At 35.3% G+C, this 51,067-nt stretch overlaps 3 protein-coding genes across 8 annotated transcripts; 2 read left to right on the plus strand and 1 right to left on the minus strand.

Moving 5' to 3' along the window:
• The first annotated feature begins 21,060 nt into the window (after positions 1-21,060).
• LOC141723797 (pyruvate dehydrogenase E1 component subunit beta-1, mitochondrial) lies at positions 21,061-26,588 on the plus strand. Of its 2 annotated transcripts, none has more exons than XM_074525688.1 (15): positions 21,061-21,211; positions 21,339-21,393; positions 21,491-21,550; positions 22,302-22,382; positions 22,484-22,510; positions 22,621-22,683; positions 22,839-22,925; positions 23,709-23,834; positions 24,262-24,395; positions 24,474-24,546; positions 25,029-25,094; positions 25,543-25,581; positions 25,655-25,779; positions 25,872-25,986; positions 26,154-26,588. In XM_074525688.1, exons 2-15 carry the CDS (start codon positions 21,343-21,345, stop codon positions 26,220-26,222), a joined length of 1,116 nt encoding a protein of 371 aa, XP_074381789.1. In that variant the 5' UTR covers positions 21,061-21,211; positions 21,339-21,342; the 3' UTR covers positions 26,223-26,588. The 2 variants fall into 2 exon arrangements, with proteins under 2 accessions (XP_074381789.1, XP_074381790.1); XM_074525689.1 differs by having other exon boundaries at positions 21,112-21,220.
• Positions 26,589-27,361: 773 nt separating this feature from the next.
• Positions 27,362-30,777, plus strand: LOC141723798 (uncharacterized). 4 transcript variants are annotated; one of them, XM_074525692.1, is made up of 7 exons: positions 27,726-27,858; positions 28,060-28,145; positions 28,614-28,748; positions 28,834-29,049; positions 29,811-29,916; positions 30,223-30,285; positions 30,389-30,777. In XM_074525692.1, the coding sequence occupies exons 3-7, from the start codon at positions 28,656-28,658 to the stop codon at positions 30,580-30,582; spliced, it is 672 nt and encodes a 223-aa protein (XP_074381793.1). In that variant the 5' UTR covers positions 27,726-27,858; positions 28,060-28,145; positions 28,614-28,655; the 3' UTR covers positions 30,583-30,777. The 4 variants fall into 4 exon arrangements, with proteins under 4 accessions (XP_074381791.1, XP_074381792.1, XP_074381793.1 ...); XM_074525690.1 differs by lacking the exon at positions 28,060-28,145 and having other exon boundaries at positions 27,362-27,858; positions 28,653-28,748; XM_074525691.1 differs by lacking the exon at positions 28,060-28,145 and having other exon boundaries at positions 27,371-27,858; positions 28,653-28,748; positions 29,820-29,916.
• A 533-nt stretch (positions 30,778-31,310) lies between these two features.
• On the minus strand, positions 31,311-35,981 carry LOC141723800 (putative serine/threonine-protein kinase At1g54610). 2 transcript variants are annotated; one of them, XM_074525696.1, is made up of 8 exons: positions 35,411-35,981; positions 35,008-35,292; positions 33,602-33,919; positions 32,985-33,212; positions 32,277-32,377; positions 32,066-32,186; positions 31,605-31,931; positions 31,311-31,510 (listed from the first exon to the last, which is right to left on the minus strand). In XM_074525696.1, the coding sequence occupies exons 1-7, from the start codon at positions 35,690-35,692 to the stop codon at positions 31,620-31,622; spliced, it is 1,647 nt and encodes a 548-aa protein (XP_074381797.1). In that variant the 5' UTR covers positions 35,693-35,981; the 3' UTR covers positions 31,311-31,510; positions 31,605-31,619. The 2 variants fall into 2 exon arrangements, with proteins under 2 accessions (XP_074381797.1, XP_074381796.1); XM_074525695.1 differs by having other exon boundaries at positions 31,311-31,931; positions 35,411-35,980.
• Positions 35,982-51,067: the final 15,086 nt, after the last annotated feature.

Consider the following 51,067-nt stretch of genomic DNA (forward strand, 5'->3'; position numbering starts at 1 on the left):
TACAGACTGATTTTTTTATCAGAAGTTAAAGACTGGTAAAGCTTTAAGGACTGTAAGTTGTAGTTATCTAGTCTAATTCTCATGCATTTGTACTTAATGTTTTTGACATCATCAAATATCTGTTAAACTTGTATATTATGCTAATTTACAAGTTGGAGGAGATTGTTAGATATATTTGATAATGTCATGGCTAATATGATTTATGTTTAGTTTTCAGATTTTACTTAAACAGGATAAATCAGTACTTACTGGAAGTCAGGACTTAAGGATATCAGTACTTATATTATCAGGAGATAATCATCAGAAGATGGATATCAGAACTTAAGTACTGAAGGACGTTTAGATAAGGAAATCAGTTGTTTAAAGGATAGAAGATCGAGACAAACATAAGAAGAGATATGCATAAGAAGGAATTCTATGAAGAATAGAATACTTGGAAGAAAAGATATCTGATTGATATATTTTAGGAAGCAGAATTATATTCCATATCAATTAGCGATTATCTTGTAACTGTGTAGTATATAAACACAAACATAGGGTTTACACTATAAGTGTTATCATATTTGAGAAGTTTATTCATTGTAACCCTAGCAGCTATCGTGATATTTGTTCATCACTGAGAGGTAACAGTTCCATATTGTAACAGAGTTTATTGTTTCAATAAAGTTTGTTTTCTGTTACTTGAGTTATTAAAGTTCGATTTGATTGTACTATACATTGTATTCACCCCCTCTACAGTGTGTGTGTGACCTAACAGACTTGAAGTCCCAAAAAATAACTCAACTCTCCCATCATACTTATTTGACATCTTAACTGCATTAATTTAGAAAATCTTTCATAAAGTTTTGTATTTGTAGAGCCAAAGATGATATCATCAACATATATCTGTACCAAAAGTAAGTCATTTCCAAGGTTGAGGTAGAATAAATTTTTATCAATTGTGCCTCTGTGAAATCCGCTTTCCAAAAGAAATTGAGTCAGAGTCTCATACCATGCTCTTGGAGCTTGCTTTAGGCCATAGAGTGCTTTATCAAGTCTGTAGACATGATTTGGAAATTTTGGATCTACAAAGCCTGGAGGTTGTTCAACATATACCTCTTCTTCCAATTTTCCATTGAGAAAAGCACTTTTCACATCCATTTGAAAGACTTTAAACTTCTTGTGAGCAGCATAAGCCAAAAAGATTTTTATGGCTTCCAATCTAGCAACTGGAGCAAATGTTTCATCATAGTCAATACCCTCCTATTGAGAGTAACCTTTAGCAACCAGCCTTGCTTTGTTTCTTATAATTATGCCATCACCGTCAGTTTTGTTTCTGACTACCCATTTTGTGCCAATAATGGATATGTTCTTTGGTTTTGGCACTAGGGTCCAAACTTTATTTCTTTCAAATTTATTTAACTCTTCATGCATTGCTTGCACCCAATCAGCATCTGGAAGAGCTTCTTCCACTTTCTTTGGTTCAGTCTAAGATAGAAAGGAATGATAGAGACATTCATTTGTTGTTGATGTTCTAGTTCTGACACCTGCTTCACGATCTCCAATTATTAAATCAGGTGTGTGTGATTTATTCCACTTCCTTGCAGATGGAAGTTGATCTCTAGTACTGGATCCTCCCCCATGATCCATGTTGTCTCCATCAGTATTATCTAATACTCCCCCTGAAGTTATGCTCTCTGAGATTCCAGAAATTTGAGTTGGATCCTTCAGAAATTGAAGAATTAGAGTTTTTAGAATTGTCAGAATTTGGCTCATCAGAACTTGATGAATCAGAACTTGAAGAGCCAGTGACTGGTTCTGATGTTTCTTGAGAGTCTTGAGGTGTGGTTTGATCATCAGCTTGCTCCCCCTGAACGGGTGCATTTTCCCTTGGAGCAGTTACCACAGTTTCAATTACATCAGAATTTAACACGTCAGAACTTACAGGATTAGGATTTAGGTCATCAAAATTTACAGAATCAGAATTTACATCTTCATTTTCAAATCTCAGCTGATCATGATCATTGAAATCTTCAAGTCCGGTAATCTTTTTATCATCAAAAGATACACTGATAGATTCTATGACAACCCTTGTTCTTAAATTGTAGACTCTGAAGGCTTTTGTGGAAAGTGGATATCCAACAAAAATTGTTTCATCAGCTTTAGATCATATTTTGACAGCTGTTCAGGATGAGTCTTAAGAACAAAACACTTGCATCCAAATACATGAAAGTATTTCAGATTTGGATTCTTTTTCTTCACCATCTCATATGATGTTTTTCCATGCGTGTTTATGAGTGTAGCATTCTGTGTACAATAAGCAGTTTGTACAGCTTCAGCCCAAAAATAGGTTGATAGCTTTTCTTCAACAAGCATAGTTCGTGCATCTTCAATAAGAGTCTTGTTCTTTCTTTCTACAACTCCATTCTTCTGTGGAGTTCCAGGTGCAGAAAATTCCTGCTTTATTCCTCGCTCTTTGCAGGACTTTTCCATGATTGAATTCTTGAACTCAGTGCCATTATCACTTCTTATTATTTTAACAGAATCTTTGACTAACTTATCCAGCTGTCTGACATGACATTGTCAAGTGCACTATGAAGCAAGTGTCTTACTTTTGCATCCTTGCCTAGTGAAGAGATGTCTTCAGTGGTGTATTCTCTCTTTTCTTTGGGAATCATCCTATGTGGCTCATTCCCAACTGTAAAAAAAAGCTTTGTGGGCTTGTGTGGACCATCATAAATTCTGTCTAAATATTCTGGATCTGTAGCTTCCATAAACATGGCCATCTTCACACTCCATACAGGGTACTCAGACACCCTGAGCAAAGGAACCCTGATGGTTTCATATCTACTGGTGTTTTGAATGGGTTGAACCTTTGCAGGTTCATGAGGGTCTGGTATTTTTGCTTATTCAGACATGATTGATTGTTTTTTTGGATCTTAACTGTTTGTAAGCTTAACAGATTAGCTCTGATACCACTTGTTAGGCCTCAACCAATTAAAATGTGACACATAAGCATCAGAGTTTGTATCAGAACTTGACTATTATCAGAATTTAACGGTCATCAGAACATGGCGTCTGTACTCAAAAAGTGAATGGTTGTTTCTGTGATTCTTCACACAAATACTGACTGGTTTCTTCAGAGTTTAATCATCAGAACATAATCAGAACTTGTCCTCAGAATTTATGCAAATAATACTTAACTGTTTATCAGAAACAACTTAATCACCACAGTAATTTTCATCATTCATATGGAGTGATAGTGTGTGTTTGTGCAAATGATCAGATAAAGATTAAAGTCTGATAAACTTCAGTATATCTTAGAAATAAAGCATAACTAAGAAAAATGCTTAAAATCAGTCTTTAATTTTGAAGTCTACTATAGAATAAATTTATGCAAGAATCCACCTCAACTGTTTGTGCTCATTTTATGCATCTTTTAAATTCTTTTGACAATGGCTTCTCAGTGCAAGTGAGTTACAACTGCCATCAAAATTTATGATGTTATCAGAATATTTCTCCAGTAATCAGAGAATGTGAAAAGTCACCAAGATAAATTTATTTGCTTTTCCAATGCATATAACTTAATACCAGCAATGCACTTGGATCTTCCCTTTCACATATTTACTCTAGATTTCAAAAGAGTACCTGATTTCAATTTTTCTTTTCTTTTATTTTCTTCAGATAAGTGAGGTTTATCAAGCATGTAGTTCATCCTTAAGATTTACTGACATCAAAATTTGACAGATAAGAAGCAATAATCTAGTTTGTGACTTAGTAAAAAGATACAGAATGTAAATTTGACTAAGATTAAAATCAGAATTTGCTTGTGTTATGGATTTCCATATAAATAACTAATTCAAACATGGGATACATAGTTTGTTAAAGACTACTAAGTCAACATCTAACAAGATAATCCTCATTGGATTGAATAGTCACTGAACATTCAAAACACTTTCAGAGTTTATAGAATCAGATCAGATAATAAGTAGTGTTTAATGTGTTACAATTTAGGCACAGATTACATTGAGATAAGAAAATCTTTAAACACTGATCATAAAGTCTGATGCATAAGAACAAAAACTAAACAGATTTTGATGAGAAAGAACCTGAAACCATTCCAAGTTCATTTACCAGTCTTATAAAAGTAGCTTCACATAGTGGTTTTGTGAAGATATCTGCTAGTTGTTGATATGTTGGAACAAAATGTAATTCCACAGTACCTTCCATCACATGTTCCCTTATGAAATGGTACCTAATGCTGATGTGCTTTGTCATTGAGTGTTGAACTGGATTTCCTGTCATAGCAATAACATTTTGATTATCACAGTAAATAGGTATTTTAGAAAATTCTAACCCATAGTCCAGTAACTGATTCTTCATCCAAAGAATCTGTACATAACAGCTTCCTGTAGCAATATATTCTGCTTCTGTAGTTGATGTGGAAATTGATTTCTGTTTCTTGCTAAACCAAGAAACCAATCTGCCTCCAAGAAATTGGCAGCTTCCACTAATGCTTTTCCTGTCTATTTTGCATCCTGCAAAATCTGCATCTGAGTAACCTATTAGCTTAAAATCTGATTTCTTAGGATACCACAATCCTAGATCAGCTGTACCCTTGAGGTACTTGAAAATTCTTTTCACATCTATTAGATGAGGTTCTCTTGGATCAGCCTGAAATCTTGCACAAAGACAGGTAGCATACATGATATCTGGTCTACTTGCAGTTAAATAGAGTAAAGAGCCAATCATACCTCTGTAGTTAGTAATATCTACTGATGCTCTAGTATCTTTATTTAACTTGGTGGCAGTGGCCATGGGAGTTGATGCAGTTGAACTGTCTTGCATTCCAAATTTCTTGAGTAGATTTATGTTGTACTTGGATTGACTGATAAAAGTACCTTCTTCAGTTTGTTTGATTTGAAGTCCCAGAAAATAACTCAACTCTCCCATCATACTCATTTGATATCTTGACTGCATTAATTTGGAAAATCTTTCACAAAGTTTTATATTTGTAGAGCCAAAGATGATATCATCAACATATATCTGTACCAAAAGTAAGTCCTTTCCATGGTTGAGGTAGAATAAAGTTTTATCAATTGTGTCTCTGTGCAATCCACATTCTAAAATGAATTGAGTTAGAGTCTCATACCATGCTCTTGGAGCTTGCTCTAGGCCATAGAGTGCTTTATCAAGTCTGTAGACATGATTTGGAAATTTTGGATCTACAAAGCCTGTAGGTTCTTCAACATATACCTCTTCTTCCAATTCTCCATTGAGAAGAGCACTTTTCACATCCATTTGAAAGACTTTAAACTTCTTGTGAGCAGCATAAGCCAAAAAGATTCTTATGGCTTCCAATCTAGCAACTGGAACAAATGTTTCATCATAGTCAATACCCTCCTGTTGAGAGTAACCTTTAGCAACCAGCCTTGCTTTGTTTCTTGTAATTATGCCATCATTGTCAGTTTTGTTTCTAAATACCCATTTTGTGCCAACAATGGATCTGTTCTTCGGTCTTGGCACTAGGGTCCAGACTTTATTTCTTTCAAATTCATTTAATTCTTCCTGCATTGCTTGCATCCAATCAGCATCTTGAAGAGCTTCTTCCACTTCCTTTGGTTCAGTCTGAGATAGAAAGGAATGATAGAGACATTCTGTTAGGTCACACTATCACTGTAGAGGGGGTGAATACAGTGTTTATTACAATCAAATCGAACTTCAAGAACTTAAGTAACAGAAAACAAACTTTATTGAAACAATAAACTCTGTTACAATCTGGAACTGTTATCTCTCAGTGATGAACAAAATATCACGAGAGCTGCTAGGGTTAAGTTAATAATATTCTCGATTATGATAACACTTATAGTGTAAACCCTATGTCTGTGTTTATATATTACACAGTTACAAGATAATCGCTAATTGATATGGAATATAATTCTGCTTCCTAATATATATCAATCAGATATCTTTTCTTCCAAGTATTCCATTCTTTATGGAATTCCTTCTTCATGCATATCTCTTCTTATGTTTATCTTGATCTTCTTAACTTTAATCAGCTGCTGTCCTTATCTGATCGTCCTTCAGCACTTAAGTTCTGATATCTATCTCCTGATGCTTATCTCCTGATAACATAAGTACTGATATCCCTTAAGTCCTGATGTCCGGTATAAGTACTGATCAGTTAAGTACTGATTTGTCCTGTTCAAATAAGATCTGAAATCTAAACATAAAACATATTAGCCATGACATTATCAAATATATCTAACAATCTCCCCCAACTTGTAAATTAGCAAAATATACAAGTTTAACAGATATTTGATGATGTCAAAAACATTAAGTACAAATGCATGAGAATTAGACAAGATAACTACAACTTACAGTCCTTAAAGCTTTTACCAATTCAACTTCTGATAACAACTTTAGTCTGTATACACATCAGAATTTAAGCAGTTGTAGATCTTCGACTTGGCTTCATCATTTTCTGATCTCTCTGATGTCAGGAGTTGTTCTGAGATAATTCTTCAACAAACATTTCTCAGCATATCTGAGTTCATCAATCATTCTCCGTTTGACATCTTTAAGCTCTGCAGTATCTTCACCAGTTTGAAATATTGCAGCTCTGAGATCATTAATCTTTGCTTTTCTCAACTCCTGATCTAGTCTTATGACATAGGCTTTGTCAGACTCTAGATTAAACTCAAGCCCCTTAATACCAAGATATGTTCTGATCTGTGCAGTATTAGGCTTCATATCAACAATATCACCATTGTGATTTCTGTACTTTGGAACATATATGCTGTCAGACTTAACAGAATAAAGTCTTTTCTGTCTCTGAATCTGTTCTTTCAAATAGTTTGCAGCAGTCCCTGTCAATCTGTCATCCACTTGAAGTAAGAATAATACATGCTCCAATTCTTCAAAATACTTCAATGGAATGGCATTTTGTCTTATATGATATACCCTACCATCTGTCATGAAATACAACAAGATGTGTTCCTTCAAGTAGGTATGGTAAACCATTTGTATAGATTCCAGTTGATTCAATCTTTCAGGAGTTGCTCCAATACCTGGTTCACTCAAGGAAGTTGGATCATTGGTAGTGTTGTGTACTCTTCTTTCATCAGCACTTCCCAATCCAGTTTTATCTCTTGCTTCCTTTCCAGTAACTACTCTAGCTTCAAAACGACTTGCAGTAGTCTTCAAAGGTTGAGTTTGTTTTGCTTTAGTGAATCCTGGTAGGAGTGTTTTTGATCTTCCTTCTGATATCAAGTTAACTTGAGATGTGTCAGAGGTTACTTGCTTCTTTTGAATATCAGAACTTTTAATTTCTTGACTCTGAACAACTTGAGCCATGTCAGAGGTTGTTTTAAGAACTTTTCTTGAAGTCAGAGCAAGATTATCTTTGTCATCAGTAATTTCTTCATCTTCAGGAGGTACATAAACTTTAACAGGTTCACCAACCTTTTCTTTACCCTTGGATCTTGGATCTATCTTTGGTTGTGATTTAGCAAATGTTGCTTCAGTTTGTGCCTTTTCTTTAATCACAATACCTTTCAGTTTTGGAAGTGACTTTTTACCAGAAGCTTCAGATTTAGATGTGGCTTTCTTTGATTTAAGTCTAGCTTCTTCTTCCTTTAAACTTTCCAAGTCCATTCCTGGATTTTCTTGAAGAAATAACTGTCTTGACATTTCTTCATCAAGATCTAGAAGTTCATCAGAATTTATTCTTTTACCAGTATCAGAACTTAATTTCTTCCCAGTATCAGAACTTATCCTGTGACTTGCAATTTCAGCATTTCTTGATGAGAATCTTTTACCTTGACTATGACCTCCACCCATTCCAGAGTTTCTTTGGTCATCTTTTTCATCATCCTTTCCTTGCAGTGTCTTGTCATCCTTGCATTTGGACTTAATTACTTTCTCCCCCTTTTTGGCATCAGCAGGAAGTAGAAGAGAGATAAGCAATTCCACTGAAGATTGGATTTCAGTCAATTGTGATTGCTAAGAAGCTTGATTTTGCAGAATTTGATCAATCTGTGCTTGTTGACGATCTTGAGTCTTCTCAATATAAGCAATCCTGTCAATAGAAGGTTGAAAGAACTTTTTCTTATCAAGTTTCCAAACTTGTTCCTGCTTGATTAAGTTCTCCTGAATCTGGTGTATTTCTGCATGAGTGGTTGAATGAAGACCTTGTAGATGTTTAGTACTCAATGCAGTGACACGAAGCTGGGTTTTGAAATCATCAGAATTTAACATTTCATCAGCTTTAGTCAAGTGCTCAGTAAGATGTAACGCAGATGGAATACATGAAACTGAGTTCCATTCCTTAGTCCACTCCTAACCTGCAGGAGTTTCACTCCAAGGCACTGGTGGTTCCTCTGTAACAAACTTCTTTACTTGTTCAGACTTAGAAAGAGGAATATGTCCTGAAGGACCTGCTGCATCAGTATCTGCAGTTGGAGCAGCATCACCAGTATCTCCAGCATGTGCAGCATCAGAACTTATAGAATCAGTATCATCTGATATAATAGCAGTGTGAGTAACAATGGAGACTTCAGCATCCTCTAATTGCTGATCTGATGCTAAGTTCTGATCAACAGCCATATCCTGATGCTCACCTAAAGTCTGATCATCAGTGTCTAGATGCAGAGAAGGTGACTTAGATAATTCCGGAGTTTGAATAGCATCAGTAACAGGTGTTGGCAAAAGATTTGTTGCTGTTGGAGCTTCTAAGAGAATTACTCCAGGCACACCTAAGTGTTGATCAGCATTATCAGCACTTGTGCCTTGATTACCAAGAGACACAGAAGGGGAATTAGCCTTGTCAGATACTGTTCAAGGACGAGTGCCATTAGTCCTAACCATAGACTATTAATCTTCCATTTCAACATATTCTAAAGTAATCTGAGACTGGTACCAAATTTTACTCACAGATAAGTCAAGTAAAGGGTTAGACTGAAAAATCAGAACTTAGACCTATACCAGAACTTAACAGTCATCAGAACATAATGTCTTAACTCGAACAAGGAATATCTATCTTAGTAAGTTTTCATACAAGTTCTGAGTTATAGTCTTCAGAACTTAATCATCAGAACATATAACTAGAACGTGTCCTCAAAATTTGTGCAAGGTGACACAGTGACTGTTTGTCTAAAAGAACATAGACCACCACAAAAATTTCATCATTCATATGGAGTGATTTGTGTGTGCATTAAGCTAAATAACTAATAAAAAGTAAAGTCTGATTTACTTCAGTACATCTTAGAAATAAGTCATAATTAAAATTTTGCTAAAGAGCTGTCATTATCCTGAAACCTACTGATAAATGAGTTCATGCATGAGTCCACCTCAACTGTTTTTGTGCTAATTTTATGCATCTTTTTAAATTCTATTTTACAGTGGCTTCTCAGTGTAAGTGAGTTACGACTGCTTATCAGAATTTATGCTATTATCAGAGTATTTCTCCAGTAATCATAGAGTGTGAAAAGTCACCAAGAAAATATTTTGCTTTTCTAATGCATATTTACTTAATACCAGCTATGCACTTGGGTCGTCCCATTCACATTTTTACTCTAGATCTCAAAGGAGTACCTGATATTATTCTTTGATCCTTTTTCTTCTTCTTTTGATAAGTGAGGTTTATCAGCACTTAGTACATTCAGCAGTTTTACTAGAATCAGAACTTAAACAGATGAGTAGCATTATTCTAATTTGGGACTTAGTAATAAGATGAATAAAGTAAACTAAACTAAGCTCAAGTATCAGAATTTGCTTGTGTCATTAGATTTCCACAGAAATAATTACTTCTTTCATGGGATCATTTGTTTATTGAAGACTAGTAGGTCAGTATCTAGCACAATTATCCTCAAAGGATTGAATGATTACTTAAACAGATATATCACTTATTAGAGTTAAGAGATATATATCAGACAACAGTCAGTACTTAAAAACATTTATCAATTAAGCACAGAATACACAAAGAGATTAATTCTGTAAATACTGATCATAAAGTCTGATAACATAGAACAAGTTTAAGCAGATTTAGAGAAAGAACCTGAAATTATTCCAAGTTCATTTACCAATCTTGTAAAGGTAGCTTCACACAGTGGTTTTGTGAAGATATCTGCTACTTGTTGATCTGTGGAAATAAAATGCAATTCCGATGTACCTTCATCCACATGTTCCCTGATGAAATGATACCTGATGCTGATGTGCTTTGTCATAGAGTGTTGAACTGGATTACCTGTCATAGCAATAGCACTTTGATTATCACAGTAAATAGGGATTTTGAAATATGTTAACCCATAATCCAGTAACTGATTCTTCATCCAAAGAATCTGTGCACAGCAGCTTCCTGCAGCAATATACTCTACTTCTGCAGTTGATGTGGAAATTGACTTTTGTTTCTTGCTATACCAAGAAACCAATCTGCCTCCAAGAAATTGGCAGCTTCCACTTGTGCTTTTCCTGTCAATTTTGCAACCTGCAAAATCTGCATCTGAGTAACCTATTAATTTAAAATCTGATTCTCTAGGATACCATAATCCTAGATCAGCTGTTCCTTTAAGATACTTAAAGATTCTTTTTACAGCTGTTAAGTGAGGTTCTCTTGGATCTGCTTGAAATCTTGCACAAAGACAGGTAGTAAACATGATATCTGGTCTACTAGCAGTTAGATAGAGAAGTGAGCCAATCATACCTCTGTAATCAGTAATATCTACTGAATTACCAGTATCCTTATCCAGTTTTGTTGCAGTGGCCATGGGAGTGGATGCACTTGAACAGTCTTGCATTCCAAATTTCTTCAGCAAGTTTCTGGTGTACTTAGATTGACAAATAAAAGTGCCTTCTTCACTCTGCTTGACTTGAAGGCCCAGAAAATAACTAAGTTCTCCCATCATACTCATCTGATATCTTGACTGCATTAGTTTGGCAAACTTTTTGCAAAGTTTGTCATTTGGAGACCCAAAAAGATATCATCAACATAAATCTGGACCAAAAGTAAGTCCTTGCCATGGTTGAGATAGAACAGTGTTTTGTCAATAGTTCCTCTGTTGAATCCACTTTCCAGAAGAAACTGAGCTAAAGTCTCATACCATGCTCTAGGAGCTTGCTTAAGTCCATAAAGTGCTTTATCAAGCCTGTAGACATAATCTGAATGTTTGGAATCTACAAAGCCTGGAGGTTGTTCAACATATACTTCCTCCTCCAATTTTCCATTGAGAAAAGCACTTTTCACATCCATTTGAAAGACAGTAAACTTTTTGTGAGCAGCATAAGCCATGAATATCCTTATGGCTTCTAACCTAGCAACTGGTGCAAATGTTTCATCATAGTCAATTCCTTCCTGTTGAGAATATCCTTTTGCAACCAGCCTTGCCTTGTTCCTTGTAATTATGCCATCACTATCAGTTTTATTTCTGAATACCCATTTTGTACCAACAACAGATCTATTCTTAGGTCTTGGCACTAAGGTCCAGACTTTGTTTCTTTCAAATTCATTCAACTCTTCCTGCATTGCTTGCACCCAATCAGCATCTTGAAGAGCTTCTTCCACTTTCTTTGGCTCAGACTGAGAGAGAAAAGAATTGTAAAGACATTCATTAGAAGTACCTGTTCTAGTTCTGACACCTGCATCAGGATTTCCAATTATCAAATCAGGTGTATGTGATTTTGTCCACTTCCTTGCAGATGGAAGGTTTTCTCTAGAACTGGATGCTCCCCCATGATTCATGCTATCTTCGTTTTCATTTTCTGATGCTCCCCCTGAAACTATGCTCTCTGAGTTGGATCCTTCAACATTTAGATTTTCAGCACTGTCAGTACTTGGCTTATCAGAACTTGACGAATCAGAACTTGAAGAGCCAGTTGTGTGTTCTGATGCTTCTTGAGATGTGATAATATCTTGAGTATGCTCCCCCTGCATTGGTGCATCTTCCTTTGACGTAGTCACCACAGTTTCAATAACATCAGAGTTTAATCCATCAGAGTTTACAGTATCAGGACTTAGACTGTCAGGACTTAAGGTATCAGAATATGAATCTTCATTTTCAAATCTCAGCTGATCATGATCAATGCAATCTTCAAGTCCAGTGATCTTCTTGTCATCAAAAGAGACATTGATAGATTCCATGACCACTTTTGTTCTCAAATTATAGACTCTGAAGGCTTTTGTGGAAAGTGGATATCCAACAAAGATTCCCTCATCAGCTTTTAGATCAAACTTGGATAGTTGTTCAGGATGAGTCTTGAGAACAAAACACTTACATCCAAATACATGAAAGTATTTCAGATTTGGCTTCTTGTTCTTCACCATCTCATATGGTGTTTTTCCCTGCTTGTTAATGAGTGTTGCATTTTGAGTAAAATAAGCAGTCTGCACAGCTTCAGCCCAGAAATAGGTTGGAAGCTTTGCTTCTTCAAGCATTGTTCGTGCAGCTTCAATGAGAGTTCTATTCTTCCTTTCAACAACTCCATTTTGCTGTGGAGTTCCAGGAGCAGAAAATTCCTGCTTTATTCCATGATTTTTGCAGAACTCTTCCATTATCAGATTCTTGAATTCAGTGCCATTATCACTCCTCAAAATTTTCACAGAATCTTTGATCAATTTATCCAGATGTTTGACATGATCAATCAGGATAGATGCAGTTTCACTTTTTGTGTGCAAGAAATACACCCATGTGTATCTGGTGAACTCATCTACTATGACCAACGCATATTTCTTCTTTGCAATAGACATGACATTCACTGGACCAAATAGATCAACATGAAGTTGATAATAAGGCTCAAGAATTGATGATTCAGTCTTGCTCTTGAATGAAGATTTTCTTTGTTTGGCCTTCTGACATGAGTCACAAAGACCATCAGGAGCAAACACTGATTTTGGCAGTCCTCTCACAAGATCTTTCTTGATCAGTTCATTTATCTTGTTGAAGTTTAAATGAGAGAGTTTCTTGTGCCAATTCCAGCTTTCTTCAATTGAGGCTCTACTTATCAAACAGATTGCAGAACCATCAGAACTTGTTGAAAGCTTAGCTTCATAAATGTTACCACGCCTGAATCCCTTCAGAACAACTTTTCCTTTAGATTTACTAACTATTTCACAATGTTCTGCAAAGAAATCAACATGATAACCTCTGTCACAGATTTGACTTATACTCAGTAAGTTGTGTTTAAGTCCTGAGACCAGAGCTACATCTTTAATGATGACATTCCCAAGATTGATATTGCCATATCCCAAGGTTTTTCCAATGTTGCCATCTCCATAAGAAACACTTGGGCCAGCTTTCTCCACAAAGTCTGATAGCAGGGCCTTATTTCCAGTCATATGTCCTGAACATCCACTGTCCAGAACTAAAATATTTTTCCTGTTGCCCTGCAATCAAAAAGACCACTAATTATTAGTTTTAAGGACCCAGACTTGCTTGGATCCTTTGGCCTTTTTAGGTTTGTTAACATTTGCAGCGGATTTAGCATCAGATTTTATGTTAACAGTTTTCTCATCAGAACTTATACTACCAGACTTTGAATCAGAACTTACACTAGAAGGAACAACAGAAACTTTCTTTAAAGAAGGTTTTATTTGATAATAATCATAGTACAAACTATGATATTCCTTACAAGTATAAATGGAATGCCATAAACTACCACAATGAAAACAAGGATTTTGTGGTTTGTATCTAACAGATTGACTCTTAACTCCTGATTTTGAAGATAAGGAGTTAATATTCTTATTCTTCCTGCAAAAAGAAGCCAGATGGTTAGAACTTCCACAATTATGACATGCTTTCCTAGGAGCATCAGGAACAGATTTATAGTTATTGCTTTTATTCACACCTTCCTTTCCATTCCTGTTTTTCCTAGGTGATTTTACCTTGTTTGCATTCTTAACATCTTTCAGCTTATGCTTAAGCTGCTTCTTTGTCATTAAGCCTATATTAACTTCAGTTGTCTTTTCCTGTTTTAGTTTGTCAGAAGCTAATTCCTTTTTAACTTCTGATTTCTCATTTTCAGATTTTTCAGTTACAAACTTAACAGGTTTTAACTTCGGCTTTTGCTTATCAACAGACTTAATTTCTACAGTTCCTTTTTCATTTTTATTTTCTCCATAACCTAAGCCCTCTTTCCAGTTTCCACTGCTCAGCAAATTTTGAGTTGTTTTGCCAGAGTTAGTCCAAGTCCTAATAATCTCTCTCTCCTTTTCTAACTCAGTTTTTAGAGATTCATTCATTTTTAGCACTTCATCCCTAACATAAAAAACATCATCTCTATCCTTCTGAGTTTGATGGAACATGACTAACTCTTTTTCTAAGAAATCATTTCTTTTCCTAAAAGCAAGATTTTCAGAAGTTAATCTTTCACATGTTAAAGTTTGATCTCTATAACTAACAAACATGGTTTTAAGATATCTTCTCAACTCATTAATATCATCAGTATGAAAAGCATAAGTAGTCTGAGGTACCTTTGTTTCAGCAGCTTCAGAACTGCTCTCAGAACTTGATTTATCAGCATTTGCCATCAATGCATAGTTCTCCTCACTTTCAGAGTCTGAGGTGTCTGTCCAGCTTTTCTGCTTTGTGACAAGAGCTTTGCCTTTGTCACTCTTGGTCTTCTTGCAATCAGGAGATATGTGGCCTTTCTCACCACAATTATAACATTTAACATTGGTGTAATCTCCTCTGTCAGACTTTCCTCCTCTTCCTTCAGATCTTCTGAAATTCTTCTTATCAGAACTTATGCCTTTCCTGGAAAACTTCTTTCCCTTTCTGAACTTCCTGTATGCAATCTTTGTGATTCCTTTCACCATAAGAGCACACAGCTTCATCATCTCCTCATCAGCATCAGTCTCAGGCAAGCTTTCAGAATCTGAGTCATCATCACTCTCAGAACTTGATGACTCAGTATCAGACTTTATGAAAAGAGCTTTACCCTTGTCTTTCTTTGAGGAAGGTGCTTTGGGGGATTCCTCTTCAGCCTTGAGAGCAACTGTCCTTGACTTTCCTCCTTTCCTCTTGCTTCTTTGTTCCATCTCAAGTTCATGAGTCTTGAGCATTCCATAGATTTCATCAAGAGTTGTTTCATCAAGATTGTAGTTGTCTCTTATTGTTGTTGCCTTCAAATCCCAGCATTCAGGAAGAGCTAACAGGAATTTTAGGTTGGTATCTTCAAGATCATACTCTTTATCAACCAATGACAAATCATTCAAAAGTTTGACAAATCTATCATACAAATCATTCAATGACTCATTAGATTTTGAGTCAAAATGTTCATACTCTTGAGTGAGTATTGTCTTCCTGTTTTTCTTAACTGTTTCAGTTCCTTGACACCTTGTCTCCAGTGCATCCCATATCTCCTTGGTAGTCTTGCAGTTTATTACCCTGTTTGACATTACATTATCAATGGCACTATGCAGTAAGTGTCGTACCTTGGCATCCTTAGCAATAGATGCTATATCTTCAGCAGTGTAATCACTCTTTTCCTTTGGTACAGTCATTGCTGCTTCACCTGCAACTACAACAGCGAGCTTGGTAGGTTTGTGAGGCCCTTCCTTGATTCTATCAAGATATTCTGGATCTGTTGCTTCCAGAAACATGGTCATCCTTACCTTCCATATGGGATATTCAGATGGTCTCAATATGGGAACTCTAATAGTCTCATATCGACTCTGAATTGATGTCTTTGATGATTCCTCAGTTTTGGTAGGCTTAGTTGGAGTTTCTGTGTCAGACATGATTGTGTTTGGATCTTTAACTGTATGTGTGTTTACAGAAGGCTCTGATACCACTTGTTAGGTCACACTATCACTGTAGAGGGGGTGAATACAGTGTTTATTACAATCAAATCGAACTTCAAGAACTTAAGTAACAGAAAACAAACTTTATTGAAACAATAAACTCTGTTACAATCTGGAACTGTTATCTCTCAGTGATGAACAAAATATCACGAGAGCTGCTAGGGTTAAGTTAATAATATTCTCGATTATGATAACACTTATAGTGTAAACCCTATGTCTGTGTTTATATATTACACAGTTACAAGATAATCGCTAATTGATATGGAATATAATTCTGCTTCCTAATATATATCAATCAGATATCTTTTCTTCTAAGTATTCCATTATTTATGGAATTCCTTCTTCATGCATATCTCTTCTTATGTTTATCTTGATCTTCTTAACTTTAATCAGCTGTTGTCCTTATCTGATCGTCCTTCAGCACTTAAGTTCTGATATCTATCTCCTGATGCTTATCTCCTGATAACATAAGTACTGATATCCCTTAAGTCCTGATGTCCAGTATAAGTACTGATCAGTTAAGTACTGATTTGTCCTGTTCAAATAAGATCTGAAATCTAAACATAAAACATATTAGCCATGACATTATCAAATATATCTAACACATTCATTTGTTGTTGATGTTCTAATTCTGACACCTGCTTCAGGATCTCCAATTATTAAGTCAGGTGTGTGTGATTTAGTCTACTTCCTTGCAGATAGAAATTGATCTCTAGAACTGGATCCTCCCCCATGATCCATGCTGTCTCTATTAGCATTATCTGATACTCCCCCTGAAGTTATGCTCTCTGAGATTCCAGAATTTGAGTTGGATCCTTCAAAAATTGAAGAATTAGAGTTTTCAGATTTGTCAGAATTTGGCTCATCAGAACTTGATGAATCAGAACTTGAAGAGCCAGTGACTGGTTCTGATGCTTCTTGAGAGTCTTGAGGTGTGGTTTGATCATCAGCTTGCTCCTTCTGAACAGGTGCATTTTCCCTTGGAGCAGGTACCACAGTTTCAATGACATCAGAATTTAACCCGTCAGAACTTACAGGATCAGGATTTAGGTCATCAGAATTTACAGAATCAGAATTTACATCTTCATTTTCAAATCTCAGCTGATCATGATCATTGAAATCTTCAAGTACAGTAATCTTTTTATCATCAAAAGATACATTGATAGATTCCATGATAACCCTTGTTCTTAAATTGTAGACTCTGAAGGCTTTTGTGGAAAGTGGATATCCAACAAAAATTCCTTCATCAGCTTTAGATCAAATTTTGACAGCTGTTCAAGATAAGTCTTAAGAACAAAACACTTGCATCCAAATACATGAAAGTATTTCAGATTTGACTTCTTTTTCTTCACCATCTCATATGGTGTTTTTCCATGCTTGTTTATGAGTGTAGCATTCTGTGTACAACAAGCAGTCTGCACAGCTTCAGCCCAGAAATAGGTTGGTAGCTTTGCTTCATCAAGCATAGTTCGTGCAGCTTCAATAAGAGTCTTGTTCTTCCTTTCTACAACTCCATTCTGCTGTGGAGTTCCAGGTGCAGAAAATTCCTGCTTTATTCCTCGCTCTTTGCAGAATTCTTCCATGATTGAATTCTTGAACTCAGTGCCATTATCACTTATTATTATTTTAACATAATCTTTGACTAAGTTATCCAGCTGTCTGACATGACATTGTCAAGTGCACTATGAAGCAAGTGTCTTACTTTTGCATCTTTACCTAGTGAAGAGATGTCTTCAGTGGTGTATTCTCTCTTTTCTTTGGGAATCATCCTTTGTGGCTCATTCCCAACTGTAACAGAAAGCTTTGTGGGCTTGTGTGGACCATCATAAATTCTGTCTAAATATTCTGGATCTATAGCTTCCAGAAACATGGCCATCTTCACACTCCATACAGGGTACTCAGACACCCTGAGCAAAGGAACCCTGATGGTTTCATATCTACCGGAGTTTTGAATGGGTTGAACCTTTGCAGGTTCTTGAGGGTCTGGTATTTTTGCTTGTTCAGACATGATTGATTGTTTGTTTGGATCTTAACTGTTTGTAAGCTTAACAGATTGGATCTGATACCACTTGTTAGGCCTCAATGATACTATAGAAGGGGTTGAATATAGTATCTACAATCAATTTGATTATAAACACAAGTATGTAACAGAAAACAAGTTTATTCAATATATCAAACTCTGTGACAGTAGGTTTAATCTACTCTCTTAGTGATGTATGATATCACTAAGAGCGGCTAGGGTTACAATGAATAATATTCTCGAGAATGATAACACATATAGTGTAAACCCTAAGCTGTGTTTATATAGTACACAGTTACAAGATATCTTCTAATTGATATGAAATATATCTCTTCCTAAAATATCTCAATCAGATATTATCTTTTTACAATTCTTCTAGTCGTCCAACTCCTAAAGCATATCTTCATTTGTTTAGTCCAGATCCTATCCTAGAAATCAGCCACACTTTACTTCTGAAGCATATCCTTCCTTAAGTTCTGATATCACAAGTTCTGATATCTTAAGTTCTGATATCTTCATGTCTTCAGTAAATCCTGATTTCCAGCTGAGTCCTGATATTAAGTTCTAAAACTAAACACATCAGATTAGTCATAACATCACAAATATATCTAAAAGTATCATGTCATTCTTTTTCTCCACAATACAGTGCTTTTATGGCTAAAATTATCCCTATCAAGGAGCCCATTGGATCACTGCCATGAATAAAGAGTTAGAAGCTTTAGAAAGTAATAAGACTTGGACTTTAGTTCCTTTACCTATTGGCAAGAAAACTATTGGGTGTAAGTGGGTATTCAAAATCAAATACATTCCTAATGGTGACATAGAACAGTACAAGGCCCGTCTAGTGGCTAAGGGGTACACACAAGAATATGGAGTTGACTTTCATGATACATTCGCACCTGTAGCTAAAGGTGTTTCTGTTAAAACAGTTTTTTCCATTGATGTTGCCAAGAATTGAAAGGTTTTTCAGCTTGATATTAATAATGCTTTTTTACACGGAGATCTTCATGAGGAAGTCTATATGGATATTCCACCTGGTTATCAGATTCCCTTATCATTTGTTCCTTTAGTCTGTAAACTTCAAAAGTCTCTTTATGGATTACGACAGGCGTCTTGAGAGTGGCATACCAAGGTATCTGTTTTTTGGTGGTATATGGCTTTGTCCAATCCCTTGATGAGTACTCTATATTTCTTCACAAACAGGGCTCTTTATTTACAATAGTTGTTGTCTATGTTGATGACATATTGCTTACCAGTGATAATATTGTTGTTATTACTGATATTAAGGCTGCTTTACATGCTAAGTTTAGTATCAAAGATCTTGGTGAAGCCAGGTATTATTTAGGACTTGAAGTATCTCAGACAGATCAAGGCATTGCTTTAAGTCAGAAGAAATTTGTCCTTGATATGCTTGCTTCTGCAAATCTCTTGGATGCTAAACCCTTGTCTATTCCACTTGATCAAAATGTGAAGCTTTTTAATGATGATCAATATGGTTCTTTATTGTCCAATCCATCTCAGTACATAAGTTTAGTGGGCAAGTTATTGTACTTAACTTACACTCGTCCTGACCTCAGCTATTCAGTACATCTTCTCCATCAGTTTATGCAAGCACCTCAGGAGAAACATTTGGCTTCTGTTTTCAGAGTTTTAAGATATCTCAAATGCACTGCTGGTTTGGGTTTATTTTTTCCTGCCAAGAATGATCTGAACTTAACTGGTTACCATGACAGTGATTGGGGGGGTTGTACCTCCACTGGCCGTTCTGTTACAGGCTTCTATATTTTCTTAGGTTCTTCTTTAATTTCTTGGCAAGCCAAGAAGCAAACTGTCACTTCGATGAGCACTGCAGAAGCTGAGTATCGGGCACTGGCCACAATTACCACTAAGCTTATATGGTTAAAGTATCTTCTTCATGATCTGCAGATTCCTGTTACACGTCCCATTTCAGTCCTTTGTGATAACCAGGCTGCTATTGAGATTGCTACTAATCCGGTTCAACATGCTCGTACAAAGCACATCGAATTGGACTGCCATTTTGTGCGTGAAAAGGTGCAAACTATAGTTTTTCATCCTCTGAAGATTCACACATCTTTGCAACTGGCAGACATTTTTACTAAGGCTTTTGGTGGTTCAAGTCACTAGTTCATTTGTTCCAAGTTGGGATTACACAATTCTTGTGTTATCTCAACTTGTGGGGGGGTAATACAAGTGAACACACGAGTACAGCTGATTCATTGTGTGGTCAAGTTGCCTTAAAGCCTCGGCAGAAAGCTTCCATTAGCTTAGCTATTAAGTCTAAAATAAATTCTGCTTTGTACAATAGCATATGGTCAAAACATAGTTTGTTAGTTAGTTAGAGTCAACTCAGTTGACCAAGACATTGTATATATATCTACAATCGGTAAAGCTTCAAGCTTAAGTTTCATTTTTCTATCGATACACTTCTTCTTTTCCATACACACAGAATCTGTATGTATTATTGGACTGTTTTAGAGAAGTAAAATTAAAAAATTCAAAATTATGATCAATACACCGGAGATAAGAAGTAATGATGTAGTGATTTCTATGCCTATCTCGAAAAACTAATAATTTGAAATTAAAACTAATTAATGTGAAGATTAGTTTTGAATTCGGCAGTTCAAATTGGCGGCTCCATACATGAATCAGTTCAATATATAAAAGAGAAACTACCGGGTCGAACCAAATTAGGTGGATCATCCAAGTTTTTTAGTATGAAAATAGTGTATTTTGAATATTCTTAGTTGACCCATGTTAAAGTGAATGATCCATGTTATTAATGTAGAATTATTGAAAAGGGTATATACTGTACCATGCCCAAAAATCCATGAAAGGTAGAATGTGTAATTTTAAAAAGTTAGTGCTAGTACAAATTAAGAATATATTAATATTAATAACATCCTGTTAGATAGGAATACACCGGGTAAATACTGATAGCTCTCGGATTAGGTATTAGGACAAAAAAAATCATCAGATAATAAACCAGAGGTTCTAAATCATCTCAGGAGATTAATCAATAATTTTAAGTGAGTTTCTTCCTTGTTCTTGATAAGTTTCTTCCTTGTTCTTGATAAATCTGTGTTTATATATAGATGTAATTCAAATCTTGTAATAATTTCAAAACCCGCCCAATCTGACATATATTAATACAATTAGCTATAATTAATTATATTTTTGGTTCAAGTAAATAATAAATAAATAAAGTAACAAGGGAGAAAGGCCAAACAAAAAGAGGCCTACAGCATCAATATAAAAAGTGGGAACCGACTCAAAAACCCACCCAACAGCCATTTATTCGGCCACTACAAACTATAAAACTCAATAATAATAAATCTCATTTATAACAGCGTCGACAAGTCATCTCGAATCTCAGTCCACCAACACCACCTACCCAGGTATCGCCGGTAGATACACACATCTACGGTCCACCGCACATATCATCCTACTCGTCGTATTATCAACGCTTCTGTTTTATTCATTTCAATACTATTCGTTTTTCTTAATTAGGGTTTGTATGTGCAGAAATATGTTGGGATTTATTAGACAAACTGTTTGTAATAGAGGCGTTTCTGTCTCGGTAAGCGATTCAATTCGTGGATCTCGTGATTTTGTTTTTTAATTTGATTTGATTTGATATTTTGTGTTTGTTGATTGCTGTGGTTTTGGTGATGCAGAAGAGTCAGTTACGATTTTTGGTTCCGGGGGGCAGGAATTACGCTTCTGGTGCCAAAGAGGTATTTTTTGAGTTTACGATAATTTTGTGATGGTGTGTTGGATTGTTAATAGCATGGTTTGTATTGGATGAAATGAGTTTTTTGAGTTTACGATAATTTTGTGATTTTGTGTTGGATTGTTAATAGCAAGGTTTGTTTTTGAATGAAATGAGTTTACCACAAAATTGTGGATATATTGTGAGTTGAATGAAATGTTGACACGTAATGGTTTGCGGAAGTTATGTGTTAGATTTGTTTGTTTTACGTGTCGGGTTGTGGGTATGTTAAGTTAATTATTTTGTTTGTGATTGTGTGTGGATATTGGTAGTAAGGTGTGGAATGGATGAATTCAGTTTCTGACAAAATTTAGAGGAATATCGGGAAGTACTGTTTTTGTGATTGTGATTGTGTGTGGATATATATAGTAAGGTGTGAGTTGAATGGAATTTTGACACGTAATAGTTTGCAGCCGTTGTGTGTTACATTTGTTTGTTTTACGTGGTCGGGTTGTGGGTGTGTAAAGTAAGCGGCAGCGTAGTTTAGATTGGAGAATTAATATGTGATATATGAATATTGGTTTAATTCGAAGAATTAAGCTCGTTTCAGTACCCTTAGTCTCTCTCATCATATGTTAATTTAGCCCTTTTTCTATAGAAGGTATATGTTTTGTGATGTACATGAATTAATTGTAATGGAATTGCAATGGAGTGCCACTTTTATTCTTTTATGTAGATAAACTACTAATTGACCTGGTGGCTATAATTTTTTACAGATGACTGTACGTGATGCTCTGAATTCTGCACTTGATGAGGAAATGTCTGCTGACTCTAAAGTATTTATAATGGGTGAAGAGGTACAGTATATTCTTATGTAACACAATGGAGTCTCTTGTTAGAAATTAGTTTCTGTTGTGTGTGCTTTAAGTTCCTTACATATTGTTACCTTTGAATGCAGGTTGGTGAATATCAAGGTGCATACAAGGTTAGAACCAATTGAAAACCAACAAGATTTTTTATCATGCTCCCTACTTTTTGACTTTGTTAGCATCAAGTTAGTTTCTAAACTAGCCTCTTCTTGTGAATTTTATATAGATTACTAAAGGACTTCTGGACAAATATGGTCCTGATAGGGTTATTGACACTCCTATCACTGAGGTTGCTTCTGAATCTTTACTTCTTCTTTATACGATCTTTTCTTTTTCTCTATATCTTACTCTTTGTACATATGATCTCTCAAATTTTAACAGGAGTTTCTCGTGTTATTTTTCTTTCCTTATAATGTTTTTGACCATCTAAAATGATATTTGTAGGCTGGATTTACTGGAATTGCAGTTGGTGCTGCTTACCACAGTCTGAAGCCCGTCGTCGAATTTATGACGTTTAATTTCTCAATGCAGGTTAGATTTTTGAACTTTTAAATTCAATGTTCACTTACACCCCAAACTATTTCCAACCTATCAGTTGCCGATACAATGTTATATGTTTTCTATATAACATGCTAACTCAATGGTTTTATAAAAATGCCATTAAAATTGTTTGGTTTTTTTCATTGAACATTGCTATCTGATACATTCACATCTTTGTTTCCTTTTTATTCCTTTGTTTACCTAATTATCTCTCATTATTCAATATATGGTTAGAATTTTTATCAGTTCTAGCAGCGTGATAGTTGTTGTATTTAAAGGTGCATCCCACTTGCTCAACATAACTCTGTCCATGCTACTATGGCATTTGGACTGTGGTTTGCTATCTTATTCTGTTTTATGTAAGTGTCAACTGCTTGCAGCTGAAATACCTGCAGCCTTCTGAAGTAATAATGGTTAATATGTGAAGTCAGGTTTTTAACTTGAGCCACTTAAAATTGCATATACATATCATATAAGGACTGCTATTGAGCTGACATGATAGCTAATAGTGCTATACTTTAATAACTTGTGATGCTTTTATTGAGATTGCAAAATTTGGCATTTTTAATTTGTTGGTTATGTTAAATTCTTGTATTCAATGTTTTTAATCGCAATAAGGATGTCACTTCTAATGTTATCCTTGAATTATCAAAGAAAATATGAAGTGAAGTTGCACTGTTTCTGTTCTATTGTTTTTTTATATAGATTTAGATTCTATCTTCTTGTTATTGTATAAATGCATATATGGACACTCATTCTAGGTAACATTCTCAGGCAATTGACCACATCATTAATTCTGCTGCGAAATCAAACTACATGTCTGCCGGTCAAATTTCGGTACCTATTGTTTTCAGAGGACCAAATGGTGCTGCAGCAGGAGTTGGTGCCCAACACTCTCAGGTGTGACTCTTGTTTCTTTGAAATTCACTTATTTCTTAATGACGAGGACAACGGTTCTGGACTAAGGAAATAGGGCAAGTGTGAGAGAAATTAGCTGAAGACGAAAACACTTCCAGTAATCTGTTAAAAAGAATGGAAGGGAAGTGTGAGATGCAAAAGCTGAAAAAGAAAACACTTTAAGTAATCAAGTGAAATCTCTCTGATCTTGAAAAACTGTTACAGTTTTTTTTATCATTGACGAGGTAGATATCACAGACGAGATAGATCTCACATCCTGAACTTAATATCTTGCTACGAGTTTGACCGTTATATATATTCAATAAATATAATCTGCCATCATTGATGAAGTAGCTTTTATAGAGCATTGTTAAATTTCTCATGTTACAAATGTTTCACAATATTGTTTATTAACTTCTGTGGTTTTCAGTGCTATGCAGCATGGTTTGGTGCGTGTCCAGGGTTGAAGGTGCTCGCTCCATACTCTTCAGAAGATGCTCGAGGCTTGTTGAAAGCTGCTATTAGGGACCCAGACCCTGTTGTTTTCCTAGAGAACGAATTGCTGTTAGTATTTTTCTGATATCTCTTTGGAATAGACCACGTATGTATGGAATATTTAATGGCTTTAGTTTTGAGCTGCAGATATGGTGAGTCATTCCCTGTTTCTGCGGAAGTTCTTGATTCTAGTTTCTGTCTACCAATAGGGAAAGCCAAGGTGATTTTCTTGATGTTCTTATCATTACAACATTTAAGTATGTCGTCTTTACTGGTTCTTGTTGGTGGTACATCATATGAATATGAAGGGGTAATATGATTTTTGGTCACTAAACTGACAAAAAACTATCAGTTATCTAACCCATTAGTCAGTTGAATGTTTACCTGAACAGTTGGAGGGAGACCTCCAGTAAGTAATGCTTTGCTTTTAGTTAATTGACTAAAATTATGAAAATCCTTTTCTAGAATCTCCGTCGTATGTAAGTTGCATAAGATTAAGACTGTTCCAGCTCTTGCTTCCTAGACTCTTTAACAGTATCATAGATAGTTCTGGGACTCTGTAACTACAGATTGATCCTACATTCTTAATTTTTTGTTAATAAGTAGTCGACTGTTTACGTTCTCTTTTTTTGTTTGTTCATTGATGTTTTGAAGAATACTCATTCCTATTTTTGTGTTGTTATCCTGCCCCAAAATTGACAGATTGAGCGCGAGGGAAAAGACGTGACAATTACTACTTTCTCCAAGATGGTCGGCTTTGCCCTTAAGGTTTGTTAAAATCTTACTGAGCAGTTTCATATTCAATATTTGAGCTATTTGGATGCTTCACTTAAATATGATTCTGTACTAACTTGGTTTACATATATGGTAACTACTTTGGATGCTTGAACAATGCAACATATATATATGTTCTTCAGTGCTTGCAATAAAAAAATATGTGCAAAGTACATATATAATATAGGGAGGTAGAGAGAGGAAAGCACTTATAATCTTTACTTGTATAATAATGTTCATCTATAAAACACTAAAAATGAAAGGGGCCAAACCGTCATCTTTCAGTTCCTTATGTTTGCGGTTCACCCAATTTTTTAGTATTCTGCTATCATTTCCAGCTAGAAGATTTAACAAGTTCTATTGCATTAGTTTACTTCTTCTTGTAGAATCTGAATGTTACATTTTTTTTTAATTATTTTTTGACCTGAAATACTGGTTACAGGCTGCCGAGATTCTCGAAAAAGAGGGAATCAGTGCCGAGGTAACTTCACTCTCTCTAGCATGCACATTTAAACTTGGGAGCTCCACAGTATGTAATATATCTCTTAATGCAGGTTATAAATTTGCGGTCCATCCGCCCCCTTGATAGAGCGACAATCAATAGTTCTGTCAGGAAAACCAACAGATTGGTAACTGTTGAAGAAGGATTTCCGCAACACGGTGTTGGTGCTGAGATCTGGTTAGCTTTCTTCAAAAACACTTGGTTCTCACTCAAACTAGCCACATTTTGTCGTTAGTGGCATCATTATTTCTTGTTGATGTTCTTAACAGCGCATCAGTGGTGGAAGAAAGCTTCGAGTATCTGGATGCACCTGTTGAGAGGATTGCAGGCGCTGATGTCTGCATGCCATATGCTGCGAATCTGGAGAGATTGGCTGTCCCACAGGTTTGTGTTTCTGATCCCTCTTCTGGTTCTTTGGATCATTTACAGTAAACTATATTTTGCTTAAAAAGATATGTGATGCAGTCGTTAGCTAGTGTTTAGCTTTAGCTAGTGTTTAGTTTTATATATAATGGTATATTGCGTTGGGACTTAACGGATCTACTTGGCAGATTGAGGATATAGTTCGTGCAGCGAAGAGGGCATGCTACAGATCAACCTCAATGGCTGCAACTGGTTAATAGTGAGGGTGACTAAAGAAATTGCAATTTTTTAATACCAAAAGCGACTTGTGAATTCAATGCTGTCCTCTTTTTGGCTGTTATTTTGTACTCCTTCCCTGCAAATACACGGATGGCCCTAGAAAGACATCTGGATTACTCATCCATTTCTTACTGATGAGCAGCGAAATAAAAAGGTTTTAGAAAGTTTTTTTTTTCTGGTATAAAACATTAGATTTCAGAAGACTTAAGATTGAGGCCCAGTCTTATATTTTTCTAAGCTTCTGTTTAAAAGGCATTATTTCATTTGTGTCTATAACCGTCCGATGATTGCCAACACAAGGCATTAACCGTATCAACCTAGTACAGTACCGGTGGAATCTGAGAGTATCGTTGTTTTTTGTATGCAATAATTGTTTAATATAAAATAAAATGTTTTGTTAGAAGCATAAAGTCGATGAATAAAAATACTTTATATGAATATTGTACCCAATATAAAAATTCCGGTACTTGGGTAGTATAAGGTGCTAATGCTATCCTCCACAATCAGAGATGTTGATATGCAAAAGATGCGTTATCAGGGAGAAATTATCTATTAAGTGTACATTTTTTCGGAAGAAAGATTGCCTATGTCTGACTTTGCTATTTGCTTTGTGCAATATGCTTGAGGAGCCTTTCTATATTTGAGATACATATCCAAATAATTCATTTCAATCAAGTATTTCTGAACAATTTTGGGAGCTTTTTTCATACGTGTGTTGCTAAATGTTTCTAAAACTGTCGAAGTTTCCAGTTTGATAATAATTTATGTTATCTAAATATCTGAGTACATATTTTAAGTCACATTTTCATAACATACAAAATTAGTTAAATGCTGTTTTAAATAATTGCCTTATCATACAATACAAAACTAAAAAAAGTAAAAATAAAAATAATCATTGTTATTGCTTCAGCCACAAGGCCCCCAACATCATCTTTAGCGCTCAAGCTCTCTTATCAGTTACTCCATTTCCCTAAGTCCCATCCATTTCTTTACGGTTATTATTTTGGGCCGTCTTATCCATTTTTTTACATTTCAAAAATAGTAAAATTTTAATAATATAAAATACTATTACACCCACTAACTTCCTCCACTCTCTCAAATCTATTATTAAATATTGATAGATCTCACTATTCTAACCACTTTTCATCACTTTACCTATATATATATATATTGATCTCCGTGCCCACGAGAAATGTAAAGATCCCGGTGGGACGGAGGGACTATCAGACAGAACACAGACAGACAACTGACCACTAAAATCATCTTTACTTGTCTTGCTGTGTGTATATATATGTGCACACAACTCCTCTCTCAAGTTCTTGCTAGTCCTCTCTTCCTCATCATCACAATATCATGATTTCTATCATAAATATATACTGTACAGCACAAGCCAAACCTGTCAAATTTGCTAAAACCCCATCAAATTCAGATTCTTCAGACCCAACTAATTTCCAAGAATCCAGGAAAATTAACGAAAGGGTGGCATTTTCTAAACCGGGATGCAACAGATTTTGCTTATGTGGAAGAAGAGGATTTCTAGGAGCAACTTTGTTGCCTATACTTGAACAACCTTCATATGCAGCTCTGGCTCCATACTCAGCTACTGATCCTATGGTAATTAAAAATATTATTTTGGGTATTTATTTTTGTTTACTTTGTTATTTGTATGATCAAATGCACTTGTATTAGTTGGCTTATTAAGTTTTATAGTTTGGAACTAGTTGGGCTTTTTTTTGCTGAGATAAACTAGAACTTGTTGTACTTATAGCAGTTTTTTTTTTAATTATCCTTTATTATATTGTATCAAATGATTAGACCGAGATGAAAATCAAAACGAGCAAGTGTTAGCATTTTCGGGATGGCAACGCCAATCCTCTTATTGACCACATCACTGATCATAGGTGACATAACCTTCTATGCATGACTTTATTGGCCCTTTTGTACCTTCAAATTTGACTGTTAGTTCTGCATTCACCTCAAATTTTCATTTTGACAATTCTTAATCTCAATGTTTTTGCCAAATCTTGACAGCGATTAGAAATATATCTATAAATTCTGTTTAGAAATGGCATTACCCTTTTATATGTAATTGATAAAATTGATAATGTGAGTGCTGAACTTAAAAACAACAAAATTGGGTTGCTTTTTTTCGGATTTTGCAAAAAATCTTTATTTTTGGGCACTTGGTCAAACAGTTGATTGAACCATTTCATATAACATCAGTGTTTAAAAGATTCAGATTGAAATTTCAAGGTGAGCGCGGAACTAGCACACGAACTTGAAGGCATGCATAATTATAAACTTTTAATATTCAGAATATTTATTTTTATCACAGTTTTAACTTGCTGCATGTAATCTTTTGGAAATAGTAACAAATTGACACTCTCTGTGATTGAATCGGTTTGAAGAACATGCTGAACAAAATTCACCCTCCAAGGCCAGATTGGTACGAGGAGTTCTATGCATCAGCTATGAATTCAACCATGGAATCTTATGAAGCAGAGGTCAGTAGCTATTCATAAACCAGTACTAATATCAACAATATTGACTTCTAAGTGTAAGTGACTAGTTTATTCTAGGTTTTGCAAGATTGCAGGTTACAAGTCACAGATTTTCACTGACTTGAGAGAAAATGCGAACAAGATATTGGAGCTTGGGATTGGTACAGGTCCTAATCTTAAATACTATGCTAGTAATGGTGTCGATGTAATTGGAGTTGATCCAAACCAAAAGATGGAGAAGTATGCGAAGGCAGCAGCAGTGTCCACTGGTCTGCCTTCAGAAAAGTTTAAATTTATACGAGCAGTATGCATCATTTCTAGAAAATTCAACTTTTTAATTTTTATTAATGTTTTATCATATTGATTGTTTTGATGAATTTGTATTTTTAAGGCTGTGATAGATTCTTGTCACTGTAAGACTAAGCTTTCTGTTAATTATATACATTGTCTACATTTTCACATATTAATATTATCCTTGTTCATATAAATAGATTCTCATACTCGTCATAAGTTCAATATTCTTTACATCTGCCCTACCCTACTCTTCCTGATCAAGTTTTTGAATAAACTCATGGCTTGCTTCTAGTTTTGTAGGTAGCATTCCTGCACCTAGTGGTTCCGCATCCATAAATCCTTTACAAGATAAAACAGACTTTTCATGATAACTCTTTTGTAATATTTTCTCAGTTTTATTTGTCTAGTTGGCTATTGAGAAATTTAAACTTTATACGGATTATAATAGATTTAATTTGTACTTATTCGTTCCATTTCATGATCTGGACCCTTCAATTACTATGTCAGAACATGAGAGATGGGCAGGCCCGTCCGTAAGAAACTTTTTTTGTTAATCAGTTGTGATCGACTGATAGGTGAAATATTATATTTGTAAAAACAAATGTACGCATTCCTTATGAAGAATATGTAAGATATCAGAGAGAAATGTTCGAAATGATGTAACAGAAAAAAATCAGATAAGTTCTTTGTTTGTTAACCATCCTTTCTCTCTATGTAATCTACTTTGCTTCATAACAAGCTCTGGAAAAGTAGAAGATTAATGCATATCAGTTTACTCAGGTTGGAGAGGCACTACCAATAGAAGATGCTTCCATTGATGCAGTTGTAGGGACCCTTGTGCTATGTTCAGTAAAAGATGTTGACGCTACTCTGCAAGGTATACAGATTTGAAGGACACAAGAACACATGAGCTAACATACTAGCAAACTCCTAACAATGTTGACCTTTGAATTAAGTGTGTTAGTTGTCATTGAGTTAACTGGGATTTAGGGTGTCTCCCGATTGATTGCAGTGGTTACCTCTTCTCCTCACGACATTATAACTGATTTAGAAGTTAGCAGGATAGATTTATAGTAGTTTCTAAAATTTCAATTCATTGTCCAATATACAAAATGGTTAAACATGCTATTGCTGATGCATGAAATTGTACCTTCTGATGCATGAAATTGTACCTTCTGATCAGAGGTAAGGAGAATTCTCAAACCAGGCGGGCTTTACCTATTTGTAGAACACGTTGCAGCTAAAGGTAGAACATAAATTTCTCTATATAGTCGTTAAACTACATACTGACTGTTTTGTATCATCTGTATCACTTCCTGACAATTGAATTTAATGATGTTTTGCGACAGATGGTACAATTCTAAAATTTGTACAAGGTATATTGGATCCTCTGCAGCAAACAGTTGCTGATGGGTGTCACCTCACTAGAAACACAGGGGAAAGTATATCTGCAGCAGGATTCTCGAGTGTCGACATGAACATGGTTTTTCTTCCAGCTCTTTCTCTAATAGGGCCTCACGTATATGGAACAGCTCGCAAGTAGTACCATACATGATGATTGATAACATTTTCTATGCATAGCTGTAAAATGATGCAGAATGTAGTGACGTAGCATTTTCATGGTGTGTGGTTGTCTGAACTCTTACTAATGTCCAATTTCTGTTTCACCTCAACATTCCTATTTCTCCTTCAATTCTATGTTTTTTAATAAAATTGTTAGAATCCTATTCTAATTGCATTTCTTTTATTATAATCCTACTGAGTTGCACCAATAAAGTAATTTTAAAATTTCTAGAATTATATTTTTGTAATTTCATAATAAATTTATTTGATATCCTTAATTTTGATTTTTACATCAGATAATAATGTCTATGTAATTTTGTCATTATACCATAATAAATAAAATACAAAAAAAAAAAAAATATTTTTCAGCAACTGCATATTAGCCGTGTATGGTAAGCAGAAAATACAACCACCAATATTCTTCAGCAACTGCATATTAGCATTCTCTGGTCAAATAGAAATGTAGAATACTAAATGAAGGTACAAATAACCACAAGTTAGATTGATTAAATCATTTTTCGCATCTCAAGAACTTGCAAACTGGAGGCCGCCTGTATACATAGCATCCCTTTGAGTGAGAGTTGATTATATTTCTTTTCGAGCGTGTTACTCTTTATTTGGTTTACATTTGGGCTCATACTAACCAAAGTAGAACAAAATGACATTGAAAGGAAGTCAAATAACTGGACTAGAATTACAATGGCTATATAAGATAAACGACCTTCATCATCATCATCAACAGCAAAATGTTATATATAATTTGTCAAAAACAAAACATATACAACCAGAAGCTAGCTCTGTAGTTGAAAACTGTACAGTATAACAAATCGCGGAGTTCATTGTGCTAAATTACAGACTACCTTTGAATTTTATGCGAATCACACACCAAACACAAATGACCAATATGCCTAAAAAATGGTTGAAAGATGATTAGAAAAGACGAGGTTGAAAAGAATTAGGAAAAAAAAAAGAGGTTGAAAACACCAGGTAATAGAGGAGCACCTAATAAACACATTGTTAGTTTCTGAATCTTAGATCCATTGAGAGGTTAACTGAAGATGGAATAAAAGCACGAATAAACCTCCGAGATGGGGCTCTTCTGTTGTAGTGTTCTTTCCTGCTTTTGGTTCTCCTGGTTCCAGTAACTTTAACAGAACGTGAAGACAATGGATTAAATATCGACGATCTAAATGAAGAACCAGCAGCACCAAATGAGATTTGGCCATTATGTGAGTTATCAAGAGGATTTCCTACTGCTGCATCCTGGTGGGGAGGTGGAAATTTTTCACTTTTACTTTTACCTATCGCTTGTGTCACCACTCTCCACCTCTAAATATCATATCAAATGAACGTAGTAAACAAACAAGAACATAATTATGGTTAGAATAAGAAAGATCGTGGCATATGACAACTGATATTTGTTTATACACATGTGCATGCATAAAAAAGATATTTCCACTTACATCTAAGCTTGTTTCAAGTTCCGCATTGGCTTCTGGAGCAGGGGTGGCCCTACTAATCTCATCACGTGGTACTTTTCTGGCGCCATCTACAGCCTGAGCTTTCCCACTCAATTCTCTTTGCCTGTATATAAAACATAAAAGCCCATTACTTCGACTTAGCAGCACTGTGCAATGTCGCTAGACTGTGTAAGTGAAGGCATGCCAAAAAAACCTTTTAGCTTCTTCATCTCTTCGCTTCACATCTAATTCTTTGCTGGGAGGATATTTCGGTAGAGATGACGGCTCACAAGCATAAGGTTCAGTAGAGAAAAACTGTATCCATGGAAACGCACCACATTAATTATTGTGGATATATCGATCTACAAGTCCACAACTGCAGTGACAGGACGACAAGTTACACAAAATTCTAGCTTCCAAAGATCAACTAATATGTGACTTAGGTAAAAGATCAACTACAATGTGGTTTTTCATTTCTCACCATATTGTGCTACATAGAAATTTCCTTATTAAGTTTTTCAATTAAAAGGCTGACAATATATCTGGTTCTCTCTTTTTTTCCCCAAGCTCCCTGCGCGGTGTTATGAGTGGAGATAGTTCTGCAAAGCTCCAAACTGACAAAGGTTTCTAGCATTGGTAGGGTAAATGCAGCATCACTCATGGCCTAGTTAACTTAATATGCATGGACCACACTGTGTTATGTAGCTTGATATAACAGTCAGCATCTAAACTACTGCACATCTTAGTTTGAAGTTTATGCTCACCGAAATCAATTAAGAGTTATGCCATCATATTGTATTCTATTATCTTTAAGTCCACAGAAAAACAAGATTAGCCGGTAAATTTATAATGAGTTGGGGAACATATATAAAAATACTATCTTGTGCAGAGTAAATGTGGGCAGCTACTGAAAAGTACTCACTTCACTGTTCAAAGCGGTTGTAGCAGAGCCACGCTCACCAGGGTTAATAGCCAAAAGAGTTTCAATTAAAGAGAGAGAAGAAGGTGGAAAATCCTTGAAGGCCTCTGCTGTGCAACGTTTGTATGGATGCTGTGGCTTAAAAAGCGTTGCCTTTGGCAATCGTGATTTCTTCCAATACTCCTCAGATGGAGAACCGCATAACTTGAATATCTTGTGCAATTGCTCCACCTAACAAGCAATGAATTTGTAAATGAAGAGGGCGATCAAAACATTGTAAATTTTGTAACAAACAAAATAACCGAAACATCAATTAATGAGGCCTTGGATTAAGTTGATAGAAACTATAAATTACACATTTTCAGCGGACCATTTGTTATCTCCAGGTCAGGAATTTTTTTTACATAAAGGCTCAAGGAACAAATTTGTATTCGGCATCTCAGCCCGGAATGGTGATAGTAGGACAGTTGACAGAGATCAGAAGTCTGAAGGCCAAATTATTATATAAACTTGCATAAATAACGATGCATAACTAGTCCCGATGAAAGCCCCCCCCCCCCAATGACCAGTCACAACTAAATATTGCTTCGGCCATCAGAAAGAGAACTATTAAACAATACCTCCGTCCGTCCTGGCATAATTGGCTTCCCAGCAAGCAACTCTCCCAGAATGCATCCAGCACTCCAAAGGTCTACGCCAATACCATAATGAGTGGCACCAAGAAGAAGCTCCGGTGGCCGGTACCATAGTGTAACAACACGACTCGTCATGGGCTGCCTTTTTCCAGGATCATAAAAAGTAGCAAGACCAAAATCAGCAATTTTCAAATTCCCTTCATTGTCGATAAGCAAATTGGAGCATTTTATATCACGATGCAGCACACCATTATTGTGGCAATGCTCAAGCCCAGACAACAATTGCTTCATGAAGCACTTAACCTGCCAGGAAAAAATTGTAAAATGATTCAGCATCTCAAAAGTTATTATACTGAAGGGTATGAAACAACGGAGTTCCCCCAATAGGCTCTGTATTTTTTGAAATTATAATTATGCATCAAAGGAAAACATCAGGTCCAAAATATGTAGCATGGAAAATAATATGACATGTATTTAAAAGGATCGCCAGATTCAATATATAGTTTTCATTTGATCTGCTTGCACAAATTTCAACTCTAAAGTTCAAGCATTTGTTTGTGTTATAGAGCCTAGAAATCTTTTGCATAACATGCAGAATGCAAATAGATCTACGCACTAAGATGGAGTACTTGTTGATTGGCAGATATGCATCAAGAAATATAGTGGCACGTATATAGCATGTTACTCAACTAATGTTACAAGATATGAACATCATCCAAATTAAAGAAATCCTAATCTGCATTGTTTGTTTGTAACGGAACTTGCAATATATATGTAGAAGACACAGAAAATCCACTACTATCACTAAGAATATTTGAAAGTACAAAAAAGCATTGAATACTTGAAATACTACTCACTGAGCCAATGTAAACATGATACTAATCAAAAGTAGAAGACATTTTGTCCAAAAAAACCAGAAGATATATAAAGCATAGGAGTCACATTATTAGATGCAAAAGCAAGACTGCAAGAGTCTTTCCTCGATTTGTATTTTGTAATAATACTTATAATAAGCAGAATGTGATGACATTACCTAGATAAGGGTACATGTTTAAAAACATCCAAGTTCAGAGCTATAGAGGAACATAATGGAGTAAATAAACAATACTACAACCCTTCTAATTATTGTAACACAAGCATAGACATGATTAGATCTATCTCTTCATTAACACGTCATTTTTCTTGTATGCATCTTAATTGTTTTATTTTTCCAAATAATATGTCCTAAATGATAAGTACCAATGTCCATCTTCAAACACAGATAATACAGTTTACATGCTTTCAGAAGTAATTTAAGTACTTCACAGTTCAAAGAATTCACCTCAAGCAGACCAATCTAAAATAACACTCACTAAAAATGCAATTATAAGATAATGAATTTCAACAATCACCTGTGGTTCCGAAAATTTGATGTCCTGAATGGCAGCAAGACCAGCTAGATCATGATCCAAGTACTCGAAAACAAGATAAAGACTACTAGACATTCTCGAAGTAACCAAGCCTTCAAGCTTAATCACATTAGGATGATCCAGCTTCTTCAGTACAAGAATCTCTCTAGCCATAAACTTGATACTCTCCGGTTCTAAATTATCAAACCTAACCTTCTTCAATGCAACTATTTTCCCAGTAATCAAATCTCTTGCTTTATATACATTGCTATATGTACCTTGCCCTATCTAATCACACCACACAAAAATTAAAACATGACCAAAATAATCAAATTGACAATTTTTTTCGACATGATGACTTTTGCATTATAATCTCGATATATGAATAAAATTCTCATAAACTAACCTTATCAAGTTTCTCAAAAGTATTAGCACGGCGAGGAGTCCAATCTTTAATGGCATCTCCGGCGACTTCATTCAACCAAGAAGGCCACCCATGACCAGTTTTCACCCTAAATTCCGACAAAGGTCGGAGTTTTTCCGTCGCCGGCAACTCTCCGGCAGCTTTTTTCCGGCTACTCTGTTTTTCTACCTTCTTTTCAGTCTTTTCTTGACCGGGATTTTTCTTTTTTGAGCTTTTCCGGCGAGACCCATCTCCGGTTACTCTCTTACCAAGTACACAACCCATAAATTTAGCTGCCCATTTCAAAATCTTGAAATTTTTTGCCCCAACAATCACTTAATTTAGCTCCAAAAGCCACTTATTATCTAAAATATATACTTACACCTATACATACAAGTGTATAAATGTCTTGCTGAGGTGGGGAACAAAGCTGAGCAGATTGAATCTGTGTGTGTGATTTTGTTTTTGTTTGAATCTGAGCTGAGATTTTGTAGAATTAAAGATGAAAAAATAATAAAGATTGAATTTTTATTATTTTTTGATGATTTTTAGTTTATTTTAGCATGCCATCACATCATTTACTGGTAGTAACATCTGTACTTTTGTACACTAGTGGAGTGTTTGATTAAAAGTCAAAATGTGTTTATTGTCTATCTTTTTCTTTGCTTTTTGGTTCTTAGAACTTTTATGCTCATAAATTCTTCTTTTTTTACAGGTCATGGCAGGACTAATTTGACAATGGGTACGTACTAAGTCTAAACGAGCAAAACTCTCCGTAAGTTACTCGAACTCCACTCGTAAAAAATTTGAATTTGGCTTAAAAAATAATCGATCCGAGCTCGTGTTCGAGCTTTTCGAAATTTAAACCAATCTGAGCTTGAACTTCAAATTATTCGGCTTGTAAGGTTTGTGAGCCTTATCGAGCCTTTATTATTTTTATTTTTTTATTATAAATATATTTTTATATAAATATTTAATATTTTTTAATATATTATTTATTTATTATCGAGTCGAACTTGAGCCAAACTTGAGTCGAACTGATCATATTTCGGATTTTTGTTAATATTTAGTGAATTAATTCGAAATTTCGAGCCGAACTCGAACCTACCGAAACTTTTACGAGCCGAGCTGCGAGCTTGAAATTAAAGATTCGATCGAGTTCATGCTCGAACTCGAGTCCAAACTATTTTGCTCGAGCCGAGCTTAGCATTATTCGGTTCGACTCGGCTCGATTACACACTACGTACATTCAGCAAAAGGATTAATAGAGGTGGCCAGCTTGCTAGAGAGCAACTCTTGTTTATAACATGTCAAAAAAATTCAATTTTTTGTATATAAATCTATAAAATATGCTAAATGTATGATGTTAAGATGACAAAAATTAATTTTGACCAAAAACCAGCATAGATACATATATAATATTAACCTAAAATTCGTGTGATGCACAAATTATTTTTAAAGTTACATATTTTTTTTGAATTTAATTTGAATTAAAATATTTAAGTTATGAAACTTATTTATCTGAAATTCTAATAATATGATTTGATAATACTTATTAATATACACATAGGAGTATAAGTTAGTGATATTACAATTTTAAAAAATAATGTAATGATTTTAATATATATATTTATTGATATTTATAGGTGGGTTTGATAAGTGGAATTTATATCTACTTGGAACGCTTCATTATAAGCTTAAGTTGGTGTTTAGGACTCAAGTTGTCAGTATTTTTTTTATGTGTTTTTGCATCTCAGGCACTAGTTGGAGGAAGAATGGAGCTTTTATTGAATGTATGCCGAAAAGAGCCGAGAATATGAAGTCAATGCCATTCCCAAATTGTAGAGGATCTTGTTAGTTTCGCGTGGACTATTGGATCGTCGAAATCGGACGAACAGAACTCAATCTGCAATCAAAACAAGAAAAAGAGCCAAAATCCAGTAGCATGGCGTGCCCGCGCTGGAATGCGGGGCAGCCGCGCCAGACTTCCAGAAATAGCGTGCGGCCGCGCTGGTATGCAGGGCGGTCGCGCTGGTCCGTTCAGCTAGATTCTTGATTCGAGTCCGTTTTGGAGATTTGGAAGCTCAGTTCGATCCTAATCCTATATTTACCCTAAATAAGACGTTTTTAATAACGAGGAGACCAAGGAGAGCAAAAAGAAGACCTAGAGAGCACGAGACGGCTATGGAGAAGAAACCTTTTGTATTCTTCAATATAGTTGATACTTCGGATGCTTGTTTTCGATTTGTCTTGAACCCTAGTACTCTTATATTGTTTTATATCATGCTTTCATTGGAACCCATGGTGACGATAAGTTCGGTTATGAACTAATCGTTATCGTGGGGTTCCAACGGATTTACTTATGGATTTCTATAGTTAATTTGTTTCAATACCTTAGTGTGTGGTGATTGATTGATATCCTATTATTTTTTATGGTTATTCGTCTTATGTGCGTAGCTAACATATAAGATAGCGTGTTAATCTCTATTGAAACGACAATGAATATAGAGGTTTAGAACTTGTCATGCTAGCATAGGTTCATGTATAATTATTATGCATGATTCGTAGGTAATTTTAACCATCCTACTTGCCATATTTAATCACGATAGATAACTTGCGCATTAAACCTTTATGTTGTCAAATTCTATAGACATATATGGTCTCAACATAATTGGTGTCTATTGAGTTTCCATCTCTTTTGTGAATGTCTGGTAGTAGGGTATTCGTGCAACGAAAGTTGGCGTTTACTAGTTTCGTGTTATCTGATTAGTTGTCATCACCATCACATGTTAAGGTTAAGAACAATGACTTTGAATGAAGTATTTAATGAAGTTAGAATCTCATGTTTGTCTCATATAGTTGATCCAATAACTTTTAATCTCTTAGTTAATGTTAATTAGTATAATCTCTTAGTTAAATTAAAACTCAATTTGTTATTTGTCGTAGCAGTAAGTGATAACCATACATTGTTGGATAAGAGCATAATCTAAACTTAACCTAAACCAGTCTATGTGGGAATGAATCTGATTTATATTTTATACTACTTGCGAACGCTTATACTTGCGTGTAATTTTAACGCGTGTTTTCGCCCTAATAGGGTTAACGAAAAATTAATATATTAAATTAAAATGTAAATTTTAGGTGAGATCAATAGTATAAGAATTGTCATTAATCTGTTAACCGACCAAATCCAACTAACTATATTCAAATTTATGTTAGTTTAATATGTTTAAACCTGAATCAATGGTAAAAGTTTATGTGTCAATGGCAAAAAAATTATATTAGCTTGAGACCCCTTATATCAACCAAATCCAACTAATTATACTTACTATTTTGTTTAATTTTATTTTAACCCGGGGTTATTATTATTTTATTTTAGACCGAATGGATAATATGTATTATTTTGTTTTAATTTGATGACATTATATCGACTTCACGAATTTCCTTTCAAATTTATATTTTGTTATAGTCCGGTCCAATAATATAATATTTTTAGCGGGATCAATAATATTTTTTATTTAATTTTAGCCCGATTCTTCAAATCCACCTAACTATGTGTGGTTTTTTTAATTTTTTATTTAAAATTGGATTAATAGTATAATTTTGTTTAGCCCGACCGGGTGAATTTTTATATATTATTTTATTTTAACGAAAACCATTAGACATATTATAATTCTGTTATGAATATAATATTTATCTATTTATGAGAGTTTTATTTTAAATATTACTATAATTACGGCGACCATAAAGAATACCAACTAAACTTTCATTGTTTTGTTTTTAATATAAATAGTCTAAAACCCGTGCGATGCACATATTGTTTTTTAATATTTTATCATTTTTTGATTTTAATTTGAAATCAAATTTTTAAGAGTTGAAATTGATTTATTTAAAATTTTAATTAATATGATTTGATAATAACTATACATATAAACGCACATTTATAAGTTAATGATATTTTTGAAAATGTGGTATTTTAGTTTAAAAAAATAATATTAATGATCGAAGGATATAGCTTAATTGATATTTATAGGTGTGTTTATAAAAGATAATTATATTTTAGTTAAAAGATAAATTTGGCTGAGATTAATAACATGCGAATTATCTTTGCATTTAATTTAGCTTTGTTTTAGCACAAATCCATTTTATACATTTTTTTCGTATTAGCCTAAAGCCTGTTACATCGACTAAATTCGACTAATTATATTCAGATTTATTTTAGTTTAATTTGTTTAAATATGAATCAATGGTATATTTTATATGTTAGCCCAAATTAAAGTACATACAATTTTATTTTAGCTAGTCTAAATATTTTCTGATTTTAGTTTTGCTTTATTCTTGATCAATTATATAAATATTTTTTAATCCAGATAAATAATATACATTATTATGTTTTAGTCTTACGCTATTATACTGAATAAGGAATTATCTCTAATTTTATTTTAATAAAATAATCTGGATATTATAGAAATTAAAAAAGCCCGTAATTATTTAAACCTAAATATCGACTACCAAACGTCTAATTTTTCGGTTATTATGGGCGAATGTGTGTTATTCCACTCATTTTTAAACCTACATTTTATCTACCAAGGAATTAGGTAGACTTTAGTTTTATTTTAGTCCGAATTAATAGTATAATCGTTTTTTAGCTTGAATTTAATTTTGCTTTTAGCGCAGATCAATATTATACATGATTTTATTTGAGCCTTAGACCCGTTATATCAACCATATCTTTCTAATTATAAGTATTTACTTTATTTTTAATTTTATTTTAACCCGAAATGATTTTTTTTAATCCCAGGCCATTACACCTACAAAAGAATTATCTTTTAATTTGAATTTTGTTTTACACAGTTCAATAGTATAATTTTATGGGCTCAGTGCAATCCTATATATTCTTTGTTTTCGCCCGATACCATTATACATATTTAATTCTATTTATATTTATGTAAATATTTTGTGAATATTAATGTATTAATGAGTCTTTAATATTGTTATTCCTAGAAGACTAACAATGAGATTTACAGAAGGGGGGTTGAATGTAAATCTCAAAACTTTTTCAAGTTTTGAGCAGTTTATAAAGTTGTGTGTTCAAGAAGAACAAGTGTGTGAATTGCTTTAAGCTAATACAGACAGATATATATTCAAGCACAAATGTAAAGAACACAACAGACCTTAAAAACTTTTCTGGTGGATTTGTTGTTCCACCAGAGATGGTGTATTAGAAAATCTGTGTTCAACAATGTTGATCACAGCTGCATCCTAGTACAAACTAGATGAATTTTCTCTCAAGATATTTCTTAACAGCTCTGGAAAAATCTCTCTAATTACTAGCTTCTTCTTGGTTCATATATATTACCAAGTGTACAAGTGAAAAACAATATAAAATTACAATAGTAAAATAAGTTCTTCACTTGCTTCTTTTCCTGTTCACTCAAGTACTTTGTTGACTATTGCAACTTTGTACAAAAGAAGAACGGCTGCTTTTTCTGTTGATCCTGAAATTCGGCTACCACATCTCAGTTTTCTCTGTCAACCCACGTGCCTCTGCTTGTAGGTACAACTACCACTTATCAACGGCTGATTAGCAGAACATCCGTTGAAGCTTTCATCCGTTGATGACTTCATCCGTTGAAGGATGTTATCCGTTGAAGCTTTCATCCGTTGATGCTCTCATCCGTTGAAGGATGTTATCCGTTGAAGCTTTAGAGACATCCGTTGAAGCTTAGCTTCTCATCCGTTGAAGGTCTTTTAAGTCATCCGTTGATACCACTTCATTTATACAAAATTACAAGGCATGAAATATTTACAATTGGCCTTCCTATCTGCATATCATCTAGTAGTCAACATGACTCATAGTTTCTCTCAACTTCTAAGAATTACAATTTTAAATACAGAGACTGAAATATGCTACAATACTAGACTTATTTCTAAGTAAAGCTACACCATCAACGGATAGCCAAAGTGGTCTTATCCGTTGAGGCTACAGACACTAAATTTCTACTTAAGTGTTTTGTTAAACATATCATCAAACTAATGCACATATATTCCTAACAATCTCCCCCTATTTATGTCTATAAGAACTGTAGGCATAAATTCAGGGTTAACTTGATGATAACAAAACACTTAACAAATATTTGAATTGAAACTAAGTAGAAATATAAAAAGTGCTGCAAAAGTGTATGTACTAGGAGGTAATTGAAGATTTACAGTATTTCCAAGGGTGCTCCTCTAGCCTGAGCAAATCATCATTTTCTTCTTTGTTCCCTGGTTTTCTTTCCTAGCCCTTTGTCATTTCCCTCAATTTGGAGTTGGAGTTTTCTGAAGAATTCAGCTTCATCTTCATCACTGATATCCAACTTAGATTGCATTTCCTTGAGAGTTTCATTGCTGGCAATCTTGAGTTGGTCTTCAAGTCTGAAAAATCTTCTGACTCCTTTGTCATCTCTAAATTCCATCAACCAATGAGGTGATTTGTGAATTTTAGTTCCCCTTTCTTGTATGAGTAAGGTTCTGGGCAAAGCATTTGGTTCCCTCCAAGTCTTCCTTATGTTGGCAATCTTGTTGAGAATTTCAGTCTTGGCTGTTCTGGTAAAGCCAGAATCCTTTTTGATGGCTGAAAAGACTCTGATCAAGGTAGAGTAGCCTTCATTTAGAATCCTGTGGAGAGGCCATGTTCTTTCCCCAGCTCCTTTATATCTGAACACTAATCTTTCTGGTAACTGTCTGTAGGCAGCTATTCCCCTTACATCCTCCAGCTCATCCAGATAGAGTTCAATGTCTGAAATTTCTTTTATGTCACAAATGTGAACATAATCATCTTTAGAAATGGGTGACTTAGGCTTAGGTTTTTGTTTTTGAGTGAATTTCTTAGAGGTTGTGGGAGGTGTAGATTTTGGTTTTCTTTTCTGTTTCTTTGGTGGTGGAAGAGTGGTTAGAAAGGTAGGCAATGTGATGTTGTCCCAATCAATAGGTTCCTCTTTTGGAATGATTGGTTCACCATGGATATTTATAGAGGGATCAGTAACAAAAGGTTCAGGTATGGAAGGTAGTGGTTTAGATATAGATTTGGTATCTTCAGGGTTATCTTCACTCCTTCTGTGTGCCTTGGCCTTTCTTCTGTTTCCCTTCTGCCATTCCTCTCTTTCCTCCATATTTTCACCAAATATGCTCCCAAGAACCTCATCTAAGTTAGCAATCTTTTCTTCACCCCTGACTTCAATTCCTTTCATTTCTTTAACTTGGCTTGACTTTAGCTGTTTTTCAAGCTTTGCTTGTGCTCTTTTGTCAGCCTTTAATTGCTTGGCTTCTTCTTTCTTAGCTATTGAGAATTTGGGATGTCCTTGCATCACATATATGCTCTTTCCCTCTCTAATGATAATAGCTCTATTTCTCCTTACAGCCTCATCCATGGACTTTTTGAGATAGGCAATACTCCTGCCTAAGATCTTGTTCTCATCATCTTTTGAAGGAGGAAAGTCCACTTCTTTTAAAGGATTCTTTGTTGAGTCCTTATTGGATCTTTCATTGGGCTTGAGGATTATAGCTTGTAGCTTTTTGGAAGAAGCTTCTCCATCCTTAAGACTCCCTACTGGCATGAGCTCCATGTTGATTGGTTCAATCTTTGTGCTAAATTTCACAGATGTTGATTTATTTTGTGTAGAACCAAACACCAATTGCAACCTTTCATCAATTCTCCTCCATTGTTCTTTCATTTGTATTTCAGCTGCTGCTAGCTGAATCAAATCAATTCCATCAGATTTTCCCTTGATTTGAATGATTGGAGAGGTAGTGATGGCAGGAACTAGCACTTTAGATATTTGAATCTTTGTAGAGGGCTCTCCTTCCCCTTCCCTTTTATTCTCCCCCTTTTTGTTATCATCAAGGAGAGGGGTCAAGCCTTGTGCTTTTGCCAGCTGCATTAGGAGATTGGTTTGAGATTGTTGGTTGAGAAGAAGGGTGGCCACAGAATCTTCAATTCCTTGAACTCTGTCTTCCAACTTGGCCAGCCTTTGTTCAGTAACTGATTCCTTTTTCAATCTCGAAACCAAGTCCTGCAAAGTACCATAGGGCATGACTGAATCCAATTTTTCTGAAGTGAAGGATTTCAAGTCAGCAATATCTTTCCTGAGATCATTTAGACTCATATCTTGCTTTACTTTCTGCAACTTCATGAGATGCAGTGAGTCCAGGTGAGCTTGGAGGATAGCCTTGATATTTGCATTTGAAGTGTTCTGAATGGCCTGTTGAATAGTGATGATTTGTTTGACCAGGTGGACATTGAATTCACCTGTTCTATGCTCCTTAGTCAGGGCCCATTCAGGTAGATTAGGAATGGAACTAGGGTCTTCATCTCCCCCTATGTTCATGCTTCCATCAGAAGAAATAGAGTCATCATCATCAGAATTTACTCCAAATTCCTCAGATGGCTCACCAGCTGTAGAAGGCATCCTGTTAATAGCAGCTTTATCCCTTTGAAGAGATTCTGTTGAGTGCACTAGATGTAGTGTCCTCTCTGCCTCCTCATTGCCCTGAGCAGCCAACAGTTGATAGGCTGTCACAGGATGAGTAAAAGTGTCAGCATCCAAGGAAATGTTATCAATTACAGCTTTGTAATGTTGCTGAAATTGTCTTTCCTTTTCAGCATCATCCACAATCATTGAATCATGAGCAATGGCTGGTTCCACCCTTGTATCAACTGTACCTGCTTTTCTCTCTTTTTCTCTATGTTCTTGCATCAGGGGCTCCCCCTGGCTCACACATCTCACTCCCTCACCTTCACCTTCTAAGGTGGTACTCCACTCACTGACTTTTGCCATGCTGGAAGAAATAGCATGCATTTTTGTGCTCTCAATCTCTCCTTTTGCCTGGGAGCAACCCAGCCTCTCACTCAAATTTTCACTCCCTGCCCTCAATCCTAAAAGTGATTGCACAGTATTCATGTCTTCTACACTTGGAATCATTTCAGTTATTTGTGTAGAGACTATCAACGGATGTGGAATATCCGTTGAAGTTGAAACTGTTGTTATCAACGGATAACTGCTGTTAAGCTTATCCGTTGAAGAGCAACCACTTGTCAACGGATGAGTGATATCCATTGAAGAAGGAAAAGAAGATGAAATTGAAAGTGATATAACTGTTGAATCTGTATAGATTGATTTGATATGTGTTGATACAGATCCTTCAATTATATCTGAAAGAATTTGCGGGTGATCCAACAAATCATCTAAAAGATGATGATCACCTGTATTTGAGTGGGGCTCCTCCCTGAGTTGTAAAGAGGGAGAATCAGGAATTGATGGGAATAGCATATCCACATCCAGAGATGGTGAAGAAGTATTTGGTGATTGATGTGTAGTTATTGTGAGAGAATGGGGCTGTGACTCCACATTTATTGGAGTCACATCAAACTGAGTTTGAGAAGGCACAGAGACAGATGGATGTATCTGTGCAGTGTGTGCACCCTGTGTAGAAGATTGGGTTCTAGCCTTCTTTCTTCTAATAAAGGCTTTTGTAGGTGAGTGTTTGGCTTTAGTGTCCCTCCCTCTTTTGTTCTGTGTTCCTGGATGGGAACTCTTTTCAATAGTAACATCCTTTTGGGAGGATGCTACTAGGGATGTGCTAAAAACCTTTTCAACCACCACAGCTTTTTGAGAAACTGGGGCTTGGCTAGCTTGGGAAGCACTCAACTCTCCTTCCTTATCCTGGGGGTTTCTTTGATGTTCACCCCTCCCCTCACCACTCACACCCTGTTCACTTCCCTCAGGGTTAATGGTTGTTGTTACAACTGTTGTCTTTTGAGAAACAACAGAGGTGGTTTTCTTTGTCTTGGATTTTGAAAGTTTAGATTTGGTGACCTTGGTAGAAATCTGTTGGGGCATTGACACAGATTTCATGGCCACACTAGAAGATAAAGAAATAGAGGGGTTGGAAGAAGTAGGAGTTGTAGAAGCAATTACCTCACCTACCTGGGGTGCATTCATGATTGGTAAATATACCAATTGCACACTGCTGTTAAGATCCATTCTCTTCAAGTCTGCAAGAACTCTTTTCTCTTGTGCCCAGCACTTGAGTTTATTATTCTCATTGATTATGACTAAACCTTCAGCAACATGGTTAGCCAATAACATAAAGAATCTAGCATAATAGATGTTATTAGATCTATTAGCTTTGTTACCTAATCTAGTACCTAATTCTAGCATCACATAGTTGCTAAAGTTAAAGTACCTATCAGAAACAAGCATATAGAACATGTTAACAAGAGATGAAGTTATGGCATCAAAATTACTAATTTTCCCAGAGAAAACCTTTATGAAGGCATCCCCAAGAAAACTCCATTCTTTCCTAAGGCCTTTTCGTCTAATACCCCCTAAATTAGCAGAGTTAAGAGAGTAACCTATGGAATCTAACATGCTGGATACATCACTATCAGTGTGTGGTGTCATGGCATTGTTCTCAGGTAATTTAAAACATGCTTGTAAGTCATCACAGTTAATACAGTGATTTTTACCTTTGAGAGTGAAGGAGATAGTCATATCCATGGAGTTGAACTCAGCAGTTGTCCAAATCTCCTCAACTACTTCACAGAAAATCGTTGGGGCTTCCAGCATTGCATAGCTAAGTTTACAGTTTTTGATGAAGTCCATCATTTTGTGATAATCTGAGTGGGCTTCATTCTTCTCTACCAGAGCTATGAAATTATTCTTCTCGTAGATGAACCCAGATTGAGACATAATCTTCACGACTGGTGCCATTGTTGTGAGTAGAAATTGCAGAGAATAACTTGAGGGTTTTGCAGAGAGAAAATGGTAAATGCTTGAAATTCTAAGAAAGCGTAAAGTAATAATGAACAATCAGAAGGGCTTATATGCTTTCAAAGAAAAAAAAATAAATAAAGGATTAATCAATAAATAGGTGTTAGTGAATTTCAGCCGTTTAAGAATAAACTGTAAGTATTCTAATAACTACCTTTAAAACCAATACATACAGATGTATGTATGGTATCAACGGTTAAGAAAATAGAATCAACGGCTGTGAAACACCTCAAACGTCTGATGTGACATTTCAACGGATAATGTAAATTGTCATCCGTTGAAAGGTACTTCAGCTTTATCCGTTGACGGATAAAAGTTCCAGAGATATACTTGTCTTTCAACGGATAATGAATATCCGTTGATAGAGCAATTTTGACTTTCAACGGATAGGGAACATCCGTTGATGGAATAAACTTTGTTAAAAGTCAAATTTGTTCTAGCAACTAATATATTTCAGGCTCCACATCAAATTGCAAAGAAGACATGAATTTTAAGAGTAATTAAGCATACCTAGCTCACTTACCAATCTTGTGAATGTTGATTCATCAAGTGGCTTGGTAAATATGTCAGCAATTTGTTGTTCACTTGGAACAAAATGTAGTTCCACTGTACCATTCATGACATGCTCCCTGATGAAGTGGTACTTAATATCAATGTGCTTGGTCCTTGAGTGCTGCACAGGATTCTCGGTTATGGCTATGGCACTTGTGTTGTCACAAAAGATAGGTATTCTATCAACATGAAGTCCATAATCAAGGAGTTGATTCCTCATCCATAACATTTGAGAACAGCAACTTCCAGCAGCAATGTATTCAGCCTCAGCTGTAGAAGTAGAGACTGAATTTTGCTTTTTGCTAAACCATGATACAAGCTTGTTTCCCAGGAATTGACAGGAGCCTGTTGTACTTTTCCTGTCTATTTTGCAACCTGCATAGTCTGCATCTGAATAACCAATTAGATCAAAGTCAGATTCTCTAGGATACCAAATTCCTAAATTTGGTGTACCCTTGAGATATCTGAAAATTCTCTTGATAGCAATTAAGTGAGACTCCCTAGGATCAGCTTGAAATCTTGCACACAGACATGTAGCAAACATTATATCTGGTCTGCTAGCAGTTAAATATAAAAGTGAACCAACCATGCCTCTATAACTTGTAATGTCCACAGACCTTTCAGTCTTATTTAATTCAAGTTTGGTGGCAGTGGCCATGGGAGTTTTTGCAGATGAACATTCCATTAAGTCAAACTTCTTTAAAAGATCATGAATATATTTAGTTTGACTAATGAAAATTCCATTACTAACTTGTTTAATTTGTAAACCAAGAAAATAGGTTAGTTCTCCCATTAGGCTCATTTCATAATTACTTTGCATTAGCTTAGCAAACTTCTTACAAAGATTATTATCTTTAGAACCAAATATTATGTCATCTACATAAATTTGAACAAGTATACTAGAGCCATTAACATTTCTAAAGAAGAGAGTTTTATCAACAGTACCTCTAGTGAAGTGATTCTCCAAAAGAAATTTTGATAATGTTTCATACCAGGCTCTAGGTGCTTGCTTCAGTCCATAGAGTGCTTTCAACAGATAATACACATAGTCTGGAAAATTTGGATCTTCAAATCCTGGAGGTTGACTTACATAGACTTCTTCCTCTAATTTCCCATTTAGAAATGCACTCTTGACATCCATTTGATAGACTTTGAAATTGGCATGGGCTGCATAGGCTAGAAAGATTCTGATAGCTTCAAGTCTTGCAACAGGAGCATATGTCTCATCAAAATCTATTCCCTCTTGCTGAGAATAGCCTTTAGCAACCAATCTGGCTTTGTTCCTTATGATAATGCCATTTTCATCCATCTTATTTCTGAATACCCATTTTGTATCAATAGGACTCTTGTTCTTTGGTTTGGATACCAGCTTCCAAACTTGGTTTCTCTCAAATTGGTTTAGCTCTTCCTGCATAGCTAATATCCAATCTGGATCCAATAAGGCTTCTTCCACTTTCTTAGGTTCCTCCTGAGATAGAAAACTACTATACAGACATTCATCTTGAGTAGCTCTTCTTGTTTGCACTTTAGATGATGCATCACCAATGATCAGTTCAAAGGGATGATTCTTGGTCCATTTCCTTTGAGGTGGAAGATGAGCTCTAGATGAGGTGATCTCAGTATTGTCATGATGTGAGATAGAGTTTTGATTAGTTGAAACTCCCCCTGAGTTGTTGGTCCTTTGCAGGGAACTTGGAGTTCCATCAATTAATGATGTAAATTGATTATCAGTTGATGAGCTATGATCAACGGATGCTTCATTAAGTACTTCAACGGATGATGCACAATGTCTTTCAACGGATGCTGAATTTTGTGCATTATCCAGGAGCAAATTTTGTATTCCTTTTGAAGTGTCGTCTCCATCAATCTCTTCTTCACTATCATCACAATATATTTCAATATTGTCAAATTTGAGTCTCTCATAATGTTCCTCATCTGTTAGTCCATCAATCTTTTTATCATCAAACACAACATGCACAGATTCCATAACAATGTTGGTTCTTAGATTGTAGACCCTATAAGATTTTCCAGCTGAATAACCAACAAATATTCCTTCATCAGCCTTTGCATCAAACTTCCCTTTATGGTCAGATTGATTCCTTAGTATAAAACATTTACATCCAAAGACATGAAGAAAGTTTAGAGTTGGTTTTCTTTTCTTGAACAACTGATAAGGAGTCATGCCTTTAGCTTGATTGATCAGAGAAATATTTTGAGTGAAACAGGCACAATTAACAGCTTCAGCCCAAAAATATGTTGGTAACTTTGATTCTTCAAGCATTGTTCTGGCAGCCTCAATTAAAGATCTGTTCTTTCTTTCAACTACCCCATTTTGCTGAGGTGTTCTTGGAGCTGAGAACTCATGCATGATTCCATTTTCTTCACAGAACAGCCTTAATGTCAAATTCTTGAACTCAGTTCCATTGTCACTCCTGATGTTTCTTACTTTCAAGTCAGGATGATTATTGACTTGCCTGATGTGATTGATAATGATTTCACTTGCCTCATCCTTTGATCCAAGAAAATAGACCCATGAGAACTTTGAGAAATCATCTACAATCACTAGGCAATATCTTTTTCTTGCTATTGACAATACATTGACTGGTCCAAACAAATCCATATGTAGCAGCTGTAATGGTTCATCAATTGTTGTTTCAAGCTTCTTCTGAAATGATGCTTTCCTTTGTTTGCCTTTCTGACAAGCATCACACAGACCATCCCTTGAGAATTCAACAAGAGGAATTCCTCTTACTAAGTCCTTTTTGACTAGTTCATTCATTGTCTTGAAATTCAAATGGGATAGCTTCTTGTGCCATAGCCAACTCTCAACTGAACTTGCTTTGCTGAAAAGACAAGTAATAGATTCTGCATCTGTAGAGTTGAAGTCAGCTAAGTACACATTTCCTTTTCTAACTCCAGTTAGAACCACTTTGTTGTCTTTCTTACTAGTGACAACACAGGCTTCAGAATTGAAGGAAACTGTATTCCCTCTATCACATAGTTGACTGATACTCAGTAAGTTGTGCTTGAGACCATCAACTAATGCAACTTCTTCAATGATGACATTCCTTGTTGAAATCAAGCCATATCCCATAGTAAACCCTTTGCTGTCATCTCCAAAGGTTATGCTGGGGCCAGCTCTCTCTTTAAACTCTGTGAGCAGGGAGAAATCTCCAGTCATGTGTCTTGAACAGCCACTGTCCAAGTACCATAGATTTCTTCTATTTTCCTGCACACCACAAAATCAATCAATTTGATTTTGGTACCCAAGTTTCCTTGGGTCCATTCTTGTTAGCCTTTCTCCTAGACTTCATTCCTCCTGCATCTTTAGACTTAGGTGAGTTTGAGTCAACCTTGGTCTTAGATGTGGTTGGTTGAGGTGTAGGGTTAGTCACAACATTATCCAGCACATTTATAGTATTATTAGGCATGGATTGTGCATACATGTTATTCCACATTGGCATATTGTATGGCAATTGAGGCATACTGAATGCAGCAAGATAAGAATTGTTAAAATATGGCATGTTTGCAAAATGTGCATAAGGATTTTGTTGAGACATAACAGGCAGAGCATGTAGAGGTGATACAGACATGTTAGGCATGGAAGAGGGTACAGTTATGGGAGATTTCTTAATAGATTTACAGTTAGCAGATAGATGATTAACACTACTACAATGCACACAGCTTTTTCTAGGAGCATACTTGTCAGGTGTGTAATTGTTATGTTTGTTAACTCCTACCTTCCCATTTCTGTTGGATTTCCTTTTGGATTCCTTTTTATCCTCAACTATCTTGAGCCTATTGTTTAACTGTTCTAAGGTCATGTGCCCTACATTCACCTTTCTGACATCTTTGGATGTGCTTGCTCCTTCTTTGACAAAGTTCTTTGAAGTTGAACCAAACTTTTTGTTGAGTTTCTTTAGATTTTCTCTTTTAGAAACATCTGCCTGTTTTAATTGAGGAACCTTCAACGGATGTTCCTTTTCTTCCTTCAACGGATAACTTTCATCATCCGTTGATTCCACATCCGTTGACAGTCCATCAATTAATTCCAGTTTCTTTTTATTTTTATCCCAGGCAGTTTCACAGAATGATTCAATTCCTTGGACTTTGGCAATTTGAGCACTTACATCCCTAGATGTTTTCCAGGCTTTAATCACCTCTTGCTCTTTCTCTAATTGATTGGAAAGTATTTCTACTTTCTTAATAGATTCAGCTAGTTCATTTTCAACAGATACACAATGCAGCTTAGTCTTTTCTAGGTCAATTAACTTATCTTCTAACACAGCATTTC

Source organism: Apium graveolens, chromosome 5 (assembly GCF_009905375.1).
Source record: "Apium graveolens cultivar Ventura chromosome 5, ASM990537v1, whole genome shotgun sequence".
NCBI classification, from domain to species: domain Eukaryota; kingdom Viridiplantae; phylum Streptophyta; class Magnoliopsida; order Apiales; family Apiaceae; genus Apium; species Apium graveolens.

Coding starts and splice junctions, on each gene's coding strand:
- LOC141723797 (XM_074525688.1), top strand. CDS start 21,343: ATGTTGGGATTTATTAGACAAACTGTTTGTAATAGAGGCGTTTCTGTC. Junction 21,394..21,490: donor ATAGAGGCGTTTCTGTCTCG/GTAAGCGATTCA, acceptor TTGGTGATGCAG/AAGAGTCAGTTACGATTTTT. Junction 25,095..25,542: donor TGGTCGGCTTTGCCCTTAAG/GTTTGTTAAAAT, acceptor TACTGGTTACAG/GCTGCCGAGATTCTCGAAAA.
- LOC141723798 (XM_074525690.1), top strand. CDS start 27,598: ATGATTTCTATCATAAATATATACTGTACAGCACAAGCCAAACCTGTC. Junction 28,749..28,833: donor TGGAATCTTATGAAGCAGAG/GTCAGTAGCTAT, acceptor AGGTTTTGCAAG/ATTGCAGGTTACAAGTCACA. Junction 30,286..30,388: donor AGAACACGTTGCAGCTAAAG/GTAGAACATAAA, acceptor GTTTTGCGACAG/ATGGTACAATTCTAAAATTT.
- LOC141723800 (XM_074525696.1), bottom strand. CDS start 35,692: ATGGGTTGTGTACTTGGTAAGAGAGTAACCGGAGATGGGTCTCGCCGG. Junction 32,378..32,984: donor CAACCGCTTTGAACAGTGAA/GTGAGTACTTTT, acceptor CCATGGATACAG/TTTTTCTCTACTGAACCTTA. Junction 32,187..32,276: donor AGAGATGAAGAAGCTAAAAG/GTTTTTTTGGCA, acceptor TTTTATATACAG/GCAAAGAGAATTGAGTGGGA.